We start from the raw sequence: 67,747 nt of genomic DNA, 5'->3' as shown, positions 1-67,747 counted from the left end.
AATGAGAAGATTGATTCCTCTCTACAGCCTGTAAAGTCAATATGAAGTTACAGCCAGGACACCGTTAGCTTAGCTTAGCATAAAGACTATAGAAACAGAGGGAAACACTTGTCCTGGCTCTGTTCAGAGGTGACAAAATCCATCCACAATCACAAGTAAAGCTCCTTAACTAACACAATATTGTATATGTTTAATATGTACAAAAAGGCTTACTAACAGCAAATAAGCGGATTTCCCAGAATATCTCATTAAAAGTAACATTTCGATCATTTAGATATGACAAAGCTTGGTGAGGGATTAAACAAGGAAACATAGGAGAGAAACACATCTGTTATTGGTCATTTTCTCAGACAACTCTGAAGAAAACATGCAACACAAAAAACAAACAGAATTGTAAACGCACAAGATATTTCTAGCCAAAACAATTACAACCATGAGCACTGGCTAGGATTCACTCTCAATGTAATACTTGGCTTTTCTTTCTCTGTTCACATCTTTATACATTCACAATAGGGGTGTCAATGAACCGGAATCGACGGTTTTGTGATATTTAAAAAATATTTATATAATATTTCAATAATACAGATATGATATGAACACATTCATTGACATTCATTAGAGAGATATCACAATTATAAAATGATTGAGAAAAAAATAAAACACTAAATCTGATATTGTGACAGCTATACTGAAAGTCTTTTTGATAACTCCCCCTTAATGGGTGTGTATTTGTGTGTTTAGATTGATATTGAGAACATCACTTTAATTGACCAAAGTATTACAAGTAAGACTGAATCCTAACCATCAAAACAACACACGTCTTGCAGTGTAAGTCATCATAATATCTACAATTTTGCAACAGACTTGCAGAAACCGGATTGGGTCAACTCTCACACATGCACTACGCTAGTAACCACACCTAAACCAAGATTACGTTTACCAGTTTCCCCACTTTCTCCTGTAGGGAGACCTTTGCCCCGGACCCTGCCAGGTGCTTCCTCAGGCTGATGTTTGGGGTTTGCTACTTCAGGTGCGAACTCAGGCTGACTCTCTGGGTTTGCTTCTTCAGGTGTGGACTCAGGCACACCCACAGTTACTTCAGGAGTGATACTTTTAGCTGCTACTGTTGCAGTGACAGTGGGGGGTTGTGTGCTCATAGGGGCAGCATCCCCTTCACTGTCACTGTCTACCTCCACAAGAACCTCTGTCTCTGCCTCTTTTTGCTCAGGCACAGCAGTTGCAGTCACAAAACCTAGAGGTCACATGTTTCATCAACATTTCATCTAGGTAATAAAGTATGGAAAGAATCACTGATTATGTCCCCATGCATAAAAAAAAAAACTGTAGAAGAAAAAACACTGAACATTTTCCATTGTATTTGTATACAGATAATCAAAAAATCAATTAAAAGCAACAATTTTAAAAAAAAACATCATTTTCCAGAAAACCCCCCGCCATATTTTGATTGCAGACAGTCCAAAATTAACTGAACAGAAATAGATACTGACATTTATTTTATATAAAGTTAAAACAATGCTGAACAACAACAGAGTGCTGGTTCTCTGTGTGTGTGTGCATAAGAAAGGTGCATACATCTTTAAAACAATCATGTTTTGGTTGCCAACGCTCTGATTTCTTCACTTCCACTTAAAAGCAAATAACCACATTTATTATATACATAGTATGCTCATTAAGAGTCATACTTGTATCTTTGGGTTTTTACTAGAACACGGTTACATGCTTCATGTAACCGTGGTATTCGGATCAGGAGGTCACAGGTTCAAACCCCACTGCAGTCAGCATGTCGTTGTGTCCCTGGGCAAGACACTTCACCCCAAATTGCTCCTGTGGGGATTGCCCACAGTATTGAGTATGTAAGTCGCTTTGGATAAAAGCGTCTAACAAGTGACATGTAATGTAATGTAATGTAATGTTAAAGAAAAACCTTGCAACCAAACTAGGTGCAATTCTAGGTGTATTCTAATGACTCAAAATCCACATTTCTTGTTGAAATTCATGTTTTATGACCTGGACAGCCCAAAACACACGGTATGGGTTGACTCATTTCACAGTTTGCGGGTTGGTAACAACTCCAGATATACGAGCACAAACACTAAGAAAGTGTGTTTTAAATAATATGTCTCCTTCAAACTTGAAGGAAATGTGTATAGATATTTTCATTAAAGCTCATAAGTGCAGAATTATACCATATGACTGCATTAGCTCGAATAAGTTGGAAAAATATAATCATATTGACGTGCTTTTTTGGATATTAAATTACTGTGAAGACCAGGTCAAATAATTGGTGGTGTTACACGCAATTAATTGGGATCATTTGTTCAATATAAAAATAAATACAGTATGTGGCTCTATCTAGAAGTAATGTCAATCTAATCTTATATTAAGATAATAATATTTTATCATTTGATTTTTTTTAAATATATAAAACATGTTCAGATTTACAGGTTTATGGTACTTGCCTTCAGGGACACCAGGTGCCGGGTGGGACTCAGGAACCTCTGGTACAGGTCCAGATGTGAAGGTCTTTGGCCCCTTGCCTTGTGGATATATGGGTCCTGGCTCAGGTGTGGGTTCAAATACAGGCATTGGGCCTTTTCCCTGAGGAAACGCTGGTTCTGGTTCTGCATATGGTACTGCTTCTGGTTCTGCTTCTGGTGCTGCTGTAGCCTGAGGGATCTGGGGTTTCTGTTTGTAGCTCTTTCCTGGTGTCAAATGTGGCGTCTGCTTTTGATATTTCTCTTGCGTCACCATGACAACGATACCACTCGTCGGCTCGGGGACAAAAGGTACTACGTCCTCTGTTAGTTCCTGTGGAGTTGCAAAAATCTCTTCAGGTGTTTCACTCGGCTGCTCAGGTGCGGGAACTCCACCTTTTAGGCCCTTTTCATTGGACACACCTGGACCCTTTGGACCCTTCCCGTAGCCTGAGAACCAAACAGAGAGTGGGAATTATATAGAAAATATTTTAAAAAATGTACAATGACATTTAGAAGCTAAGGTCTATACAGCAAACTGTATAATATAAAGCACATTTAAATATTACAATAACAGAGTTAAAATAAATACGTGTACAGGATCATTTACCAGTAAATGCAGTTTCAGGTACACCAGCTGGAACACCATAGCCTGTAAAGAACAATGTGTTGATAAACAAATTCCTGAATCCTGCAAAAAACTAAATATTCTAAACACATGATTTGCAATTCTCAACAGTGCCATGGCATACAACTATATTTTTTCAAGTATTTTTCATGTAGATTAAGATCGAGAGGACAATTTGGCCTTAGTGTTTTATATTTCCGTGCTGCCCTTTCAGCAAATCAGCAAAGGCCTGCCGATACATCGTTTTCATGAAGAGGTTTGGAGCATTCTTTTTTTGGAATGGAAATTGCACAATGAAAAGAAAATCAACTGCACGTTATCACAGCACGTTATTTTTTTGTCCAAAAGAAATTCAATTATTGTCCTTCTAACATATTAATTATATCCGTTGTATGTAGGCATTTTAAGTCTTCCATATGTAATAGCAGTGAACTACTCCTTAATGTATATACTGTGTGTATTTGAACAAGTTTTCACCATTGGGTTTAGCTCCATAGCCTTTGGTAGCTCCGGCACCTGCTCCATAACCTAGGGACAAAACACAACATTACATGAGTATTCCATCCCACTGAAACAGAACAAAAAAAATTCTACATAAGAAACTTTTGTAACACTAAATGAAATCTGGTACCATTGGGTTGTGCTCCATAGCCTTTGTTAGCACCAGCTCCAGCTCCGTAACCTTGGGTCCAACATAACATAAAGTTAATATAAGATCCCACTGAGAAACAATAACATTATTCAACACGAGAGACAGGAAAGTTACCATTGGGTTTAGCACCATATCCTTTGTTAGCTCCAAGTTCGGGTCCAGCTCCGACTCCTGGTCCGGCTCCAGCTCCGTAACCTTTAGTTAACATAGCAATACGTAAATATAAGATCCCACTGAGAAAGAATAACTTTATTCTACACGAGAGACAGGAGGGGTTACCATTGGGTTTAGCACCATATCCTTTGTTAGCTCCAGCTTCGGGTCCAGCTCCGACTCCTGGTCCGGCTCCAGCTCCGTAACCTTTAGTTAACATAGCAATACGTAAATATAAGATCCCACTGAGAAAGAATAACTTTATTCTACACGAGAGACAGGAGGAGTTACCATTGGGTTTAGCACCATATCCTTTGTTAGCTCCAGCTTCGGGTCCAGCTCCGACTCCTGGTCCGGCTCCAGCTCCGTAACCTTTAGTTAACATAGCAATACGTAAATATAAGATCCCACTGAGAAAGAATAACTTTATTCTACACGAGAGACAGGAGGAGTTACCATTGGGTTTAGCACCATATCCTTTGTTAGCTCCAGCTTCGGGTCCAGCTCCGACTCCTGGTCCGGCTCCAGCTCCGTAACCTTTAGTTAACATAGCATTACGTAAATATAAGATCCCACTAAGAAAGAATAACGTTATTCTACACGAGAGACAGGAGAGTTACCATTGGGTTTAGCACCATATCCTTTGTTAGCTCCAACTCCAGCCCCGGGTCCGACTCCCGCTCCGGCACCAGTTCCATAACCTTGGGTCAAACATTAAATAAATCACTTAGATAAAATACGATGATTCTACATGAGGAACAGTTAAACCACTTAATAAATATGATCAGTTACCATTGGGTTGAGCTCCATAGCCTTTGTTAGCACCAGCTCCAGCTCCGTAACCTGAGATCAAACATAAGAGAACATTAATATTCCATCCCACTGGAACAGAAAAAAGATTATTCTTCATGAGAAACATTTATAACAGTAAATGAAATCTTGTACCATTGGGTTTAGCTCCATAGCCTTTGTTAGCTCCGGGTTCGGGTCCAACTCCGGCCCCAGGTCCGACTCCGGCCCCAGGTCCGACTCCTGCTCCGGCACCAGTTCCATAACCTTGGGTTAAACATAACATTACATAAATATAACATCTCACTTAAATAAAAGAATGTTATTCTAAATAAGGAACATTTAAAACACTTTAACAATAAAAACAATCAATTACCATTGGGTTGAGTTCCATAGCCTTTGTTAGCACCTGCTCCAGCTCCGGCTCCAGCTCCGTAACCTTGGGTCAAACATAGCATTGTGTAAATAAAAGATTCCACTGAGAAACAATAATGTTTTTCTACACGAGAGACAGGAGAGTTACCATTGGGTTTAGCTCCATAGCCTTTGTTAGTTCCAGCTCCAACCCCGGGTCTGACTCCTGGTCTGACTCCTGGTCTGACTCCTGGTCTGACTCCTGCTCCGGCTCCAGCTCCATAACCTTAGGTCAAACATGACATTACGTAAATATAAGATCCCTCTATGAAAGAATAACATTATTCTACATGTGAAACATTTACAATATCTTTACAATAAATACAATCATATACCATTGGGTTTAGCACCATATCCTTTGTTAGCTCCAACTCCGGCTCCGGCTGCAGGTCCGGTTCCATAACCTTGGGTCAAGCATAACATTAGATAACTTTACGATCCCACTGACATTTCTATTTTTATTCTACATGTGAAACATTTACAATATCTTTACAATAAATACAATCATATACCATTGGGTTTAGCACCATATCCTTTGTTAGCTCCAGCTCCGGCTGCAGGTCCAGCTCCGGCTCCATAACCTTGGGTCAAGCATAACATTAGATAACTTTACGATCCCACTGGCATTTCTATTTTTATTGTACATGTGATACATTTACTCCTCCTTAACAATAAATACAATCATATACCATTGGGTTTAGCTCCATAGCCTTTGTTAGCTCCAGCTCCAACACCGGGTCCGACTCCCGCTCTGGCACCAGTTCCGTAACCTTGGGTCAAACATAACATTACCTAAACATAAGATCCCTCTATGAAAGAATAACATTTTTCTACATGTGAAACATTTACAATATCTTTACAATAAATACAATCATATACCATTGGGTTTAGCACCATATCCTTTGTTAGCTCCAGCTCCGGCTGCAGGTCCAGGTCCGGCTCCATAACCTTTGTTAGCCCGAGCTCCAGCCCCGGGTCCGACTCCGGGTCCGACTCCTGCTCCGGCTCCAGCTCCATAACCTTAGGTCAAACATGACATTACCTAAATATAAGATCCCACTATGAAAGAATAACATTATTCTACATGTGAAACATTTACAAGATCTTTACAATAAATACAATCATATACCATTGGGTTTAGCACCATATCCTTTGTTAGCTCCAACTCCGGCTGCAGGTCCAGGTCCGGCTCCATAACCTTGGGTCAAGCATAACATTAGATAACTTTACGATCCCACTGACATTTTTATTTTGTACATGTGATACATTTACTCCTCCTTAACAATACATATGATGAGTTACCATTGGGTTTAGCTCCATATCCTTTGTTAGCTCCAGCTCCAGCACCAGGTCCAACTCCTGCACCGGCACCAGTTCCATAACCTTGGGTCAAACATGACATTAAATAACTTTAAGATCCAAGTGAAAAACATATTTTATTGTACATGTGAAAAATGTACTCCTCCTAAACAATAAATACGATGAGCTACCATTGGGTTTAGCTCCATATCCTTTGTTAGCTCCAGCTCCAGCACCAGGTCCGACTCCTGCTCCAGCTTTAGTTCCGTAACCTTGAGTCAAACAAAACATTAAATAACTTTAAGATCTCACTGAAAAAGAATAATGTTATTGTACATGTGAAACATTTACACCTCCTTAACAATATATACAATGAGTTACCATTGGGTTTAGCTCCATATCCTTTGTTAGCTCCAGCTCCAGCTGCGGGTCCAGGTCCGGCTCCATAACCTTGGGTCAAACATAACATTTCATGAGTATTCAATCCCACTGAAAATGCAAAAAGCTATTCCACATTAGAAACAGTCATAACACCAAATACAATCAGTTACCATTGGGTTTAGCTCCATAGCCTTTGTTGGCACCAGCTCCAGCTCCGGCACCAGCTCCATAACCTTGGGTCATACAAAACATTACATAAATATGCCATCCCACTGAAAAATACAACATTATTGTATATGAGGAACATTTACAACACTATAAATACGATCATTTACCATTGGGTCTAGCTCCATATCCATTGGGAACAGCTCCATTTCCATAACCTATGATTAAACAAATAATTACAAAAACCATCTATAATCATATCTAACTTGTTCTTTTAACGTGAACGTTTACGATACCTTGCTGGGGTCTCATTGCAGCTCCATATCCTGAAACACATTCAAGAAAGCATTCAATTTCATATTCTTGAATAGATTTATAAAAAGTATTTGATATCATAAATACATTTAGAAAAGAAGTGACAGTCTTACCGTTGGGTTTGGCGCCATACCCATTTGGAATATTACCATTACCTTAAAGAAAAAAGAAAAACAGAGTTATGTGGAAATTCACAGATTCTCAGATTTCAAGTCTTTATTTTCTAAAACAAATGTATGGTAATGTTTTCCTATTTAACAGCTGCACAACTATTCCTTCAAAAATGTTGTCATAACGTGGTGCAAGGGATCGATATTGGTTAAAATATTCTTTATATGTCATTGAACTTGCCAGCTCTGCCACAGGGGTTTCCATAACATTAATAGTTAAAAAAAACTAATTTAAATTGAATAGTTAAGATAATAATAATAATAATAATAATTGGAGGCCTGTCTGTTCTTTTATAGGTGTTATATACTATATTATTGGATATTATTTATAGGTTTACCATTGGGTTTTGCACCTTGTCCATTGGGCACACCACCTGCAGCTCCATAGCCTGAGATTGACAATTAACAAAAAGGCTTCAGAGGAGTAACATGTAATCCAAAACATTAAAATAACCAAATTCACTAATATATCATTTTCATTCAACACGTGTGACATTCATACCTTGCTTTGGCCCCTTCATTCCTCGGTTTCCATACCGAGGTCCCAAACCGGTGCCCCCATAACCGCCATTGTAGCCTATAAAAACAGGAAACATATATATTAAAACAGCATTTAAGTTGTATTCTTCAAGCTGTAAATCATGTCAAAATGCCCTGACTTATGATGAATGACTCACCTCCCATGGGTTGAGCTCCATAACCATTGCCGCCATATCCTGGAAGAACAAATAAAGACATTGTTACAGGTGTATTAGGTAGTAACTTCAGTTCTGTGAGGAGGCCTTCACTCACCTTGGTTCCTGGCAAGCTGAGGCACTCCCATCCCTCTGGACGCTCCTTGACCTTAAACCACACATGTATCATTAAAGTAAATATTACAATAACTTGGAAAACAAGGCAGCAGAAGATGAGTTACCTGCGCCATAAGTGGGTCGTCCATATGCTTTCATAGCTTTAATTCCAGCTCCCCCCTGCCCTGTTAAATAGAGACATGCTTAAGTTACGTAAACAGACAAACTTGTTTTATGCTGCCAAAACTCCTTTCTTAACCAATCCCTACCATTTGGTATTCCTCCATTGCCGTTTGATGGTACAGCTCCGGCTCCTTGACCTAAAGGACGATTATATTCAAAGATTAGATACTTTTTACATTTATTTACCTAAATATGTGCTTTAAAGTTCACTTCTGGCAGACATTACCATTGGTTTTAGCCCCGTTTCCATTAGGTACACCAGCTCCACCAGCATAGCCTGGCAAAAAAGAGAGATTTAATACATCTATGATACACAGACACAGAGTTTAAGACCAACCAACAATAATTTCACCAGATAGAATCATCAACATCCAATCAATAGATAGTTATTAAAATACTGTGGGAGCTTCCTTACCATTGCCTTTTGTTCCATATCCTTTATTTGCAGCAGCAGCGCCATTGCCTACAAGTGGTTAAAACACAAAAACTCAAAGAAAAGACAATTCTAATACACATATTTATTCGATGGCCAATTAGTTTGCCATGACTGGTTTTTACACAAGGTCAGTGTCGTTCCGTTTCAGAAAGGTTGTTGTGCTATGAATCATTAGAAACATTACTTAGGGGACTCATTACATGTGATGCACATTTGCAATTATCTTTGTAGTGAATGTATTAAACAGAAAAATTATATATAATCCATGATTAAATATAAGTTTCAGCCCTTAATGGAAGTGTATCTGATTTAAAATCTACATCACATTTTATTCTAAACAAATAAATGAAAGATAAATAGTTTTCCATGAATTTATATTGTCATTTGTAACTTAATAAATAAAATTATTAATGGTCACTCACCATTGGGTTTAGCTCCATTCCCTCCAGCAGCAGCACCATAACCTAAAGCCAATTAAAGACACCAACACTAAGAGACTCATTTCGAAATGTTGCACAATAGTAGAATGACCTCAAACAGATAATCTACAGTTCAATACATAATGTGTCAAGTACTCTAAATTCAGCAACGGTCTGTCGACAGGAAATACTGAAACAGGACTTACCGGTGTAAGGACCTCTGTTTCCATTTGGTGCTCCATAACCTGCAGATTAAAGACAGTTTAGTTTAGTTACATCTCAGCGTGTATGATTTCTCCCCAAAAACATTTCAGCCACTATTCTTGTGATACCAGCAATTCAAGCTGACAAGATGTCACAGTATTATATACTATTTCCATGTCTTCTTTTAATATACTGTATTTTTTCATTAATATGTATGCATATCATGTAAATGTTTCAATTATCATAACACTAGACGTGTGTTTGCAAGTATAGATAAAGGTTATATCTACAATACCATTTCCTTTAGTTGGTTGTCCGCCGTTTCCACGAGCTTGTGCACCATAACCTGCCACAGAAAGAGTTTTAAAATGTAACAGTGCTGTTGTTTAGCATATTTGTGTGTGTAAGTGTGTGTTAGTGTTTGTTTCATACCATTGCCTTTAATTGGTTGTCCATTGTTGGGGCCAGCTTGTGCGCCATAGCCTGTCGAAGAACAAAATAAAACATTTAACAGGGATTTTGTTCAGTGAATTTACTCTAGTGTGTGTGTGTGTGTGTGTGTGTGTGTGTGTGTGTGTGTGTGTGTGTGTGTGTGTGTGTGTGTGTGTGTGTGTGTGTGTGTGTGTGTGTGTGTGTGTGTGTGCGTGCGTGTGTGTGTATTGGTTGGTTGGTTGGTTTCATACCATTGCCTTTAACTTGTTGTCCATTGGTAGGGCCAGCTTGAACACCATATCCTTCAAAAAGATCACAGTGAGACTATAATAGCAAATATTCAATAAGTTACACTGGGAAAGATTGTAAAGTATAGGAAAACTAATTGAGAGATGTGTGTTACAACTACCATTAGATTGTCCTCCATTTCCATTGGGTAGGACTGCTGGATTTCCTACTGAATTCAAATCAATATATTAAGAGATCGGAGAAGAGTCAATGGAAGACACAGAGCAAAAAACAACTTTGACATCCACTTTTTTAGACTAAGAGTTAAACAGTAGATTGGGGGTAAAATAGAGATGACAATCTTGCATTTCCAGCTAAATGTCTTTTTTTAAATTTATTTTTAATCGTAGTACATACCTTGTGGGTTGCCACCTTGTCCATTTGTCGCACCAGCTTTTGCTCCATAACCTGACAAACAAAAAAGGGGAAAAAATAAGCAAAATATCCTTAAACAAGTTCTAACAGAGGTAGGCCTATAAGTTACAGTATTTTATTTCAATAAAGTAAAAATACCTATTTAACAGAACTTACCTTTATTTCCTCCTCCATTTGTGCTACCAGCCGCAGCACCATAGCCTGAAATATACGAGATGTTTGATGATAAAAAGTTAGAACAAGGTATATATATATTTGCACTTTATGTTGTGAAACACATTTACCATTAGATTTAGCTCTATTTGTACTTGCAACTGCATTTGGAAAATGTTTCTAATCACATCAATCTGTCGTGCAGATGTATGTGCGTATGCATCACTAACCTATGCCTTTTGTGGGGTATCCACCGTATCCATTTTGTGCACCCATTGGCTGACCCACACCTAAAAAAAAAAACATTGTTTATAAATAAAATAATCCTCAGGACGGAAGATTTCACGGCTGGAGATATTGGCTGTTATTTACCTTTCGATGGCATCAGCATTCGTCCCAGAGCTCCACCATTCTGAGGTACATTTCCTGGAACAAACATGACATGTGAACAAACGTTTCAGCTTGAGTGGAAATCCCACTCAATAAATCATTTGTATGCATTTTATAAAGAGACAAGTGTACAGAGTGTAATGACTTTACCATTAGTTTGTGGCCCATGTCCATTTGGTACTCCAGATTGAGCACCATAACCTTAAACACAAGACATTCAATGTTAAACTAGTATCAGGTTAATATTGTATAAAAACGGGAGAAGACACAAACATTTAGCTTTGGAAAAACATCCACTCCTTTGTTCATAAATTGAAGGAAGAAAGAATAACCTCCTGGAGGACTTGGCTTTTTAAAAAAAAGTGAAACATAAGGTTCAGCCCCCCTCCAGACCCAAACACTTTTCGTAAAGTCCCTTAATGAATTTTTCCATCAGATTGTAATAAAGGAATCCAGTCTGAGGTTGAGTTAATATTCCGATGCAGATTTTTGGGACGGACCAGCCTCGGCTCTACAGAAGTCAATGGAGCGACTGTGTATAAGCAGTAAAACCGTTATTTCCCTTCTCACAGATGGATGTTATATTTAGACTGCTGCTGCCACCGAAGCCCAGCTGCCTTTGATTTCACAAACTGAGGCCGATGGTAAAGAGAAAAGAATATATGGCTGCTTCGCATCGTCACAAGAACATTTGGGAGAGGGCCGAGGAAAGGAAAGAGCTACATAGCGAGCATTGCTAAGATTTCAGTTTAACATGATCGTTTGAAATGTGACAGGCAAACCTCAGCGCCCGAAAGACATTCGTCTCATCTTTTCATCTCCTCGGGATGAAGCAGGTTGTACGGTTTCACTGTACGAGACTGAAGCATGCAGCGGGGCCGCATTTTAACACTTTTACGCTTCGGGTCTTTCTAGAATGCAAACATTTTTTACAATATGCAAACTGTACATAGATACTTTCTTTGTAGTTTGTTTTCCAAAAACATTATCAATCAACCATTTGCTAGTTTTTCACCTGGTCCATTCTGGCAGTTAAATGCTCCATTATTGCAAAATTAAGTTCTGATAAAGATTGAATATTATTTACCAACAGAAGAAAAAACATATTTGAAAACTGCAAACAGCAATGGTGCAAAATACAGTTGGAACAGTCTATATCCGACAGTACAAAAATAACAGGATTTATCAATATGACAGTTTCATGAAATGAACTGCAATGGCAGATTTTAGTTGCAAGAGTAAATGAGCAAGGACACAAATCATGTCACACAGGTAATGTGGTCCTTCAGAGGGCTTCCTGTTCGACTTCTGGCTTAAGCACAGAGGAAGACTTTTGTTGCAATAGTAGATATCATCATCATCCACCAAATTCCAGCTTATAAATCACAAGTCAAGTGTTTCACTCCTGTCTTCAACAGACCAGACACAAAACCAACCGGAGTGACTCTGCACAACACAGGACACACATCACCTCCCTATAATAAACTACTGATTTATTTCTTATGGATTATGATTCCTTAAAGGTTTAAACTGGCCCATTTGACTTTGAAATATCAAGGTAACTTTCCAAATGTCTTCTCCCCATTTTGTTTTCAGTCGGTTGCTCGTTTAGTTTTGTGCCTTAATTTGTGTTTAATTTTTTTTATTTTACATTACCGTTTACTCCATTTCATTCCCCCTATTGTGTTGCATTTTGTTTTAACCAATATTATTGAATATTTTTTAATTATAGAACAATAGTGCAACACTTGTTATTTCACAAATAAACCTAGCAAACTCTACACAGGTAATGCATCTTAAATTAATTGTAATAATCCATCAGAAGTAAAGCAGTTTACATTTAGTTCATTGAAAATACACGCCATTCAAATTAATGTAAAATGTTAAGGCAATATATTGGCGATACCACTATTTGACATATGCCTCACTATGGGAGAGGCCTTCCCTCTGCCCTTCACTCACCCAGTGTGTTCGCCGTCTGCAGCAGCCAGAGGATCAGGGCGCTCTGAAGAAGTAGTCGTCCCATCATAGTGGACCTGGAGGGGAAAATGTTTTGGACCCAGCAGGAGAATGAGAGTGAAGCAGATGATCTGAAGTGGGCAACGTACCGTGATTGTGAGGGTCTCATATACACTCTGTCTGAGGCGCCCCTCCTTCTGCTTATAGATGCTCCTGTTCCCCAGATCCTCCCCCACTTGTTGGGAGACACACACACTAACTAAATAATTGGGCACTTAAAGTACATTAACACTAAAGGGAGACATAGAGGAGCAAAGAGCGGGAGCTCAGCAGATTGGACATTGACTGATGAAGTCTTGACAGAGCATCACACAACATGGATTAAAGGCAGAAACATCACTGTCAAAATCTAAATTGTTTATACAGACTATCAAAAATATTTTCAAACTGTATATATCCTCACAGCAAAGGCCAACGCTTCCGAATGTAATGCAAAGCATAAATAAATGGGTTTCACTAGAAACCGTGCACTGTTTAATATTTGAATGAACTGCAGTCTAGTAAAATATAGCATGTAAAGAATGACACAAGTCACTCACACCATACAATAAAATAAAACAAACGTGTACTTCTGACATGCTGTGCTAAACTCTAGACATAAATCATTTTTAATGTCTGCACCAGTGACAGAACCCAACAAAGTTAAACTCCTACACGCAATCGTCTGAAAAGGAAACAGTTTAGTCAAATATTTGATTTGTAAAAGTGTTTTTGCAGGAATGTTGTGTCTTAAACAAATACAAAGGAGTTTATAATGTACAGAAAGCTCAACATGCATCCTGTCCACAGTTTTATTCGTGAATGGACTTTATGACATCACTCCAAGTTACAGCGAGGTCTCTTAATAGAGGAATGATGGAAAGTGCGAGCGAGCTTCATCCTCAGCTCCCGCCTCTATCAGTCCGTCATGTCTCCATGGTCGCAGCCAACACACACAGTTAGTGAGAGCGGCCCCTTGTATATTTAAAGAAAGAAAAGGGAGTAAAAAGAGAAAGATATCTCACCGTTCACATAGATTCCTCACTCAAAGTCCAAATCCTCTTCTTATGGGGTCAATGAGAGGTTAACGTCTCACCTCACAGCCCACCCAGACCTCTCACATACTTGGCTTCTCAACAAAGTCACTCACCATCTCCGCTGCTACTGACAACCATCCGTCTAACTTTCACCGCCAGGTAACAAATGTGTCTTTCAATTCCTCCTCTAATCCCTCAGTGTCATCAATTTTGGAAATATTTAAGTTGCCGTGGTGTTTTACATCAGGTGTTTAACATCAGGCATACAATGGAATGAAAGTAGGATGTCATGAAGCCCATATAATGATACTTAATGTAATAACATGGTGGTTGTTAGAGTTGACATTAAACATGTAAACTTGAGATATCTAAAAAAGTACATAATCCGTTTTAAATCACAGCATGCACACCCTCATCTAATGGTTACTTTTTTTATACACTCATGATCCCCAGAGGAGGAATCCGGATGACTCCATCTTCCTTTACCACCAGATCCATATAAGAACATCTTTGTTTTTACCATTTCAGCACATGCATGAACGGGAATATGTTAGGAGGGAATTGTTCCAAAGAAAATAGTTCCTACATGAAAATATTGACAAGGTCTGTGGATTATCTTTAGTAACCATGTCATGGTTTCTTAGAAAGAGACATTGCTTTTGAGTTTCAAATGTATTTTTGGTGCCACAAGCCTTGTGCCATGACATACATCTCCAACTCACAACAAAACAATCTAGTTTGAGTAATCTAAGATTAAGCGGGAATATATACGATTTGTGGGTAAACTGTTCCTTTTAACATCAGCATTCCAGCCTCTTCATTGTGCACAAGTTGGCATGCTGATGTTAGCATTTAGCTCAAAGCACCAGCGTGCCTCACAGAGCCGTTAACATTTCTGTAGACTGTTGAAAGATGCCCTGTTGGGAGCAGCTTTTACAGGCATGTAGCTCCTGTGTAGGAGCTGTGCGGAGTGGAAAATGCATGTTTGTACTAAACCTTTCAGAGGTGAAACGGTCATAAAGCTTAAAAGCCCTGGGTAATTTAAATATTTACCTACACATTTCTACAGAACACACAATGGCATTGATATCAAATGAAGAATTCCTACCCTGTGGCAAATTTGTGTTTTCAAAAACACAAATAATATTGTACCTAATACTTTCAATACCCATCCTGAACACAGAAACTATTAACAAACACATGATGAACTGACACATGCCAGATTGTATTGGTTAATGTAATAATTCATAGAGTTTGAGCTGGTGGTCAGGATGTTAGTGTGTCGCTCTGTGTACCGGGAAAAACACATGGGCTCTAGACCACAGAGCAACCACTGTTCGACAAGGATTCTCTGACTGCACACAGCCGTGTCGCTGTATTTTCCCTGCCCAGATGTGTGCAGCTGTTAGAGGCAGGAGTGCCAACAGCGCTCTGACTCAGTGTTTGGTGGACAGCCAGTGGACTCTGCCAGCTGTTGGATTGTTTAATGCTGGTTGGAAATACAACTTCAATTCAAAACATTGCTCCAAAACTGCTGTAAATAAATAAGCTGTGAGCACAGAGAGGTCTGAGCAGGAGGTGGGTCAAAGAAAATAACTTCAATGTACTGGTGAAGGGATGAAGTGCAAGAACACCAAAGTATGGTTCATTTACTACTTTATAAAGCGCACAATATGTTTTCACGGTCTTAATATATCAGTTTTCTGTAATAATCTTTATAATCCTATTACGTCAATACACTGCAGCACTGCTGTAACAAGCAATAAACACAATTCATTAAATGTTCTCGTTTAAGGTTAATCTGTTGTAACATTGCTCAAGGTACACCTCTACATTGGACCATCTCAAAGAAATATAATATAGCAATTGTTATTTGCATCAAAGTGATCCTCCTTGACCCCCCCCCCCCCAACTAAAAAGCACATGATTAAATACAGCGTTGCCTAGTTACAGTATTATGTGTATAGTCAAATATTAACTGTAATCTATACTGCTATTTATTTTTACCATACATGGCGAGAACGTTTAACCACGCTAGTCCCATATATCAATATTCAATGTCTGGCAACACTTTATGGAGCCTTTTTATAGATGGTCAGTGACAAACCAAAACACATTAAGGGAGAAAGACCTAACAGTGGTTCAGCAGAAACAGGCCTTGTGTAGTGCACATATCATTACAAAGTGTTCCTGCTGGCACAGCGCTAAAATAATGCACCAAGAATCAGCGTTATAACCACGTTCAAATAACTGTATCAATGTTTGGCTCCTGTCTGCTTTCACCACTGGTATTCTCCTCCTCACCGCAGTCACCTCCTGTAATTATTTACTTTTGGTGAAACTGTCCTTGCGTATTTGTGAATCTTTTTTCTAAGTAACTCTATTTTGACAAGTTTAGCTCTGTATAGAAACCCCCTGTAACGGGTCTAAAGTGACGTCATGTCCCACTGCCGGTTTCTCCCTGTAGGAATGTCACACACTGGCGTTTCAGGACAGAACTACGGCTTATTGGTTTAGTTAAACCTCAACTCCCTTCGGCAAAAAAAAGAATATATAATCAGGATCACAGACTCCGATTTGAAAGTAAATTCATAGCATAATTAAGCCATGGCCTTCATGGACGCTGCCTACTTAAATCTTAATTTATTCTCATGTTTCGTTCACAGAATCTTTAATGTTTGGGCTATCGGACGCAATAACATTTCCCCCTTTTCTTCTTACCTTATCAAATGCTAGTATGTAGGATTAAACTTGTAACCATGTTAAAACTGTTCAAGGGCTTCTGAAACATGTTAGTTCAACATTAGAGTGTGTGGGAGAGAAACTCCCTCTGGAGGGACCTTTGGGATGTCAGGCTTTGCAGACCATTTACATGCACACAAACCTATATATAAATCAGGAAAGGGAAAAGCCCAAAAGCATTATAGGGCCCCTTCAAGTTATTTCCCTGAAGTATGAGTGAGTGAGTACAGACCCGCAGCACCACTTAAACCAGACTCGAGTAAAATCCAGTATAGGACGTGGACTCCAAATATCCTTCACGGTTAGTGCGCTCTGAATGTTCTGCAGACTTGATAAAACTGTGGCTCTTTTTTAAAGATATTTTTTTTATTTGTGTTGCAAGTGCTCTACAAGGGTGCAATATAAATGATCACGGTTTCCAAAATAATATAATAAATAAAAATGACATCAAATACATCTTATTTTGTATCACTATACATTTGGACACAATGCATGCCTTTTTACAAAAAAATCTAAATTGCATTGCTTAAGTTGACGGACTATGCCATGACAACTACCTTCATAGTTATTATTATTATAATAATGAACAGAAAGGTTCAGCTGTACAATCTTAAATACTATACAATCCTCAACCTGGTCACCAATATCTAATCCAACACATTTATCTCAGTACGTTTTCCGTCCTGAATGTAACGGGGATCGGATAGAATACAAATAAAGAAGTCAGCTCCATCTGCTAGTTAATGTTACCAACTCAGTATATGGCATATCTCACGAAATGATGGCAATTTGTTATTAAAACAAAAGAAAAAAATCAGGTTTGCGACTTCAGAATAACTTGCAATGCTGTAACCTACTGGAGACCAAAGAGAGGAAAGTCAAACGATCAGACAAAGGAAATAAAAAGGGGAAACAGACGGTGTGCAAAAATGTGAAGGGATAAGGAAGAGGAGGAAAAAATATAAGCATCAAAGCATTTTGTACATTCTTCTTTCGTGAATAAACACTGAGGAGTCTTTCAGCATTTTGCTTCTCCTATAACTCTAGTGTTCATCACAAGCTGGGCATTAGCTGAACGTCTCTTCAGCTTACGTCCACCTTAAGATGCAAGAGCCAGGTATCCAGTAGCAGACCTAGATAAAGATATTTTACAATGATATTTTGGTCTGCATTTAAGAATAAATATTGCATTTGTATACCATGTGAAGATATACTCCTTTTGTATCAAAACATGTAAAGAAGGGACTTACTCCATGTTGCTTTTCAGCTGGTGCACAGTGCGCTTGTCCAGGTAACGGCAGAAGAGAGTCAGCAGGTTGGAGGGCATGAGCAGCGGCTCCACCAGAGAAGACTCAGACAGCTGTCCCGCCACCTGGAAGATGGTGTCCGTCCTGAAAGACAAAAAGGGACACTAATGTCTTTAGGGCTCATGATTTTGTCGAGTTGATTTAATCAAATTATCTGTAAAACGGAGTTCTTGCACTTGGGACAGTTTCATCCCACAGGCCATAAGAAGGTTACACACCTGAACTTTTGAAAGAACAAACATAACATTAATCTGTTTGCCACTCACATAGATATCAATATTGCAATTACTGTATATAGACTATTCTGCACAGTTTCAGCGTCATATTCTGTTTCTATTATATTTTATTTTATTTACTTGTACTATTTTATTGTGTTGCACTGTTGGAGGAGCCTGTGACCTACGATGTTCATTGTCATAACTACACTGTAGCTATGCACACATGACAATAAAAGCCTTGAAACTTGAATAATCACGCAAAAACATCCATTGGAATATTGTATTAACTAAAAGATATCATCCAGAATAGGAACAAGACTTCAAATACTTTTGTAACTAAGACAAAACATCCAATTAGCAGACTAATCAACTAAGAGGGGTCAATCATAAAGGTCAATATTGTATGAGGATGTTAAAATGATTCATCACAGAATAAAGGCTTTAAAAGCCCCACCATGTCTCAAAGTCGCCGATGCTGGGCTCTAGAGGAATGCCTGAGGACAGCAGCTTCTCTCCTTGGGACAGGAGAGCGTACAGCAAGGACAGTCCAAACTGAAAGGACAAAAGGTCACAAAACATTGATGCAAAAGTGGCATTAAATAAAAGCCAAAGAGCAACAGAAAGCTCAGACCTTGTTCTGACATGCCAGCGTCAGAGACTCGTATGTCGTCAGCTCTTTGAGGACGCCGATCAGCTGGCTGAACGCCAGGCCTCCAATCACTTTGCGAAGAGGAGGGTAGAGCACTGGAAGGGCCTGAAATGTATATTGTTTTAAGGTTTTGAGAATGGAAGATTATTCCTGACCTTTTGAACTAAGCTCGAAACATAATTATCAAAAGTTGGCGTTTTTTAACACACAACGTCAAGTGAATCTAACCCCTACCTCTTCTGAATCTCTGCCCATCAGTGCAGGAAGGTTAGAGGTCACTATGCTCAAGATTTTCAGAGCAGCATTATTTTTCAGGAACGGGAGCAGACGGGCGAGGAGCCTTTTGCCTTTTGAGACCAGCAGGAAAGGAAGAAACTCCACTCCTGAATCTCTGCATCGAAACATCATTGACCAAATGTAACATCCATCACAATTATACAACTCAAAAAGTAATAGCTTCATTAAAAAAAGCTAACAAAACGAAGTAAATGCATGTCACTTTAACCAAAATGCATCACTTCTCAGTGATCTACCCCTGGAGGCAGGGTGTGTACAACTCACAGGGTGCTGTGATGTTGCAGCTGGGAGTAGATGTGCTCCACTTTGCCCTGGGACTTCTCCATGATCGTCCTTTCTTCTGCTTCAGACAAGAGAGGGGTTTTCATCCTCTCCGCCTCCTCCACCTCCAACAGAACCATGAACAACTGCAGGGCAGAACAGGTGTGAGCGGCTGTTTGAGAAGGTGAATAAAATACATCTACCTGGATCAAAACAAGTAATAAGCAGGTACCTTTTCTATTTTACTGAGGACCTCTAACCGCTGCTGCTTGATGTCTTTCTGTTCCTGTAATGAGGAAATATGTCTCAGTATTAGGAACAGCAAATAAATACATTTAAAATAGGACAAATGTTTCTCATAAACACAGTCACCTCGAGCGGGCCCTGAGTGTGGACTGCATTGACTGCATTGACTGCGCTGATGGCCCGGCGAGGAGAGTAACATGTGGACACAGCAACCTGACCCAAAGAGCCTTCAATGTGCACCACTGCAAGAGAAACACACTTTAACAGGTGGAGAAAAAACATGTTCCGCACTAAGAGCTCCTAGAGTAGACATTTCTCAACATGCAGGCTGGCAAAACAAATGCAATAACATGAGTTCATAACATGAAAAGGTGAAGATAGATGATAAACCTGGTGCGTAAACATCAGTTTTCGTGATGTAAGGTGTGGTGAGTTTAGGCGGCTCCCTCTTGCTCCTGATGCCCAGCTCTTCCTCTGCCATCTTAGCTTCTATTCGCCGGTAGTACTCCTAAAACAAAGTTCAAAGTTTCTAGTTATGAAATGATTTAAGTATTTGGTAATGCACTCTAGAATTGGCTTTTCTGATACAAAAAAAAAAAAAAAAAACTTTAAAAAAAGGGGCAAGATCTCGAAAGAAAGAAGAAGACGCAGGAGCTAATATTTCCCACCTGGTAGTAGTAGTCCTCATGGTACGGATTCTCACTCTGCAGCTGGATCATCTGCAGCCGGGTGATCCACTCCTTCTCTTTGGCCGTCATGAGATTACAGTAAGGATCCCAGTCCTCTGTTTTTCTACAGAGGTCATATTGTTTTTATAAATAGGCCTTTCCCTTTTGTGTGACATACTGAATATGAAATGGTTTGGAATCTTTGAATACTCACCTTTGGAAAATACGTTGTTTTTGACTGAGAAGCCGTCTATGTTGTGGGTGGAGCATGGTGACGGGACCGGGGTATCTGTGGGTCAAACAATCAAATTAAAAAGCACAGCGGATTAGTTTAACACTCCACAGTTTTAGGGTGAATCTGATAGTGGCTCTGGTTCAAGTAATTAAGCTTATTCATTTTTTAAAGACAACATTAATTGTTTATAAAGTTTGAAGACATAGGAAATGCACATCAAGTTTTATATGAGATTTGTCCACTATTCTCTGTTAAGTTTCGTGGCTGGTTGTATAGCCTTCATCAATATGTCATGTCCTTTGATGCCAAAGTACATCCGGTTCAAATGTATTAATGCCTTCCCTGATTTATCCTTTACATGAAGGATTTGTTTATGAGATTTACAGCTGCTTCCCTTAGATCAACTCTTATAACTGTATCATGTAAATACACAGCAATGCCAGGGATTTGATAGGATCCAGAATGTCAGGCCAATGAAGAGATTTATATACGTATGAGGAATTAAAAAAGATTGCCAAGTCATAAATATATGTGGTACTTTTAACTTCACTGACAAATATTTCCAGCCACAAATCAAACATCCCTGTGTGATACACGGGATCACGACACACCTCAAATGCTGTACCGGATTAGACGAGGGGCTGTAAAAGGTGGACGGCCTCGGAGAGTTGGCACCGAAGCGAAGTTGTATCATCTTTGGGGTGGCGGGGCAGCGCATGAAGCCTCCGGTCTGCTTCAGAACAAAAATAAAAACATCCGTCAGATAAATGCAAACAACTCTTTGTAAATACGTTTGCTAGACTGCCCCTTTTTATTGATTTAGTTTTTTTGACAGTGTGAATTTTTTGGCTTTGCAACCAACTGAATACCCCTCTATTCAAGTCTCCCTTTACACAAGTGTGGTGACACGGTGGTATCTTTCAGGATCCACAATGTTGTTTTGAGGTCAAATAAAACAATTTAAAAACATGAAAAGGCCTTCTTTAGAGCCAGTGATTGGTTTGTCCTTTATACAAACATAGGGGTTCATTGAAGCAGCATAGGAGACCCCGAAGAAGAGGACCTGTACCCTAAGGATAAAGGGCTGAGAATAGATCCTCCCAAGTACTACACACTGGCCCTTTAACGCATCAAAAATAGGGCCAATGTATTATTGAACAAACCTGATTGTAATGTTGCCGTGGGGTTAACGGCTGACGTGAGAAGATAGGTGATCCTCCTACCATGGACGTATGCATCTGCAAGAAAACATTATTAATTGAAGGAACACTTGACCTGTTTGGGTATACTAAACAGTTTAGAAAGTGCATTTCATTTATTGTAGATATTCAGAGAAGAAGATTGATACAGTACAATGGGTTATTATTATATCTTCAGCAAACAATGTGTTCGCTTAGCATTAAGACTGTCGACAAGTAACAGAGTGGTATTGGTCCTCTCATCAAAAATATAGCAATAAAAAGGAAAACCCTGAAATGTGGAACTACTCTGCTAAATGTAATCCTCCACCTGAGAGGGGCCTCTTAGGTCAAACGGGCTCCTGGAGTAAGATCCTCCGAGCTCCCCTGTCCGGCCCCTGTAGAAAGAGGCGGGACACGGCACATCCCGGAAGTTGGAGGTCAGGTGCTGCCCTCTCCCTCTGTGACCATCAATCACACACACGATAGCACTGTCCTAAGAAACAGAATGAAATAAGAAAAGCGTTTGTTTAGGTAACTCACTGCCACAGAGAATGTGTTCTTTAGTGATCCTAACCTGAAGTATTGATCCTGAGATTCTTCTAGTCTTTGTGGAAGATGGTAACATAAACTAAAACAAAAAACATCAAGCAATGAAACATTAGCGGTACGAACAAAGCAAATCTAAACCGAACAATACGCCCTTTCCTTAAATTGTTGCTGGTGTTTTCCTTTTGGTTTGTCTGAGTGTAGTTCCCTTGCATGTCTTGTGCCGAGTTTTATTTATGTTTGTTTTAGTTTCCCCACTATAAACAAATATAAATAAAGCAAAAAAGGCTTTATTTATGAAAAAAAGCGACACTTACATCATCGTCAAAGGTTTTATGATACATGGTATTCCCGAGGTCCACTATGGCACTGTCAAGAGTCTTAAAAAGCAGAACAAAAGAAATGTAGTTAAGCTTTCAAATCTCAAATCTCATAATAAATTAATGTATCTGAATCACCTTGATGCTGGGTCTCCCCTCCACTGTCCTCATCACAGCGGGGTCTTCAAACATCTGCCCCCTGCCCAGCCCTCCTCTCAGCGCCCTGCATCTGCCACGCTGCGCTGGAGGAGCCCGGGAGAAATACTGTGGTCTCTGTCTGGGAGGGGAGGGGGGGCTGCTGCGGGGCGAGGGTTTGGGGTCTGGTGGAGGTGGAGGTGGTGGGGGCAGCGGCACTCCAAACTGAAGCACATCGACGCTGGGGTCCTCTGTGGCATCCAGATCTGATACAGACACATGTAGAAAGACTCAGAGTGAAGATTTCATCCCTACACATGGGAGTTTGCAACCCTTGGGTCTTTTTGGACCCGGTGAGGTGGTTTTCTTGAAGTATCGTTGTAATTACATTTTTTATCATTTCATATTCCAGCTATTCCTCAAAAAACATGTTTTGGATATCATGCCATTCACATTTTAAAATGTACATTTTAAGAAATTGTAGTTTTTGTATTACTACCCCAAGCTTCCATAAGTGGGTCAAAAATGACACGCATACATTTTCTATGGGATCCTATGGGAACCTTTGATTCTTATCACCTGTTGCTGTCAGGAATACATTCACTGTAGACCACACAGACTACATCACAAGTGACACCTCTCAGGAAGATTATTTTACACAGCAAGATCTGATACCTGTCAGTCAGTCAGTATAATAATACATTATATTTGTATAGGGCTTTTCAAGGACTCAACATCGCTTTACAATATAAGGGAAAGTTAGGGTGGGGGGTATAGGACTATCAAACTTGATCAACCGGCATGGATTGATGGGGGGGCGCTATGAGTAGACAAGAGGAGAAGAGATGAGTTTTGAAAAGGGACTGGAATATTGTGAGGGTCTCAGAATAGCGGAGATATTTGCATCAATTTTTTTTCAAAATGTAAAAGAAATTTCTAAAATTATAAATTGTGAAAAATGAAATATAAAATGTTTCTAGTGTGAACCAAAATATAATACTAAATATTATACAAGTGATTTTTCTTAACCAAAATGAAAAAGATGGCATAAAAAACACATATTACTCTAATACGGGTCCTTTTAGACCCACTTATGGAAGAGTGTAGGGTCCAGTCACTCGTGCATCTAAAGGTTAAGCCTCAGAAATATAAGAGAAAGTAAACCGGGCATGAAGCTGGAGCCAGCAGCCTGTTGAGCTAACAGGGCTGTTGCTCTATCTAAAGAAGGGATTACTTTTGTACCTAGCTTGGAACTAATGGACAAAGAGAAACACATCTACACACCCATTCCAAACGTCTCCTCATTGTGGACGTTTATCGCCTCATCTTCCTCAGCCATGGCCTGCAGGAGCCCACAGTCCATGTTGGTCCCATCCTCTTCATCACTCCACTCTCCTCCATTCTCAGGCCACTGAGGCTGGGACTCCTTCTCAGCCTCCTGTGGGATTAAAACACACATGACTACAAAGCAGCAAAATGAAGAGAAGCGTTCAAAAACAAGCCGGAAATGCAACTTCAGGCTATAAAATTAGCTTTCATTTACAAATGTTTGCACATTTTGCCAGCAATGGTGGTAAAAACGACTAATATGCTAATGAGCATGCTGACCACCTGACTAGCTTGTTAGCATGCAATGTACGCCCCAAATTGACACAACAACAATTTAACTAATTGAAAGCAGTCTAATGATACGGACTTACTTGTTGCTGTTCTGAATCACTCATTGTGTCTTTTTTTTCGTTTTTTTTACGCCGACGGTTCACGGTGACTTTCTTTCTGCTGCAAGTTACCTGCTGGCTCTTGTCATACAGCGCGCAAGGCTCATTAACTGTAAATGAACTCACCTGTGCAAGCTTCAGAGGCGCGCACACGTCAACACTTAACTATCATCTCAAACCTACTGTATGCTTACTGTTTATGGATATCAAATGTGGTTATACATTTGATAAAGAGTTTATATTAATTGTACTGTTTATTTTGAATATATGGACACATTCAGGATGCAGGCAATGATTTAAAAAAACAGTAATACTCAAAGCGATGGGTGAACAGGGACATCTAGTGGTCCACGTGTATTACTGCAGCATTTTTGGTTTACTTTGGTTCATTTAGATGTGTTATAAAAAGAACAGTAGATTGATAGATAGAAGAAAATGTCTTATAAAGATACCTCCCCTATTGAATATGAAGTCATACTTTAAAAAAAAGCATAATTAATCAAAGATTCAAGAATATGCAGTAATATAAATTGATAAAAACGCACAATTTAAATGGAAATGTGTCAACTTATTACATTACAACTCTTCTCGACATTAAATACTGTCATGTGTATCAGTGTGAATGTTTGTCTCTAGTGTTGTGCATATATAAACATGCAATTATCTTAATTTAATCTATTTTCTTTTTTCACATATTTTATATCTGATTACGCTAAAGTTTTTTCTGTTCTTAATAGACTTAGTAATACTCCTAATGTGCCCTGTTTGACTTACCAGAAAATACGTTATATCATGTTGTTTGTAAAATAGATACAATGTACAATACATTAATTTTTAGATGTACTTTCCACAAAATACACTGTTCTTTGATTTTTTTTTGTGGCCTTGGAATTACCCTTCTTCGGTTATAAAGATTCATTCACCCATGAAGCAGATTATAACAAGTTGTGTTCTCCTTTATTTCATTCTTTGGAATAGTTTTTGGCAAATTGCATAGAGCAAAAGTGAAATAATAATGCAAAAATATCTGACATTGAACATATAAGAGTTTACAAAAAAACATACAGCATAAAGCAGTCAGCGTACAATATATAAATGCAATAGCAGTGGCACTTTATATACTTTTTGCAATATAAAGCAAATATATTAAAGGGGATTTTCTTTTCGCTCAACAGTACAAGTCCTTCACTGAAACAATACATTTGCTCTTAATATACTGTTTCATTTCTACCTTTGGCAAAAGATTTCAATTTTTCAATATTCAATTTGAATCAACACGGTATGTAATAATTTACATACATGACTAAATCATTTGGCTTCATTTTAAATCTGTCTAACTAATGCTAGACTTACATTTCACCCTGCCAGTCAAAATGCAGTCCTTTTTTTAAATTGTGAAATGAACAGAAATGTATTGGGTTGGATGCTTCTCATTTTTATTCCCTGCCCTCTATCAAAGTTATATTCTAAAAACCAATAAAGAGACCAGCTCCACCCTCATTCCCGCGGTAAAAAACAAACTAATTGAGAACTCTTGTCTCAGAGGAGGAGGGGGAGGCAGAGCGTCCTCAACCAAAGAGTTTGATGAAGCAGGGGTGGCAGTAGGGCTTGTTCTCCTGCTCCTTGAAGCAGCCTTTGCTCAGGGGTTTCAGGCAGAAGTGACACACAAGGTGGTGGGGGTGAAATTTGGCTCCCATGGCGGTGACGCAGCGGCCCAGGATCGGCTGCTGGCAGGCCTGACACATGCTGCCGCGGGACTGGTGGTAGTGGGCCTCGCACAGCGGCTGACCCTCGTGTTCGAAGAAGCTGCCGTTGACGAAGGGGCAGTAGCACTCCTGAAGAAGAGTCAGAGAAACGCAGAGTCAGTCACAGTGAAGAGCGCTGACTCATCGAACTGTAATTACACATCTGGCAGGGGAAATGACAACTTTCTCATGACATAATTCAAACTTATTTTTTGTTTTTTTCAGTTTTTTCGGTTTTAGGAACGCCCTGCCCACACCACACGGTTACACATCAGAAGATTTCAAAATGTAAAAAGATTGACTCATATTGTTTCTGTGAACATCATCAATCCGTACGTAAATCTGTTACAAAAACAGAAGTAAACACACTAACAAAAAATCTGTGAATACATGAAATTGATTTACATGTAAATGAAACACATTTATGATTATCTTTCTAGAATATATGACTTTTAGAAAGGAATTTGTGAAAACTGTTTTTATTTGTGAATCAAAAGTTTTGAAAATACATTTAACACATTTATAAGATTTCAAAGATACAGACCAAATATAAACTTCACAGCGTACCTTTAAATTCAACCTGTCTCTTTGTCAGATGAAGTCTTTAACAGCTACACCCGTAACACCAGGTAACAATCTACCCCCCCCCCCCCCCCCCACAGAGAAACACTCACCCTACAAACGAAGCACTGCGGGTGCCAGAGAGAGTTGAGGGCTGAGATGTAGTTTTCCAGGATGGGCTGGCTGCAGCCTTGACAGCGGGACGCAAACAGAGTCAAGAAGCACTGCTGGCAATACTGCTGGCCCTCACGGTCATGGAAACCTGCAGGAGATGTGGTCTTAGTTTTACACAGCTCAAGTTGATAAATGTTAAATGAACCGGATGAAGCTCGGAAGAAAACATCAGAACGTTTCCAAGGTGACTCTGGCCTGTGGTACTTTATACTTTAATCCGTCTTTAATGGTTTATGGTTTTATTGATGTGAGTTTCTAAAGGCTGATGGTATCTCAAAGCTTGTTCTGCTTTGAATTTGGACATGTTCTGCCAAAGATTCAGTGTTTTTCCGGAATTGTTGGCAGACTGTAACTGCATTTACAACAGAACATGAACTCTCCTTTGAAAACCATAGTAATTTAGTGTTTTTTTGAGAGGTTAACAGCTGTTTAAAAGAAGGTAACAGAGCTCCCAGGGTCATAAAGTAAATCAATGCAAACTTATTTCTAGCTTTTAACATATTTAACAGATTTAACAGATTGCAACCGTAAAACAAACAATGTGCAGAGCTTTTAAGGGTTGTATGTAAGTATGAATTGTATAAAATTCACTGTCAACAGTTGTGTGTTAAACCCAGACAGGAAACAGTGTGTGCCGCCCATTACCTTCCTCTCCAAACGCCCGGCTGCACTTCACACAGCAGAAACACTCCGGGTGCCAGTTCTTATCCAGAGCGGTGACCATTTTCTGACAAAAGGATTGAAAAGTTACTTAAGGTGGGTTGAGGTAGTAATTTGCCGGTGTCAAAAAAGTCTTTGAGTGAAGTGACATGCACAACTAAGTCACTCACATTTAGAATGGGCTTGTTGCATTGCGCACAGTGAGGGGAGAAGAGCGTGAAGTAGTCCGACTCGCAGTACGGCCGCCCGTCCTTTTCAAAGAAGTTGCGACTGCCTAACTCTGTCTCACACTCAGTGCACACAAAGTGCTCCGGGTGCCACACCTTCCCAAGAGCCGTGACCACCTGCACGAGTAAACAGACACAAGTAATTAACCTTTTGTGGTTTATAATTATGAAAAATGTATATAAATGAGTTCTCGGGAGCTCAATACAGTTTTATAAATCTATGACTATATTCTAAGAGCTCACCTGTCCGACTACTGGCTTCTGACAAGCCGAACAGTTTCCTTTGGAGGATGTTTGAACCCCCTGTCGGGTCAGGTCTGACTGAAGCAGGCCCAGCATGCTGTCCAACGAGCCGCCGGACGAGGCCTGCGGCGGGGGGGTGGGCTGCGGCGGGGCTGTCACCACTGGAGTGACGGGTGCAGCTGGCTGGAAACACAGACAAAGGAAAATGATGCATGGCACATCTGTCTTTGAGATTTAGCAAGAGTTTATATCAATCTGAAGTTAGTTTGAAACTAATAGAAATAAAGCAGTGACTGTTTATGTAGTGAGTTTGGGACAAGAGGAAGAAGGACATGGAAACAAAGTGTTGCATACTGACATTGCAATTGATGTACATTTCAAACATTTCCCTGGCATTTGGTCATAAACTATTTAATTTGTGTGTAGAGCAGGTGTTGAAATATCTCCGTATGGATCAGTGGCCTGACATGCCATGCCTAGAACCACAAAGTTAGCACGGCTAATCCAGGTACATACCAACATCTGGGAACACAGCAGCAAAGTATACCCAATGGAGAAATGCTCCTTTTTAAAACACTGGGTTTTCAATGTTCCCCCAGCCTTGTGCTCTCACTTGTTTATAACACACAGCTGGAACCAAACACACTTAAAACTACAGAACCACTTCATATGCTCTCGTGCTAGCACACTGACTCACTGAATATCAGATGATGTACCATACCAAAAGAGGACCTTTGACTCTGACTTCAGAGATATCTCTTATGCTGAAAAGATCTCTACCAAGACTAATTTGCATCCTCGGGCTCTATCCGGTGATTTATGTGCTGCGACCTTTACTGCGTAAAGTGAAGTCATCACAAAGTCAAGTGAACGTCTTCATGACCCCAACATGAATCAGTGTGTGTGTGTGTGTGTGTGTGTGTGTGTGTGTGTGTGTGTGTGTGTGTGTTGTGAGGTCTCTCACTGTGCTCTGCACTCTGAAGTCGGACAGAGAGGCCATGAGCTTGTCCAGCTCCAGTGTGGCTGATGTAGCTGAAGGCTTCGCGGAGCTAGAAAGAGCAAAAGACAATTCTTGTTTTGGTAAACTAACAAACACACTATTTCATCTTGTCTTATTTAACATACTGGCTTGAATTCAACAGAGTGGGACCTAGTAAACATGGTTGTTGACGGATGTTTGAGTGCACAAGACAGACCTGCTTTTAAACATCACCAAGACACTTTCAGTTGTTATGGATTATATTTGGTTAAAATGAAGAAACAAACTTTTTCATCAAGATGTTAAAAATGATAGGGTAGCACACTTTGAATGGATTCAAGCTTTCTCAGAAATCTTTTATTTGTCCCACAGAAGAAACAGTGAAAATAAAAGACTCAATAACACAAGTGGACTAACATATTGAATAAAGAGGCAAGCAGACATTATTCAAAATGAAATAAGCAGCATTATTATTATTATTATTATTAAGTGAGTGAACATGAAAAGGTGGTGAAGTAGCAGCCAGTGATAATAAAAACAAAATTGTAATAAAATGTATATTGCACATAAGCAGTGTTTGTTTATCTTTCGCTCATTTGTGCAGCTGTCCTGATATGGAAACTCTTTAGTAAGTAGTCTGCATTCACTAGATTAGGTTACATTTGACATCAAATTGATTACATCTGGTACCTGGAAGAGGTGGACATAATTTTATCCTTCATCTTGTCTCTTTCGTCTTTCTTAGAAGACGGGAACTGGGCCAGGATCTCATCTGAAGACAAATACAAAGCCATATTAATGAAAGATTCCCTTAGAGATAAACACAGGGAAGTAAATATCACACACACACACACGCACACACACACACACACACACACACACACACACACACACACACACACACACACACACACACACACCACACACACACACACACACACACACACACACACACACACACACACACACACACACTGACCTGTGATGTTGAACTGCGTGGCGTTGAGCTCCTGTAACAGATGGTCCAGTTCACTCAGACCTCCTCCCAGCAGCGAGGAGGAGGAGAAGGCCGGCGGAGGGTCTGCTGTGCGCGGAGAGCGCGGTTTGCACACTGTGCTGCAAGGAAGGAAAAACAGAATAACATTAACACAGATCAAGAAACATCCTGTCACTAATGCGGTTTGTGTTATCATGGTCAGTTTGTCATGACTCATGAGAGACTCTTGAACATTGTCCAGTCAGACATTAGTCATGTAGCAGCAGACCCTCATCTGTCCATAACAGATGTTTAGCATCCAAACACATTCTTTCTTGAAAATAGACAAAATGTAGAAAAAAAGTGATTTATAATTATTGCCGCTTTGGGCAGATATTTTCCCATGCCAACACAAAGAGAGCTTTGAATGACTGAATGTTTCTCTGATAGTAAAAAAGCTTCTGTTTATTCACAGAAATGTGCAGAATGATAATCAGACTGTTTCGCCATTTCGCTACACTTATTCATTTCCATTCTGAATTGTAGATGAAAATGTTTGGTAAAAAAAGTATTAAAAATGTTTACTTTTGCAAGATCTCGCAAATCTTTATGTAAGACTGTACTGTTAAGATAACACTTATGAGAATATAAATAGCGGCACAGCATTTGTTGATTTTACATTCCTCCTTCGTGTCCCTTTCCAAGGTAAAGCATTACTCTGCTTATTCAGTTAGAGATTTTAAACTGTAAGAAGAAGACTTGATGTAAGAAGACTTACTTAAAGCATGCCAATAGGTTATGGAAGTCAGAGAAGGAGTTACCTGTATAATTTGTCTGGGTTGGAGTTTTGGGAAGACTTCATGGCAGCAGAAACAGTCTGAGAGGAAAAACCAATAAACATCAATCAGGTTTTCAGTGATGAAGAAGCAGCTTGAACTCACAGAGGAGATTTGTAACCAGACGTCAAAGTCTTAGGACAACATTACCATAATTCATATCAGAGTCTGAAATTAGAAAACGGATGACTTCCTGCTTGTGTACCTGCTGTGGTGTGTAGGCGGGGGGAGGTGGTCGATTCTCTTCAGACTCCGGGGGCTCAGCCTCTGAATCTTGTGGGGGGTCCGAGGTGAGCAGGACCGGACACCGAGCGAGAGGAGAGCCGGTGTTCTCCAGGTCAGCGAGGAGGGCATCTGGAGGGGAAGAGAGGGGAAAGAAACTCATAAATAACATGAAAAAGCATGAATGGAATGGAATAGTGGAAGGATTTATGATTTGGTTTAGCTTCAGGTTGTCTTTTTAATGAAAATTGAAGGCACAATGAGTTTTATAAGTGTGCTTTTGTTTTGTCTGCTTGGTGATTCACTGTAGTTGGTTTTTCCCCCCCGATTTTTGTAGCTTTTCTTGAATACGAGCTTACAATTTTGCCCGTTTCCTATATTTTTTCGAAGGGTTAATGCCAAGAAACATCCCAAACACAGCCAAATGAGAATATACAGTAAGACAGAGGGTCTCTGCAGATACAGACACCGTCACACATTTAGTGGTGATCGTGTGGGATTTACAATGTTTTGTATCCTTATCATTGTACCTTCAAAGACAATTAACTTCCCCATAATACATTTCTATATCTTTTTTAATACCCCTGGTCGTGATATCAGTTTGTTTATGAAGCACCAAAGAGAGTTAGAAAGAGGTATGATTTCAAAAACATGCAGTGCAGACAGAGACACACTGGATGATAGACAGATGATAAGGATCAGTAAATGGCGTACAGGCAGACACAATGACAGACAGGCAAATACGTGCAGAGACAGTTACGTACCAAACACAACAATACGAGGACTGAGAGGGTAGTTAAGTGGCTCAGGCACTCCTAAGGAGAGACAGACAGCCTGTGTGACCAATAATACAGCAGCAGCAGCATAACAGGACATGGAGGACAACAAGCGTCCACACACCAATAATCAGTCAGAGGACAGGACAGTTAGACTTGGCACGATCCAGATATAATCCATCAAAACAGTGAAGTTATTAGAACACAAACTTATCAAACACATGCCAGTTCGGATAGGAAGCAGAGGAGGAAGAGTGTTTGGCAGCTGATATCTAAATCCACTCCAAGTGGAAGCTGTCCAGAAGCTAAACTTGCTCAAGGGTTAGCCGCTGCATGACATCATTCAGCGCTGACAAGTCCATGTATGTGCAAATTAAGGCCAAAGCTGGAGTTTGTAGAAAGAGAGCTGAACATGACTAATTACAAAGTGTAAATTGTACAGAGGAGGCTGCTGTTTTGGACGAATATGAGAGGTTTTGTTTGAGATGTTTACCCACTATTACCAGCTGCAGTGTCATACATTGGATTGTTCAACCATTAATCTATCACTTAAAAAAAAAATGTTGGCCCCTTTCACCTGCTTTTCAACAAATATTCACGCATTACACCATTTTGGTAATTCTAAGACTCACTTTGGATAAGAAAAAAAGCTTATCAAAACCAGTCGTTTATTGGTTATTAGTATATAGAGTTGTTCATTGACAGGAAAAAAGTTGTCAACTACATGGAAAATCAATGAATCGCCACATTTTTCATTAGGAATGGCAGGTCATGTTTTTAGCCTCTCAAATATTTGGATCGTTTCCTGCTCTTTGATATCGGATTCAAATGAATATATATTGGTTTTGGACGGAGTGAACGAGACATTCATCACCTTGGACTTTGAGAAGCTGGGGTGGATGTTAGTCCACTATTTTGTGACATTTTATAGATCAAACCATCGATAATAAAATAATATTAATTTGCTGCAGCCCTAGTAATATACAATGAAAATACATCCTAGAAATGGCAGAAGTAGCCTGTGTTTAGGAACCACTGATCTACTGGTAGATCCTTTCAAGAACAAAAACAGGACTAAACTTCAACAGAAAGGAAAATAAGCCATGTTTGGGAGGTTTTTATAATGTGTTGTCTTTTGATAAGAAACTTAAAACAATAACTGTTTGCTGTAGAACACATAAGACCCTTTACTCTGGTTGACTTTGGGTGTTTGATCTAATGGACTAGACGTTTTTTAAACATCTGAGGTAATCAGTTGTGAGACATGAGGAACATTACCAGGTGACCCTGCATTAGTTCATCCCTGCGGCCAATTCTGCCACAGATGATTCACACTTCTGGTACGGCCATGTGGTGAGAAACTTGTGCATATACTACTCACCCTCCTCCTTCCTGCTGTGTGCCTCTCTCTCTCTCTCTCTCTCACTCACACACTCACTCACACACACACACACACACACACACATACACACACACACACACACACACACACACACACACACACACACACACACACACTTACAGAGTGAACTGCTCATATAAGGAGCTGAACTTCTCTGAATGGGAATTATGACCATATTTAGAGCTGCCTGTCGACTTGTTTGTCTTGGCTAATAGCCTCTCTAACAAGTGGTCTATCTCACCGAAAAGCCTCGCCAGATCCAATACATAAACCTTCAACATTATTAGACAACAGGATAAACTGAGCGTCCCGAACATGGCCACCGCCTGACTAACGCTCACCCAGTCACCCATTAGCTCGGCCTCTCTGTGTGCAATCCAAACCAGATGTGCCCAGATGTGCTTGGCTGCATCTAGCCATTCCTTCCAGGGTTGCTTGTAAAGCATAAGTCCCCTAATACAGAAGTGGACTTCAAGAAAGAAAAAGTTCCTATGAGAGCAAAATGGGCAGCGGAAGAGAAAGGCCTTTCTATTTTCATTGAACTCTGTGGCTTTTTTTGAAAATAGCAGAGTGGCCCGGGGCTATTTCAGGGCCTTTCCGACACACACACACAGTCAGCTTCTCATAATGTTGTTCCAAGAAAAGAGTGCATATTTTATAACATCAATAGAAAAAGACAGATCATGCTTCCTGACGCTGAACACACAACCCCCTTTGATATCTTCAAAATACTCTGTTGAACATTATGTGGCTTCTTTCCATCCATGGCTTGTTAATATGAATGGATGGGAAAGCCCACAGTGAATCCCCTTTAATCTCATTTATAAAGAGTATATTGAATTAGCAGGGCATGCACAAAGCACTCAATGGCGGTCAGGCAGTCAAAGAGTAATGTAGTACCAGCTCTTGTGGTACCTGTGTGAGTATTTGTGCATGTTTGGCCTGTTTGCTTGGAAAGGTAAACACAATAACGCAAAAACAAAACATTGTTTTAAATCTCAGAGGATAGAGAATCACCTCCAGGACAATAGGTATTATCAGATTAAGGGGAAAAAACATATTTTTGACATATAAACTGTACAATTGTTGTATTAAAGGATGTTCAAATTGCTTTTATCTGTATTAAAATGTTAAGGGAGCCAATAAATCCCCTTTACACTGCAGACCCATACATGTCCCTGTGGACCGAAAAGGAAATTCTCCTCCACTATGATTACCAGAATGCACAGAGACCTTATTTCCTCTGTTTGGACACACCACCCCTTCCCAAAGATCCCCTCCAGATATCCAACATGTAGAGGAGGAAGAACAGCAGTAATACTTACCCAAATCGTCCATGATATGATTTCAGCCGAGCGTTTTCCTCTTTGTGTGACACAATACGGACGCAGACAGCATTAATAAGTAGTGATGGACGCGTATCAAAGCCGCAACATGGACTACAGTCTCGGGGCTATTGTCTGCGTCGGTCCTGAATAACTTCTTGAACACCGTTATCCGCCAAGAGAAGAGGAAGAGGAGGAGGAGGAGGAGGAGGAGGGCGTCCCGTTTCTTTTTCCTACACCACTCTTCCTGTGTAATGCCTACCAGGACCTCAGACTGGAAGAAGGCGTAGTTAAATAAATGTGGTTACAAACCCGCATTCCCCGGACAGGCGACGTCATCCTGGACATTCCTGGTCCATATTTGGGAGAGAAATTAAGATTTAGAGGCGCCGAGAGTTGGACGTGCTGCTGGGACGATGTACGTGAGAACCGGGGACAGAATCCCTAATTTACCGCTGTGTCTTTCACAGTAAACACAACCTCAAGGATAAACACTGAAGGGGCGGAACCCCTTTTTAAGAAGGAGCTTGCAAAAACATAATTTCGGTTAGGACTGAAGCTATTTGATTATTTCTATATATAACCTATTTTATATCAGTAAAAGAGACCATAGAGAACAAACAAATCCTAATCCAAGCAATTATTTTATCATTTAGAAGAAAAAAAAGTTTTAAAAAATAAATATTTTCTAATTGAAGTTTTGTATAATATAATTCTGTTTATTATAAAACATTACAGCAGTATCTGCTAAAAAAGTAATTTGAAAAACGAATTAAAAATAGTTTAAGCACACTACATGACTATCCAATAAACTATTTTCTAAGAGGTTTCTTCAGGATTGTTTCATATTGCATTATAACACAATATTAACATTCAAAAACAGTAAAATGCAGATAGCAGCGTCATTATGTTTTGAATAGAGACCCATAAACCCTGCAGTACTTTTTTACTGGATTACTCGCCAGGTCTTTCTCTATGCGAGTCAGTTTCAGGCAATTTGTCAAAACATAACTTAATTTCTTTAATGGACCCATGTGAGCACAATATACAATTATAACTACATTAGAACTTTGAGGCACCCGATCACATACAATTGCAGGACTGAGTTGATGTTGACTACTTTGATATAAGTAGAAAAGAAAATTGACTAACAAAATATTTGCAGGGAATGTGATTACAGGTGCTACTGAACCAGATACTTTTGTTTAATATATTCATTTATTATCTCTGTTACGTGCCACAGTGGGTGCTTGTGTGTGTGTGTGTGTGTGTTTCTCTCTCTCTCCCTGATTGTCTCCAGGTGCAGCCTCTCCTCCAGGTGCTCCCAATCCCCAATCAGGGCCTCCTTAAAGGACCCGAGGAAGGCTACAGTGCCCTCTCCTTCTCCTCTGGCTGCATGTGTGCAGCATGTCTCTGTGTTTGTGAATTGTTAGGATATGTACTCCAGTTTACCTTTGTGTGTATTGTTTAATTTAGTTACTTTCTTTTAGAGGAAAGTTGTTCTTAGTTACTTTAAGTTTGTTTTGCAAATTGGCTGGTGAGCCTCTTTTCTTTTTTATTTATTAATTAAAGCATCACTTTGTGGCTTCAGCAGTCAGTTTCCTTTCCTTCTTCTCTCGCCCGGTTGTTTTTGTGTTTTGTTACTTCCCTTTGTACCTAGTTTAGGAGGGAACGTAACAATCTCCTATACTTTTAAGAGCGCTGAAAACAATCTGAACATTTGCTTCTTTGTTTTAAATGTATACTGAATCAAAACTGCACTTCATGTGCTCAAATACCAGAAACCTATTTACTGCGGACGTTCATAGTATGGAAAGCACAGGTGTAAATCATGAAGGTAACGATGGCTGAATTTCATTAAGCAGCTTCAGAGCCATCGTTAATGTTATTAGTTACACCTGTGCATTACCCTCTACTCACTAAAAAAGCTGTGCTTAAGCTACAGCCCGGCTCAACAGAGACCCCTTTAATGCGGTTCATTACATGTGGACACAAACCTGTTTTTTTATAATAAGTCAGCCATCAGTGTAAAAAACAACAGGAACACTTTTAATTATGCAAGCTCACAGTTACAGGCTATGTTTGTGTGATTAGGGGAAAGTGCCACATTGATGGTTGGTGACATGTGGTGATGGATGCATTTTCAAAACTAAATGTTTAACCCCAGAAAACTCCTGTTTACTGTATGCCAGAGACAGAATGTCCTTTGACTGAAAAAATCCCTCTGTTGTCCAAGAGGTACCTGCCTTTGGTTTCAGTGCATGAAACATACAAAGAACTGACAAACATACTGAAAATAAATGACAGCAAAAAACTAAACATTATTTTAAAGACTTCTTTCCTGGTATGACATGAAATCAGAAATGTACAACAAAACTGGGAGACTCAGACCAAGGAAACGTATCAGTTGAAGGTTTATCCGTTTCTTTGAAAATAAAGCCTTTGTTTTGAATTCATGCAGTTTGCCGATTCAGACACCGGACTCTTTATCTATGCATGTTACTTCTAGATCAGTGACACACAACTACGCTTTCAACCTTTCCCAAAATATTAATGATAATAATAACGTACGCGCGCACACAATCATACTTTCCAAACCAACTTCACCACTCAAGACGTCTAAGCCAGTTGGGGCTTAATAGCAAAGTCAAGGAGCAGAACCGCATGTGATGTGGAAATCATAAAGTTTAAAAGAAAAAGATTTGTGAAGCAAATTGGGGGGGTAAGCTGGGATGATACCATGAAGGTAACATGTATAGGTTTGGTTACCTATGACGTCCCCATCCATCAACTGAAATTATATTACATATCCTCCACCCCGCTACTTCTCCACTGCTGTTAATCCACACACACCCACTTCCATCCTCCCCTCCATTGCTCGCTCCCTGACATCACTGCACCGCCTGTTCGTTAGCCGTGCTACCGGAGTCCTGGGGCTTCATCACATCGGGGAGTTCTGGGGGGCTGGAGAAGGCCTCGACGTGCAGCTGCTCGAACATCTCATCTGAGAGGCGGAGAAGACGAGGAAACATTAGCCCCATCGTGACAGAAGAGTAGCATGTGGCACTCACTCATGTCGCTGCGGTAAACATTTACTGCGGCACGGTTTTTGCCAGAATATTTCAAAGAACCAGCCTGGTTACATGCACTCGCAAAAGGATTGAAATCATAATCTAAACAGTTGTGTCACTAATTTAGACAGAGTATATCGTAAATATATGTTTAATTACAAAATGCCTCCTGGGTGGCTCTAAACTGTTTTTGATCTTCACAGTTGGCTAGAAATGAGATATCCTGGATACTTAAACCAACTACAAATGAATTAAACATACCATTTATGCGGAAGGCCAGACCAACTGTAGCTGGGGCTTGAGGTCTGGCAGTCTGGTTGGTGAATCCACAGTCACCAAGAGTTTTACTGTCCTCTAGCGACTGATCATCCTGTGGAGAAAAAGTTGAATAAGTCACAGGATCAGCAGTGGCTTAAAATGAATGCATTTGCTTTCATAAATATAAATAGAGTGTGTGAGACATGTCCAAAGAATTACAAGTCACACTTGGAAAAGACAAGTTACATGCAACCACCGGTACCCACACAGAATTGAGATGCTGTCAATAATGAAAGGAAACTTGATTAGGTGTCATTGTTATACCAAGCCCTAAACTCACTTTGTACAGCCTCTGGTCCTCTGGTGGTCTCTTAAGAATTCCTTCAACAATACGCTTCAGCTCATACACAGTGGTGGACTCCTTGGCATCGGTGAAGATTGTGGTCTTTTGACGCCGGATCATTAAGAACACGTCCTGAGGGAAGGTGGGCAGAGAATTTTACGTTAGAAACTAGGCTAAAGGCAACTTGACTTGAAGTGAGTTGTTCTATACCTCAATACGCTCTATTTAACATGGGATCAAACAGGACAGCTGTTTATGTGAATCAAACGCTTTGCTTGACAAAACATCTCAGTAGGCCGAGTCAATGTCCATCTGGCCACTGTTTAAAACACCTTATTACCATGTATGTACCGTTAGAGTAAACTTGTGTTGAGGCTAAACCAATTAAGGAACAACAATGCTTATTTAGTTGGAAGTTTAATTGTCACACTATTTCATATTTAGTATGTCCAGCAGAGGTGGGAGAAGTACTCAGATCTTGTATTTAGTTAAAAGTAGAAGTACCAGAGTGTAGTAATACTCTGTTACAAGTCCTGCATTCAAAATGTTACTTAAGTAAAAGTCCAAACGTATTGGCATCAAAATATACCTAACGAACCAAAAGTACTCGATATGCAAATTGGCCCATTTCAGAATAATATATGATACGTTTTGATTAAAGTTATTGATTCATTAATGTGTTTAACAAAGCTGGTAAATGTGCAGCTAGTTTATAAACGTTGTATGATGCAGGGTAGCTTGTGAATTTTAATCCAGGTGTTTCTAGTCTTATTTAGGGGTTGTTTACATTACACATTATTAATCCAAGTCTGCAAAGTAACTAAATATAATAAATAAATAAATGTAGTGGACTAAAAGTACCCCATTTGCCTCTGAATTGTAGTGGGGTAGAAGTACAAAGTAGCAACACAAATGGAAATAGTCAAATAAAGTACAATCTGTGAAAATTGTACTTAACAATACCTGAGTAAATGTACTAAGGTATTTACACTACTGGTGTATGTAGGTTTTTTCTGGATACAGATAAATTGACACGACAACATTGATGTATAAACTACCAAGAATTACCAACCAGTGCAAGTTATTAAACGCTGAGCTAACGCCGAAATAGTCACAAGAAACAGCCTTGAGATGTTGAGGAGTCAATATTAAGCCTGACAGTTAAATAAATCGACACTAAAGGTCTGACAATGACGGCTGATGTTCAGCTAACTGGGTTAGTTGGCTTATATTACATATCTTCCAAGGTTAGCCAAGCTAAATTACACCTAAAGCTAACGTTAGATGAGAAGGCAAAGCTAACATAGCTTAGCATTAGCAGGCTACAAACGGATATACACATTTCTATACCCGTCGGTTTCTACTGTTAATACATGGCTAATATTTTTAAACAAAGGGCTAAATGCCCACTCATTGTTTGTATCTAGACACCAAATCTCACAAAAGGTCGATAATATTAGGAAAAGTTACCATTTCAAGTGGTCAGCTAGCTAGCCAGTTGCGCCAGCCCTGTGTTGTGCAGCAGAACCCAGACTGCACCGCTCGCCGATATTGCGTAATTCAGATGAGCGTTCCGCATTCACGTAAGACAGGTACGCAACACTACGTAAACATTTCAGAATTTGGCGCGACGTATTGACATATTTGAACAGTGTGCGAGCGAGCGAGCAGTTTGATTTGGACACAGCTACTTTCTGAGGCTCTGTTTTGAAGACGGTCTGTTTTTATAACTGGAATATGGTATGTGTGATAAAGTGACTTAAATCCTATTGTAAGGCTAAACTGTCACCTATAGTGTGTTATTTGCTTATACGTTAGCTAGCTAGCTGGTTTATGTTGTTATGTTGTTGACTGGGTCCGCCCTTAATGTTAGCCAACATGTTGTCGAAGTGACATTTGTCAGTAATGGCAGAGTAATTTATGTTAACGTTAGCTAAGGCTTTTTATGTAAGGTAGTTGAAATACATATTAATTAAACTGTGTGATATCAAATGTGCAGTGTTTGTGTGTGTCTATGGGTATATCTAACGTTACGTTACATTCAGTTGTGGAAAGTAACTGAGTACATTTACCAAAGTATTGTAATTTTTCTGACATATTTGTACTTTACTTGAGTATTTCGATTTCATGCTACTTTATACTTCTAATGTTGTACATTTCAGAGGCAAATATTGTACTTTTTTCTGAACACTCAAATTATTTCTTTACATAATACAAACACACGATATGCTGGTATGGTATAATGCAATACTGTGCTTTATCTACACAGTATTTAAAGTTTCTATATTTGGTCCACAATGACCAACCATAATACTTAAAGGCGCTTATATGTATAAAAACAGGATAAAATAATAAACCTTATAATATCTATTCTGCATAACGAGTTTTTACTTTTGATACTTGAAGCTCATTTCGCCTATAATATTGCTGTACCTTTGAAATAACTTTTGCACTTTTACTTAAGTAAAGGATCTGAGTACCGAGTAAGTGAGAGACTACATACTCTATCAGGCTGTATTGATACTGGTATCATTACATTTTTACATTACATTTCATTTAGCTGACGCTTTTATCCAAAGCGACTTACAATTACCAATCACAGGGACATTCTCCCTGGAGTAACTAAGGACTAAGTGCCTTACTCAAAGGCACACTAGTGGTGGTGTTCCTGGCGGGATTTGAACTCACAACCTTCCGATCTTCAGCCCACCTCACTATCCATTGGACCACCACTATCCACTATCAGACACTTCTCCAAAACCTGTAAAGCAGGATGTTCAGGATGTCGGATCTCTCTCATGGAAACAAATGAGTGTACCCCAACCAGTTGGACACAAAAAAAAACCCTACTAATTTCTGGTTATTCCGCTTGAGATTTCTTAGCATTCAGATACATTTTAATATGGTAGGTTTTGCTTTGCCTCTGTGGCAAGTTAGTATGACGGATAACTTCTCCCTAACTTTAGCATGAGCAGTGCAAAAGTGCCATTAGTACACTCATGAACTGTCACAAAAGTCTGTCATTGTTTAATAGTTTTCTTTTCAATGTTGCAGCTCACTATTTCCCAAGAAAGGAGCTGAAGAAGTCCCAACACAATGTCCGTGGCTGTGGAAACCTCAGTGTCCAGGATGTCTCTCCCTGTCCCCACCCACTTCTCCCATGCAGAGCAAACCTTCTCCCTCAAAAAACGCCATCTCCCTTTTTCCTCCTCGTCCAATTCCAACTCATCCTACTGTTCCCCTTCCCATCTCTCACACTCTCTGCCCCCGCTGCCGCCGTCCAAGGGATGTCCCCCCCTGAGCAGGATGTTCCCCCAGCAGCCCACCCCCTGGACCCCTCTGTCAGGTTCCCTTAGCAAGACTCCCCCTCCGAATGCTGTTTATGATCCCAGCAAACAGCAGTCCTATTTCGATCAATGCTACACTAATTTGGGCCTGCTGGGACGAGGATCTTTCGGAGAGGTCTACAAGGTGAGTAACATTTGTGTGTATATGTTTATAACATTGGGAAATGCTTATACTGAATGATGTTTCATAACTCTTTGAAAAAAGGAAAGACTGCATTTTAGGGAATCATTTTGTGAGGAAGTTGCCTTTAGATACTCAAGTTTAAGACAGTAGACAATAGAGGCAATATAAGGGGACATCTAAGGTGAGGAATGAACGGTCTAATATGAAGATCACAATCTTGTCTGTTTCAACATCTGTGCTGTGTTTTTTTTCTCACAGCAAATTAGGGCTGCTCGATTATAGCAAAAATCATAATCTCGATTATTTGGGTCAATAATTGTAATTGCGATTATTCATTGACTTTGAAAACATCCATTTATTGGAGAAAAAAAAATGGCACAGTATGTTTTTAACAGTTGATTACCCTGAACTTTAAGTATAATTCAACTGAAAAACCAAAAAAGAATATTATAAATAAAATAAATAGTAATAATAAAACAATAATCGTTTTATTTCGATTACGTTGTTTTCGTAATCGTTGCAAGCCGTAATCGCGATTTAAAATACGATTAATTGAACAGCCCTACAGCAAATACACATTTTAATATCCCTGTAACCCTTACATTCTCACCATGATTATCATTTGGAGATTCCCAGAAGAGAAGTCAAGTCCTCAGCATTTCCTCTATTTTTCTAGGTGAAAAGCAACTTGGACGGTCGCCAGTATGCAGTCAAGCGCTCTGCTCACCGCTTCAGGGGCAACAGTGAGAGGAGCCGGAGCACGAGGGAAGCCAAGAACCACGAGCGCCTCTGTCCTCACCCTCACATCCTGGATTTTGTGGCAGCGTGGGAAGAATGTGGCCGACTGTACATCCAGACAGAGCTCTGCAGCACCAGCCTGCTGCTCCATGCTGAGAACCAGCCTCCTGGACCAGGTCTGAAAGTGAAAATACAACCTATTCAAATGTCCTAATATCTATGTATTTCCTTTTTCAGAAAATTCTCAAATCCACAGATAAATTGACGGTTGTCCTAACATTTCTAATATCCAGATGAGCCTGCAGCATGGGCCTACCTGTGCGACCTCCTCTCAGCTCTGCAGCACTTGCACTCTCTTGATTTTGTGCATCTGGACCTCAAGCCCGCCAATGTCCTCATCACTGACTCGGGCCGCCTTAAGCTGGCGGACTTCGGGCTGCTGTTTGAGCTCAAAAAGAAGAGCACAGGGTCTTTAGAGGGGAAAGGGAAAGATGACATCCAGGAGGGGGATCCCAGATACATGGCCCCTGAGCTGCTGCGGGGGGAGTATGGGCCAGCTGCAGATGTTTTCAGGTACAAAAGACATACATGAGTAAAATAATATACTTAAATCTGTAAAAAGATGATTTAACTTAATATTGTTGAATCCTTCTCATGTAGTTTGGGTGTTTCTATTCTGGAGCTGGCCTGTAATATGGAAGTTCCCAATGGAGGAGAGGGCTGGCAACAGCTCAGGCAAGGCTGCCTCCCCTCAGAGTTCACCAGTGGTAAGATCCACTCTGTGTAAGGTCTTTATAAACAATTGCATTATCTTTATTTCAATTCTTACTATGTCCATCTGTATCTGCAGGCCTGTCAGCTGAGCTTCAGGCAGTGCTGCGGATGATGTTGGCCCCGGAGCCCTCTGAGAGGCTGACAGTCTCTGAGCTCCTGTCTCTCCCCTCTGTGAGAAAGCACAGGTGGAGGAGGCGCATCTATCTCGTGGTGGCAGAGACCACGCTGACACTGCTCTCCTTCTGTCAGGTAATGTGTCCATGCTAAACACAGCGGCTATAAAGCTATATGGATTATTAATCCGTTTTGGGGACTCATTTTAGTCCCAAAGGCATCTACAGTTTGTTTTTATTTATTACATATAAAACACATATTGCAAACATGAAATAACAGTTTTCTTAAATGGTGTTTTTCTGGTCTTTTTCTCATAGTTGGCGGTGTGCTTTGGGTGCAGACTGCTGTCCTCACTTCACTTGTCCTTTCTGCCTCACTGGTCAAAGCCGGTTCCCAGCACTCCTCCTAAGGGGAGTTGGGACAAAGATCTGACTCTGCCGCTCAGTGCCATGCATGCTGACTCCGGGAGTCCAGAGGACGATGCAGTGTTCCTGTTGGATCAAACCGACGTGGAGCTCTCCCCCACCTTCTCACACAGGTAGAGAATCAAAGTCTGGTTTTTGTGTATATCTTAGAAATGCACCGATCAATCTTCCATTTTTCAATCTCATACATCCGTGTTGCACACATATGTTTCATATGATGCGTTTATGAAGCACATAGCAACACAGACAGCGATGTTAAATCACAGAAACACATATATCTTTATGTTGTCAGTGTCAAGTTTTAACAGCTGAATTGTAATTTTTGAAGAAATGTATATACTGTCTATCATACTTCATAATACTTTATAAAGAAAACTGGGAAATGCAAAAATCTGACACAACAGGTCAGACATTTGAAAAGCCTAGAAGACTGCAATCAGTACATCTCAAAAAAACTGTGGTTACTATCCCTCAGTCTGTCTTGACCTGAGTTTGTAATTCCTGTCCTAGCTTGATTTGTATTATTTCCCCCCACTCCACAGGGTAACATCTAGACTGTCTTTGGACAGCACATCCACTCCTCTGCCAAAATCCCTGAGACACAGCCATCGAAGTCCTGCCCACACCCCCACTCACTCGAACCTGGGGGATTGGTCCTCCTGTAACCTGGCGCAGGCCCCCTTCAGCATCCACTCCAATGGTTCCTGCCACACACTGACACCCAGCATTAGCCCTTTACACATAGAGCTTTTTGCAGATAGCATGAATGAAAAGTCGACACAGAGCCCACACTCTGTAGCCAACAAGTCCTTGCAGCGACGCAGCTGGATCCGCACAGAGGAGGCTTTACCCCGACCCAACTTTGAACCAAAGAACCTGCTCAGTCTGTTTGAGGACACAACTGTAGAGCCATGATCAAAACACTGCCAGTTTACTTTTAGGGGTAAAGGTGTTTTCACTTTAAAATGTTATGTCAAACGGAAGTTGTGTTTGAATGTACTGCCATTACACTTAAGTCTTACAACAGCTTCTTTTAACGTGTACTTGAAAAAAAGGGTTGAATGTATAATCAGACCTTCAAAGCACTTTTTATGTTTGTGTAAAGGATAATCTGTTGCTGGAATGACAAGTCAGGAAGTATTGTGAATATAAGTTATCATTAGCTTGATGTACTCTGAGTCATTTACCTCATGAGTCAGAACATAATTAAAAAAAAGAGCGAAACGTAATTTAAATTCTGTGTGCCGTGTGTGTTTGTTTTTAGATAGCTCAACACGTGTTTCCCTCAGTAACAGACAGTGATGGGATATAAATAAGAAAAAAGCAGATAGATGAATGTACCGCAGATGCACTCTGGATGTTTGCGTACTCACCAGTAGATGGCAGTATCGCACTTCCCGCTGGATGCGAGTTCCCTTAAAAACCGAGGAAGGGAATGCACTGCATGACCTTTGTACGTTCTTATTATACATCCATGCTTTGTACACGATACACTCATCTATGGACATATTTACTTTTACCAAACGTTTTTTTTTAGATTTACTACACTCTCCGACCCTTTTATATTGTGGAAAAGCTACATCGACACTGCCAAATGGACTTCCGGTCAGCCCTTTCCTGAAAGAGGAATTTCCGCCGAAGTCTGAATGTAAACAATGAGCGCTCTCCTCTGGATTACTACTAGATAACCTGGGAATCACGAAATACTGCAACAATATTAAACCCGATTACATTAGGTTAAAGGTATGCTGCTTTTTCTTTTATTAATACATGGTTAACATTATACGTTATAGGATCACGTGACGCATTCACTGATCTGTTTCTTCTTTTCGGTCCTAAGGACCAGCCAATAAAGATGTCCGACATTGACTGTCTGAATGCCCGAGTGGAGAAGCTGCTGTGTGAAGCGGTGCAGGAGGTTCTGGAGGTGGTGAAGGAGACGGTGTCAGAGTACCAGGAGAAAACTGCCAGAACACAGAGAGAGAACGAGAGCCTGAAGAGGAAGCTGCAGGAGCTCCAGGAGAAGTTACACCTGGAAAGCAATGGTATATTCAATATCAGGGTCAAGGAATATTGAACTTGTTTGATACAATTGTTGACTGATTTTGTCTTTTTTGTGCTTTGTCAACTTTGATTTATGCAGGAACAGTGGCACAACTTTCCCATAGGCCTCTGATCGAGCAGAGACAGAAAGAAAAGTTGGTAGAGGACTTTGAACTCATCACATTTGATAAGGACATTGCTGTAATCTCTCCTTCGTATTCCTTTGAAGACCTTGACAGTGAAGCATCGTTAGCTGCTCCATGTCTCTCCCCTGGAGCCAAGACACACGCTCATTTAGGTGGTGACGACCTGAACAATTTAAGAGCTCTTCTAACAGAAACTAATAATAGACTGGCAATTTCAAACCATGTAGATCTTAGTGAAAACCAACACAAAATGAAAAGAGAGCCTACATCGGATGAAGACGCAATACACACCACAAATTGCTTTTATGATGATGCAGGTACAAGCACTGCATCCTCACACAGACTACATTCAGAACATCCTCAAGGCCATTCAGTCTCCAGTTTGGAGCAAAATGGCACATCAGAGCCACCATCCCAAAGAGACGACAATACAAACAGTGTTAGTGCAAAACAACAACACACCAATCACACAATAGCAGTCCCTTCAGGCTCAAGAGTGTTCCAGAGAAATGACAGAAAACATTACTCCTGCTTGCTCTGTGGTCGCACGTTCAGACACGCGGGTGACTACAAGAAACACAACAGGGTGCACACGGGGGAGAAGCCGTACTGCTGCTCGGTGTGCGGGAAACGCTTCAGTCAGTCCGGCTACCTGACCGTGCATCAGCGCTTCCACACAGGAGAGAAGCCGTTCGCCTGCACTCACTGTGACAAAAGCTTTAGTCACTCTAGTAACCTGAAGAAACACCAGCAAACTCATCTGTGAGGCTGCTATTACCAGACTTTCTTCAAACATAGGTTTTTATAATTTAGAGCTGGACAATAAGAAAGTGTTTCTGTAGAAAGAGTGTTAAATAGAAGTATGTTTGTGCCTCCTTTACAAAGACATGTATCTTATTGTTGTACAATAGGGCCTATGTCAACTTTGAAGTATCAAACACACTTTCTTATTTCCTACAATTCCTGCCATGCTGCTGTTTGTCTCATTTCCAAATCAAATGAAAGTATGGTTCTTCTTGGTGAAGTGTTGTGTATTGCCAATACAATTACTTTATAATGATCCAAAAAATCTGAATCCCTCAAGTAAAACCAAACATTGTTAACCTAAAAACTAGATTTAGCATGCTCGCAAGCTACTGATGTTTATTGTTTACAGTCATACTACTGTAATGTAATGTACAGTTTAGTTTGCTCTACTTCAACATGTTGTTCTCAGGTTTTGTTGTGACTGATAGGAGTGCTTTTTTTAAACGTGTATACTTGTTTTATTGGCTGAATGATCGATGTAACAGGACATAATAAAGATTTGTATCTGAGTTGATTGAATAATTCAATATAAGGTGAATTGCTCGAGGCCAGATTTCAAGTTAACAAGATTTATTAGTGGTGTGCAAATTAATAAATGTATATAACTCGGCATTTTATTTTGAAAATCACCTCACATCGGATGTAATTCATCGCTTCCGGAAGTAGCGAGTTATCGCATTGTTATGTTTCTTTCAGATTGGTGCCTTCTAGTATTGTTGACAATGTTCGTTTAATTTTTATTACAAGTTAACTTGTCTGGAAATAACCTACACGTTTTGCTAACACAGTAACCACATGACGTGTTTTTTGGAAGGGAAAACGATAGAGGAATCGTACGGAGCTAATGTAGCTAACGTTAGCTACCTGACAACGACTAGCCTCAGGTACAGCTTCCTAAACATAAGCTTAACTAGGGAACGGAAAGTGGCTTAAATGTTTATTAACACGTGTTGCAATATCTCTGCATTAATTTACATTTAAGATAAACTTCAAACTCTTATTAACTACTGTTGAACTAAACAGTACTGACTGAGTGTAACTTGGCAAACATTTCACTGTGATTAATATAATGTTTCAGCACCAGCCTACAAATAAACTGCACAAATGTACCACTAAACTATCTATAATTCAACAACTTAACCATTTATGTAAATAGTTTGAAACCTTACAAAAATAGGCCAAAATAGTACAAACGAAAATAAAAGTGTGTTATCAAGAGTAACATGTATTAGCTATACGCAGCATTTTCACAACATAGCATATTGGTATATTTAGAAATATGTTGTGTTTCTCTGGTTTAATACACCAATACAGTTGACAAGTATATCATTTGGAGCTGTAGGAAGGAGAGTTGTTACACAGCAGGGCTTGTGAAACAGTTCTTATACATTATTTAGCTAAATGAGTTGTGAACACATGGCTCCTTTTGCAAGGGATTATGCATTAGCAGTCCTTTCTTACCATGAGTCTTTTCTAGTTTCAGGATGTCTAAGCTTGAACGTCTAAACGCTCGTGTGGCCAAGCTCCTGACTGAAGCGGTGCAGGAGGTTCTGGAGGTGGTGAAGGAGACGGTGTCAGAGTTCCAAGAGAAAACTGCCAGAACACAGAGAGAGAACGAGAGCCTGAAGAGGAAGCTGCAGGAGCTCCAGGAGACCATAACAAAAGAGAGAATAGGTTGGATTTCCTTGAATTGTTATAGACGCATTCATATTTCACTGGTTTCATTGTAAAGTAATTGATGAGTTATTTATATAAATAATAACAGTGTTTTCTTGTGTGCTGATTTCCTAGATGTCTTACCTACAAGTTGTCCGTTGCCTGAAGAAAAAGAAGACGCTCAAAATCAAAAGCAGGATTTGGGGCTTTCTTTGAGGCAGGACTCAGACCCACCTCTCGTAGAGCAAAAACAGATAATCGTCCACACAAATGAACAAAATGTGAAGCAGGAATCGCAACAACAGGAGAGCTACGACAACACTGAATTACAAACTGAATCCAACTCAATGCAAACAACAGAACATTGCCTAGTACAACCAGAGGAGGTGGCACACATTATTGAGGAAGCAGTGACTGTTCAGACATTGCACAATGAAAACGGAGACCTCAATGCAGTCATATCCTATAACGTGTGCACCCCTCACTCCAGCACTTCACTCGAGGCAAACCTGGCAGTTATCAAAAGAGAGTTAGAACTAACAGAGTGCACAACAACAGAACCACCATCTCTTCCAGAACAACATAGTGGTGTGGATTTAAGCTGCAACTCTTCTCGCCAGAACTCTGCTGAAACGCACCGGCCACAAGCTAGTGCTGAAACTAAAGGACACGTCTTTGTCCACTCAAATCATGCCATACAAAGGAGGCATGGCTTCGCAAAACCCAACAGGGGTGCGTTCGATGGGAGAAAAAGCCGCATGGAGCACTTCAGGGGAGAAGAATCCCACCTGTGTGTTGTGTGTGGAAAGACATTCAGCAGAGTGGGGAACTTGAGAATCCACCAGCGGTGTCATACGGGAGAGAAGCCGTATGGGTGCATTCAGTGTGGGAGACGTTTCAGTCAGGCGGGAGACCTGAAAAAACACAAGAGGGTCCACACGGGGGAGAAACCGTACTACTGCAGCCAGTGTGGGAAGAGCTTCAGCCGGGGGGAGAATCTGAAAAGACATCAGAAGATCCACATTGGAGAGATACTACAGTTACAGCAAGTGTGGAGGGAGCAACAGCAATGATTTGTATATAAGACTTCAATGAGCACGCTTACCATGTAGAACTCATTAAGAAGCCACTTTTAAATCTTTTTGCTATCATGATGATACAGCTTTACAGATAGAGATGCACTGATATAATTATTAATAATGCAATCGAGACAGCTTGGACCTAAAGCAACTACTAAATGTAAGCAACACTAAATATAGAAAATGTTGTATATTATGACACTTTTGGCATTATGATCATACTTTGTACACAGGGCAATTATACCAATATGACAATTATTGTACACGTGGCAATGCTGAGAAGAACAAAACCCCAAAGGGCAGGTTCAATCTTATAAGATGACAATGTGTTGTTAAGTGTCACACCTCTTTTACTTGTGCACAGAAGGAGTTGTCTCATGTCAGATTAATGCTAAAGACAATTGTTGATACTTTTTATTCAAATCTGTTGTCATTTAATTTGCCTGGTTTTATAGAATGATGGACACTTGTTGTGCTGGATTATATTTATTGCAAATGCATCTGGGTATGTAATGAAAAATCCAGCAAAAGGGAGAATGCACAGCAAAAATAATAAATGTATTTATTATCACCAAGAAGGCTCAGTGATTGACTGTTCTCCACACGACTTGTTCAGTCGAAAGCGTGTTGAAGTGGTATAGGTACAGGTGTATTCATACAAATAACACAAACATCAGCTTGCACCCCCCTCTTGATGTATGTCATAAACCTTGAGTAATAGTATAAGGCTAGAATGTGTGAGAAATGATAAGATGCATCTACTTTTTTCACAGAGCAAGCAAGTAATACACACCATTGACTGACAGCCAAAAACTGCATTTCAACATCACATGGTGGCATCTGAGAAACCACAGGTCCTTAAATAAATTATATTTGAAAGTATAGTAGGCGTATGTATAGTACTTTAAATGTGTGCAACAACAGTCAAATAAAAAAAGACCAAACATAGAGGCACAATGCCCAAGTTGTGTTGCTTTCTTTTATCATGTATAGATATTTATATTGTATTTATTTACCATTTATCCTCAATGTCTGTACACTTGCTTTTAGAAAATGTATTCAAATGTTTAACAAATGTCCATTTTTCTTTCATTTTTAAAAATATGCCAAATGAGCCACAACATAATAATACAGGACCTGCTTTGGTACATTTCTGTACTAATTAAAAAGTGTAAATAAACCAATCCAGTTGATACAGGTACTATACTTATAGGCGCCACAGAGGTCTGCCTCCACACTTTCTGACCGGTGATGCAGACTTACTTTTATAAATGGTAGTTATGTAACTAATACACTTGATTCTCTAATGAAAATCACCATGGCAACAATATCTATGGGCATGGTAATTTGCCTATTGATGAACCAAGTGCTTAGATTTGAAAGTTATAGCCTCCAAATCATATAGGCTACTAATGTTGTTGATTTTTACGTGAAATAAGTTAGCGTAATGTTGAACTAGCCTCTGCTGTTGACGTGGAGCTGCCTCACCTCACCTACCAGGAAGTGATTGGTTTGACACACAGCAAGGAGGAAACTAAAGCAGCCAGAGTTGCACACTTTGGAGAAAGGTGAGTAAACAAAACCCATGTGGAAGTGAAAATCAATGTGGTACCGCACTTTCTCTCAAGTTAAAGTTAACCAAAATGACGAAATGATACCGGAATTCATGAGTCAGTTGTTAGTGTTATCGTGCAGAGACGTAGCACGGGTTGTAAAAGACGCTACCGCCTTAAAAACAGTTTGCGAGTTATTAATGGCGGTCCCTTTGGTATGTGTCCAAATTAATACACTATATATTTAACGTTTTGTTTTTCAAAAGTATAACATTATTGCATTACACGGAGAATGAGTTAATTTTTCCCTACGGTCGGAAGCTTACTGTTTGACATGAAGCTGGTTAATATTAGTTCTCTATTTACAGAAACATATAAATGAGGAAGTAGGCTTATTGTAGTTTTGTCCTTGTTGCAGGTTCAGGTCAAAGCAGCCTGTGATGTTGAAATGAAGTTTGATGAAAAAGTGATCAGCTATTTTGAATCTTGCACCTCACCAGTGGACAAAGAAGGATATCTCTCCAAGAAGGTATGACACTTTAGTAAAACAAATACCCACATTTTTGTGTGCCTTTTTTTTTTAAATCATTAACTAAAGTTCAATAAGGTTTTAAAAAAAAAAACACCCATCAATAAACACTTTGAAACATTAGCTTCGTAACTTTATTTGTAGGCACCTTTCTGGTAAAGTGCTTTACACAGGGGACAACATATATTGCTAAACTTTAAAAATGTAAAAAAAAAGAACAATGAAATCACATAAAGCGCTTGAATTTATTTTTGAATGCTTTTAATCAATACAGCTTTCAAAACAATGCCATATTTCAAATTTCTAGGCACATGTAAACAAGATAAATCTACTTTTGGGGGAGATTTCATAAAACAATCTGGAACTTTTAACTTCCCTGTTGGCTTCTTATTTCCTCACACTGTTATGCAAGAAATTGAGTAAGTAAGCTATTTGTAAACGAGTCAGTAAGCTGCAGATGTCACAATTGTCTCACAGGGCGAAATAAAGACTTCCTATCACAAGCGCTGGTGTGTACTGAAGGGGAACCTCCTCTTCTACAAGGACCGGCCGGCGGACCGGGACCTGACAGGCGTGATTGTTCTGGAGGGCTGCACTGTCCAGCTGTGCGAGTCCGAGGAACAGTTTGCCTTCTCGCTGGTGTGGAGCGATCCGGGCCTGCGGACGTACAAGTTTGCTGCCGAGGACCAGGCGAGTCAGGAGAGCTGGATCAAAGCCCTGCTGTCGGCCAACCACAACTACCTGACCCTGCTGGTGATGGACCTGGAGAAGAAGTACAGAGGTGAGAGGCAGAGTGTGTGTCTTTGTGTCTTGAGGAGTGAGTGAAAGAGAGCTGCCTTTGTTCTGGAGAGCAGCTTCTCTGTTTACAGCCTCCACATAACAATGCATGTACGTTGTGGTCAATAATATGCAAACATTATAAACTCATAAGGTCCGTCCGTCAGCAGGGAAGGGTCAGGTTACTTTGAAATGTACAGTTACTTATTATAGATTACATGTTGATCTTTTAACATGAGTAATTTATTCCACTGCTGAAAAAAAGTAAACAAACTTGAGTACTTTCGGATTACTTCAATGAAAAGAGTGCACCTTATATTAAAAGAATTAAAGCAGTTACAGAAATTTGAGTTCCACTATTATCCTTTTTTATTAATTTAGTTAGTTTTAGTTATTATTTACAGTTTGGTACAGAACAGTAAGGCCAGTCTTTTGATTTTGCAGCCTTGCCAGTAATAAAGTTTCCTCTAAAATACAAGATACCACAATAAACAAACACAACTCCTCTACAAAAATAGCACAGTGTAGTGTAAGCAGCTAATGTGTCGCTTGTGTATTTATCTGTTTGTCTTTGCTCTTTTCTCAGATGCATTAGTCGAGTTCCCCAATGAACCAACCAACCCTTTCACCATGCCAAATTTCAATACAGCAGAAGCCTTTCAGGGCGCACAGTCTTCAGCGGTACCTTCGTTTCCAGCTGCAGGTGTAGCAGCGGGAGCCGGTCTGAGCTCCAATCAGATGCTCCAAGCTCCGACCCTTTCCTCCAGATCAGCCAATAAAAGATCTCCAAAACTGTGGCCTAAGAGGAGTGCGAATGTGGTGCCTGTGAACACTCCTGCTGCAGCGGTAGGGGAGTGGTTAGGGGTCTGTTTAAGCACCAAGGACGAATTTATCCAATTACATGAGGATTTTGGAAAAGAGGTGAAGGAACTGATTGCTGATTGGTCAAAAAGGGGACGAGGTGAAGAAGCAGCTGGGGTTGAAAACTTAATTGATTTCGGATAAGTGTGAAGTGCATACAGTGTAAACCTTAACATTTGATTTTAATGTGTGTTTGCATTGCAAAGGTTTTATGTAAATAGGTTTTAGAGCTGCAACAATTTTTGTTTAGATATATTTGTTGTTTAAGGGCTTATTTTTTTACTTATATCATAGTCAATAAATGATTTCTACTGTTCTGTGGTGTTGTTGCTTTAACACATACTGAAAATGTGGCCTCTATCTAATTGATCTATATATGTAATCTAAAGTCCTTATTGTGTACATACATCTTCCTTTATAAGTCGTTGAACTAAGAACAATACCAGACAAGTTTAATGTTATATGATAGTAGAAAATGTAAAACAACAATTTAAATAAGTTAATACCAGCGCCTTAATTTAGAACGGCAACAAAGACCTGCATCATTCGTGTCCTGTTACCAGAAATGAATCTATACCTGCCAGCCAATCAGAATCAAACATTTTCTATGGCCTTTAAACTATATTTAGGATCAGGACAGACAAAACAAGACATTCACACATCACGTCAATCATCAGGGTATAACATGTTTTGATATTACTCAGAACTGAGTCTCTTTACCGATGCCATAATGATCAAAAGCTTTTCAGAAATATAAACCTGCGACACACAACAAATCACAAATAAGCATCATTATGACTCTTAGACATAAGTTGTGGGAGAAATAAAGGATTTCTGATTCTGACAGCATAACGACCCAACTGATGACAGCTTTTTGCTTGACAGGCACAAGTGTTTAATACCAAATTGAGGTTTGACACCAAGCTCTGTTATGAAGCAATCACATGTCATTGATCACCTTAAAATCCCCTATGTCTTGTCTATATACCAGGGACTTAAAGTTCCAATCCACTTTTACTTCAAAGCAGCCCAGTGACCGTGTGGGTATAAAAAGGGCCGACAGTTGTAGGGATGCAAAGCTGGCCAAGAAGGGCGAAGTCTGTCAAATGTTCGAAGAGTCCAAATGGCTGAGAAAAAGAATGGCGGGGGGAGTCAGCGCTATTTCAGTCTCTACAGCTGCCTTGTTTTATGGTCTTTCACAGAGCTTGGTCTCTTTCTCCCTCTGTCACCTTCAAGCCCATACTTGAAGGGGCTGCATGCAACCTTTTTTCCATGAAGGATTCAACTTCTGCTTCTCTTTCTTCTGATTTTAAATAGTTAATTGTTCAGATATCAACACCGGATCAAAAGGAAGAGACACATTGGTCCCTTATACCAACGTATAGAGTATCACCTCATGCTGGTGCTAGTTCCCAATACATACCGTAGCTGTACAATGACATGATTGATGGCAGGCCACGGAGCTCATATATGGAGTTCAGTGGGTGGGCCAACGTCCTCCTGTTCTGAAGCAACTATACTGGGAACCAACCCAAATTAGTGCAGCCAGGGTGGGAAAGCTTCTTATTTACTTCAATCTTCATTTGGCGTTTCTCATCACGGATATGATTTATTGTCAGAAACAGAAATGAACAGGTATTAAATACTAGAACATGCTTCTCTGGCATGTGCGATGAAACCGGATAAGTGTTTTCTGCCAAAATGTGAACTTTATTTTGTTTTTTCTGGCTGTTGGGCTTTTTGTACCAGTGCATGAACCTGCATGCCATCTCTAGAAGGTATTCCAAAACAAATAGTAGCCTACATGAAAGTTATGCAGACAGTATTTCCTGCCACATGAGTCGGTATTGCAGGACTGTTTATATTTCTCATTGATGCAAGGTCAGAGTCTGTAGAGAGCTGGTAGTCGTGTGTCACTGCTGGAGCCGGACCAAAGCTCATCAGCCAACTGTTTTAAGTTTCGTGACTGTTGATAAACCTGGCTGGCCACTACTGATTTGGTAGTAAGATCAAACCTCACAGTAAACCTATCCTTTAGCAGGTGATGACTTCAGGATATGCCACCCACGAGTACATGTTGCCACCTAGAGCAGCTTGAGGCTGTTAATTACTCTTAATCCTATCTGTTTGAGTGTGTGTGTGTGTGTGTGTGTGTGTGTGTGTGTGTGTGTGTATGTGTGTGTGTGTGTGTGTGTGTGTGTGTGTGTGTGTGTGTGTGTGTGTGTGTGTGTGTGTGTGTGTGTGTGTGTGTGTACTGTGTGTACTGTGTGTATGTATATCGAGGGATTAAAGCAACAGACACTGGGTTTTGATCTGGTTATAAAAGAAACAAAAATAGCCACAACAAAGACTCTCAGGAAAAAGAAGAGGAGACATCCTGGGGTAGATGGGTTGAGTGTCAGCATTTCCTGTAAGTCAGTTTAGCCATATTAGTCCACAGATGACACCAAAGTCACTCCTGTGTGTTGGCATTGAATTCACCTCATTCCAAGACTCCTGGGACCTATTTTGAAACATTGGTAAACCGACCCGTCCCGCCACCTCTTTGCTCCTCCCTCTTTCTCTTACTTTCCCTCAGCTCTGTTTTCCTGCCAAACCTGATGGTGTGGCTAAAGTTAGCCCCCCTTGGGCTAGTATATAAGGCTCCTAGGGTGGGATGCTTACATGTCAGTCACACAGGCTTTCCGTAGGCTTCTCTTCTTGACCACCAACAACCCCTAAAAACTTGAGAGATGGTGAGTGTGGCCATGTTCCTTGGAAGAGCAGTCTCTAGGACATCTAGGATGATGAGATGAAAGCATCACTGATACATTTGCGATCTGGATTACCAACAGCCCATGAAGCAGTCTCTTGAGCTGAGCATCCCAAACTTTGGATTTGGACCCAGTCTTAACTTTTATCTCAAGTCTTTATTTAACATCTCAAACCTTAACCATGAAGAAATACTAAAATAAATGTTTTTTAGGAGCATTGGCTTATTATAATAGTCAATAAAGGCATTATTTTGTCCTTGAACCCTAATTGGGTGATAGATTCAATATTGATAGATTTCCTTTATAGGAAACTAACTTTCTTCACACTTTGTGATGCAAATATGTTGTAAAAATCTACCAGATACAGTGATTTTGACTTTTATTTTTAGCATTCTTTCGTTGCTCTTAGCCCCAAGTGGGATGTAAAAGTTACTGAAACAAACAATTTAAGACTCTCTATGTTTTTTTTAATCAGGGCATCATTGGCAGCCTTTTAATTGTTTTGCTAAGATCACTGTTGGGTTGATGTTCTGTCTAAAGTGTATTTACCTTTTATCTCCCAGGCACCCAAGAAGGCTAAGAGGAGGCAGCAGCAGCAGGGAGAGGGTGGATCCTCCAATGTGTTCTCCATGTTTGAGCAGAGCCAGATTCAGGAGTACAAGGAGGTAAGATTTTCTTCATCACATCTCACATACTTTAAAGATTTCTAGTAAAAATTGAGGTTCTCTCTCAGCCATGTGGGAAAAGGGACATGTTGTACTCTGCAATGACATCATGTATATCAGCTGACCTGGGTGGTAAAGTGAGGAAGCTATAGGCTGGATCAGCTGGTTGTAGGAAAGCAAGAATTACCAGGAAGGACAGTAAATCTCAGGGTTTTTTTTTGACAGTGACAGCAGCTATCTCTCCATTGGAGTAGCTCAGAAATCCTGCTCGGAGACTGAGAAACACACACTTAGTGACCCCACTGGAATGCTGCCCAACAGCTGGTGGACAGTCATGTTGATCAGAGCAGGAAGGAGGGGCTCATGGTAGAAAGAACAAGACAGAATTTGAGGTCGTAACATTTAGCAGGCTAAATAAAAGAAAAATAAATAAAAAAGGAACAATATGTTTTTTTTTAAACCTTAAGAAAGTTTACCTAAATATTCAAAAATGTGGCACCATTAAGACATTTGTGTTGCTGTTATTATAGCACAACAATATTATCTGGGATGTTCGTCTGTAGAAGGTATGACGACAAGTTTTGGTCATGTCAGTCTAGCTACTGTTACCAAGAATACAATGGAGACAGTAGCTGAAACAACATTGGGTACAGGGTCATCACATTTGGTCACAAGGGAAAAATAGAGAAGGGGGGGGGGGACGACAGCTGTAATCAATACCTTCTCCTTAAATGTCGCAATGAGCTCGTCTGCCATTCCGAGACCATTTTAACACCTTAGAAAGACAAGTGGCCGACCAGCTGCCAAGTCCCAAAAGGTTTGCAATGCCATCTTTGGTTTCACTGGGTGCTACGCCCAGCTATGCGGGGGACAAGAGGTGGAGAACGACTCCACATTTACACGTTTGTTTTGGCAGGCTATCTCACGCAAATAATTATCATAAGCAAGTCTTATGACGGCTACTTGTGAGAAATGTGAGGAGCGTTTTGGCAAGCCGCAATGAATCACTTACATTTTTATTTACGCCCAGTGACTGACCTCTACTCTCCCGGCAGGCTTTCACAATCATTGACCAGAACAGGGATGGCATCATCAGCAAGGACGATCTCAGGGACGTGCTCGCCACCATGGGCCAGCTGAATGTGAAGAATGAGGAGCTCGAGGCCATGGTGAAGGAGGCCAGCGGCCCCATCAACTTCACCGTCTTCCTGACCATGTTCGGCGAGAAGCTGAAGGGTACGTTGACACAAAGGCCCAACACTTTGCTTTCTACATTTATTCCCCCACATGCTTCATATCTTTCTCTATTTAGGGATTGTTTTTATGTTTTATAACTTATCGGCTTCTTTTGCTATTAGGTGCTGACCCCGAGGACGTTATCGTATCTGCCTTCAAGGTCCTGGACCCCGAGGCCACTGGCTCCATCAAGAAGGAATTGTAAGGGCTTTTACTTTTAAATCAGTGTCTATCGCAGCAGCTCTTATTGGTATAATCAAGAAATCTTATATTCAATTTTCTCAATTTTCCCTTTCCAGCCTTGAGGAGCTTCTGACCACCCAGTGCGACAGGTTCACCGGAGAGGAGGTGAGCTGATCCGTCTTTGTCTTTGCCCATACTCACGTTCTGTCTGTTGTTGTCTAGGGTTTTAAGAAATGTCTTTTAATCTTTCCTGCAGATGACCAACCTGTGGGCCGCTTTCCCCCCTGATGTGGCTGGCAATGTAGACTACAAGAGCATCTGCTACGTCATCACCCACGGAGAGGAAAAGGAAGAGTAAATTCCACCTATTCCAACATCTCTACCTCCGTTCAAACCCGTATCTGACCTACCAACATACTCACTCCCCTCCGACGACGTGGCTTCCTTGCACACTTCCTCTCCCCTGGCCATCTCTTTCCGCTTGCCAGCTCACTACGAAAAGACTTGTTTCCTTTAACAACATACTAAGTGAGAGGAATGATGGCAGTGGAGTTGTTTGTGTGTGAGTAAACAGGAGGACATGGGATTATTTTCAATAAAAATAATCTTGTGACACTGAAACCTTTCTCTCTATCTCTGTCCCTGCCTTTCTTCCTACTTCTTTTCCCCCATCACTCGCTCTGTCCTTCTGCGTTGGGGCAAGCAGTGCATGCATCACACCTACATGCAGAGTGTATGCATATGCAGTCCAGTGTGTAAAGCGGTCAATCGAAAGTGTCTCTTGAGTGCTATGGTGCATGTCAACTACTTGAAATAAGGAAAGGGAAAGTCTGCAAGTCTCAACCTGAAACAGAGTGTTTCGTGGATTCGTCCTTGTGTTTGCAATAGAGAGGGGCGCACAGTAAAAGAGTAGGAGTACTTTACTATAATAGATTGCCTACCCTCCTCTTTTTAATCGGGTCTCTCCCTCTCTTAAACACGGGTATGAAAGGAAAAGTTGCAGTGAAAAATTGTAAAGCATGTCTTGTAAATAGAGACAGAGATGGTGAAAGGCTGGTGAGTGGAAGGCAGGAAAAGAAATGAACAAACATAAAATGTCTTTGTATTTGACTCTTCTTCCTCCCTCTCACTGCAGTTTCTCTCCTGTTGTCGCAATTGTGTCTGTAACAAATAAAGAAGTAAAAATAAAAACAATATCTTTTGTACGACGCTGTGTCTGTTGGTTTAAGTGGGGCGAGAGGTGATAGCACTTCTGGTTGACCGTAGAGCACTGTTTGTAACATGCACACGGTGGTAAACATTATAAAGGTTTGGATGGGGAACTTTTAAAAGCATTTCCCAATTATGGATTGGTCAAAACTTAGTGAGATAGCTCAAACATATCATAATGAATTGCAATAAAGCAAAGAGGTGAAAAAACAAAAGCAATAAAGTAAAGAATAAGGGAAAAAAGGATACAAATAAATAATGGATATTATTTCAATAAAAAATGTATAAGAAAAAAGAGTAAAATATATATGAATAAAATAATATTAAAAAATGATATAAAGGATTATAAACTGAAATAATGTAATTAATAAATAAAAGACATAACAGAATGGTATTCTGTTGTATCTTTAAAATGGCAATTAATTCCTTATTTGATTTATTTCCCTTCATATTTAATTATTTTCTTCATTATTTCTTTATTTATTAATCTTTTATATTTCCACATTTATGTTCTTATTTGTTTTCACAGATGTTTTTTTAGCATTTCTATGACTCCATAGTCGACGCCTCCCTCATGTTTGCAGGCGGCAATAAATGCAAATTAAGTATGGCTATAGGCAGTTTCTGAAGCGGTATTTATTTTTAAAGCCGTCCCGTAAATTGAGGGTTGCTATTCAATTCTGCAGATTCAACAACTCCTTTTAAGGTGAACTTTAGCAAGGCACCTTATTTAGGTTTGAACCTTTAGCTGTCATAGAGCCCCTAATAAACATCAGAGCATGTTGGCATGCCAACGTTAGCACTTAGACCAGGGGTCTGCAACCTTTTTGACCAAAAGAGCCATTTTGCTCCTTTTTCCAAAAAAAACGTTTGCCTGGAGCCGCAAAACATATTTCATAGTTTTTTATTGTTATATCAGACAAAAACTACAGTTTTTTTGCATTTATTAGGCTATTTATTACATGATATACAACTGTTAACCTCTAATAAGCAGAGGTGTGGACTCGAGTCACATGACTTGGACTCGAGTCAGACTCGAGTCACAAATTTGATGACTTGAGACTCAACTTGACAAAATCACAAAACACTTGCGACTCGACTTGGACTTGAACACCAATGACTCGGGACTTGACTTGGACTCGAGCCTTCTGACTTGAGGTGACTTGATCATTTAATTCAGAGGTCTCCAACACGCCGATCGCGAGCTGCCGCTAGAAGAGCAGACTCCCGTCGGGGAGAGCAGACTCTTCAGCCGCTCCTACTCTTGCTGAGATTCCTTGCAGGCAGGGGCGGGTCTTTGTTTAGCTGGGCCACCATGCGGCCAATCATATGCGAGGACACACTAGGATCATACCATTATGTGAAAGAAGGGTGGGGGGCACAGCATGTGTAGTGGTACAGGCCAGCTGCACAGAGCGACGGGGAGCCGGATTTAAATGCAAGCGCGTCGAAAAAGTCAAGAAATGAGCGAAAACCCAAAAAAGAAGCAGCATCTGGCTGCTTTTCAATGATATTGGAGAAAGCAAAGTTGAGTGCAGGATTTGTCAAATGAAAATAACCTTCAGAGCAGGGTTTGTTTTTGGTAACCACTCAGGATTTATTTCCAGAGGTGGGAGAAGTTCAGACAATTAAAAAAGTTACAATCAGGGTTCCTGTGGGGTCTTAACAAGTCTTAAATTTGATACATTCGAATTTAAGGCCTTAAAAAAGGTCTTAAATATGATTTAGAAGGTCTTAAAAATGATGGGATTTGAAAGGTACTTCTGTGTTGCGATCGCGTCTAAAATGTGTTTTGGGAAAATGTCCGGGCTGCAAAGTAACCAGTGCGGTAATAGCCTTTCAGTTCCCCCCAACAATTTGTATTGAATTAAATCAACATGGAACCAGTAATCACTAACTTTGTTTCCCCCGGCCCCTTATTGGAGAACACCCAGCTAGTAACCTAGCAACCAAGCTTCAGCTCATGTAGCCTATCTTCGAATCTACTTACAAATTAATATGGGGAAGTGTCAGTTCAACCGTATTTGGTTGGAAAACATCTAATTTAGTGCTTGGTTGAAACCAGTGGAGGGAACGTGTTTGAAGCCCGCTGCACCTTTTGCAAAAATAAATTAGCGTTTGTTTTGCTAGTGGAGCGTTAGCTAGTGCAGCGTTAGCTAGTGGAGCGTTAGCGAGTGCAGCAGCTCCCGCAACAACACCGGGGGACCTCCGGGCGAAGTTTGGGTCTACGTCAACCCTAAAAGCGGAGGTGCTGTAGACGCTAAATACCGCAGCTAAACACCAATCATACAACAGCAACGATGAAATAGTGTAGCCAAGGCAGCAGAGCTCTGAATATAGCTCTTGTCACTCTCTCTCTCTCACACACACACACTCTCTCACTCTCTCACACACACACACACACACACACACACACACACACACACACACACACACACACACACACACACACACACACACACACACACACACACACACACACACACACACACACGTTCTCACTCCCATCCCGTCACATATTGACGGACGGTCAGGGCCCCTCCCCGTCGCTATATTACGTACAGGGTACCCCTTGACCGTCAGGCTTCTACGGGCAGGGCGTCCCATAGACCTTCATTGCGGACAGCGGACCCCTTGACCGTCAGGCTTCTACGGGCAGGGCGTCCCATAGACCTTCATAGACCACGTGATCAACAACAATGGCCGACCTTCGTGTTATTCTAGGTGGAAATGCCTATTTTAAGATTCATTTGGCCATTAAAATGCGTTTTGATGTCATTTTATGCGAGTAATGAGTTTTTATTTCTGATTATTTGTGCAGTACATGTACATGATGTTTAGTTTGCTAGTTATGACGAAGATTACTTCATGAATGTGTACACATTCATGGTTGCTAAGGTGGTTGCTATGGACGCTGCAACAGCTCCCAGACCACGTGATCAACAACAATGGCCGACCTTCGTGTTATTCTCGGTGGAAAATGCCTATTTTAAGGTTCATTTGGCCATTAAAATGCGTTTTGATGTCATTTTATGCGAGTAATGAGTTTTTATTTCTGATTATTTGTGCAGTACATGTACATGATGTTTAGTTTGCTAGTTATGACGTAGATTACTTCATGAATGTGTACACATTCATGGTTGCTAACGTTTTTTTGGTGGAAATGTGTTTTTTCACAGCAAAGTCACCCTCTGTACTTGGACTTATTGGGAGAATCTAAAGGCAAGAACATCCCAAATATTCATTTAGGTCTTTATTTTAGACCTTTAGTGTTGCCGTCTGTGAGGAAAATAAATGGGGCTCAGAGCCTCGTATTTTTAAAATCTTTTTTTCCTTCTAATTTGTTATTCTTTTCAAAATAGCACACTGTTATTTACTCACCAATAACACACAATTATCCTTGCTTTTATTTATTGGTTTAATTCCATAATCTCGGGCTTTTTTGGCGTTCCAGGAACTGAATTTCAAAATAAAAATAACCGGAAACAGATGTAGGCATTTCGAGCGATTACCCAAGATCCTCAGCTACGCTGATTGGATGTTTTAGCCGCAATGCATGCTGGGATTTGGTGTTTATATGATATGAAATCCGGAAAACATTTTAAAAGAATAAAATAATACTTAATTCCGAGTGCTCTTGCTTTTCTCTTTGAAAGTCATCACATAACGGCATTGTAATACACGGTTCGGCTACATTAAATATTACAGATCTGCCGTAGTTCTTTATTTATAGAGCCCTGATGAGAAGACCTTTGGAAAAACTGAAGAAATGCCGCCGAAACTGAATACTTGACGTGGATCATAAATATTTAAACAATTAAACAACATCTTCAATTTCTCTTCACACAATACGTCTCCTTGCAGTATCAACACTAATTCGGCTGACTTTTACATTTGATATCATTCATAGATAGGTTATATTTACACCATAACGGTGCACAGCTGATATAAAAGGACTTGTCGTTTTTAAAGATATTACTGATTTGAATTGGATTGAATTTTGAATGTAAATACTGAGTCTGAAATAGTATAGCAATATGCTGTAAAATTATGTGAAAGCATGAATAAAATTACACATCTTCAGATGTTGTACATACAAGTGTCCAACACTAATAATACAAAGTTATTATGGCTGTGTGTACCTTGTGTGCACCGCCTAGTGGTTAAAGCACGTTATTGAATTATTGTTTTTATGTGTTATATTTGATTAATATAAATATTAAGAGTACATACTTTCATAGGGGGAAAGTAGAAGGTCTGTGATAGAAATATAGAATATAAAAAATCAAGAAGATACTATAAGTGATCTCTACAATAAAACAATTTAGTGCAGGATGTACAAAGATATTAATAGGAGGAGGTGCAAAACAGAAAAACGAATTAACCTTTATTTAAACATTAAATAACAGATTAAGGTCTTCTTTTAAATAAGAAAAAATCTTTGGGGGTATCTATCTACAGATAAATATTAAGCCTGACAAAGTACTTAACGTCTAATATATTGCTTTCCTGCAATGTTAACTATGTTGAAGCACTTATTTTAACTGATATTATACATATGGATTATACTCTTATGTAGATAGATAGAATAATAAATGTGCAGAATATGACAGTTTAATGGTGGAGGGACACACATATTGATAGATGTCTTGTAATGCACTGTAGAGGAACCTGTGACCCAAGTTTTTCATTCATTGCATAACTACACCGTAGTTGTGTATATGATATGTCAATAAACCTTTGAAAATCTTGAAAGGGATGTGCAAAATAGCCAGTATACAGTCTTTAATTAACTATTAGTAGAGAATAACGAGTAATTAATATACTTTATTACTCGTTTCCATTCATGTCAATTGCAGATACATGTTTAGTCTTCTCAAGCACCAACTATCAAATATCTCTCCTGATTGTTGGCACTTGACAATCACCTTAGGCTACCTGAATTTTACTCAGGTGTAACTAAAGTCTGATTTAAGGGTTGTTTATATTTCACATCATTAATCAGAATCTGCAAAGTAACTCAAATAAGTGTAGTAGAGTAAAAATACCAGGTTAACCTCTGAATTGTAGTGGAGTAGAATTACAAAGTATCAATGAGCTGTCATGTGGGTATATATTAATGCTATATATTAATGCTGCGCATTATGGACAGCGATTTTCACCCATTTATTAATTATATGTTTTACATTTGATAATAATAATAATAATTCCTTACATTTATTATAGCGCTTTATCAATGACTCAAAGCGCTTTACATATACACACATTACACATATATATGATACATGCAATGGTCAGATACTGTGGACAATACCCACAGGAGCAAGTTCAGGTGAAGTGTCTTGCCCAAGGACACACCGGCTTTACAGACGCAGCAGCGGCGGGTTTCACCCCTTGATCTGATGATCATTGCACAGCGCACTGCGCCACACCGTCCATCTTCACGCCTCGAGGTCATCGAGGCGCTTTTACAGGTACACATTAGTATTATACATGTACTGTGGACAATACCCACAGGAGCAAATCCGGGTGAAGTGTCTTGCCCAAGGACACAACGGCCTGACGCAGTGGCGGCAGGAGCGGGTTTCGAACTGGAGTTCCCCAGCACTCCCCCTTGATCTGATGATCGGATGCACAGACCACTGCGCCACCCGTCCCTAATTGTGTTTAATACTGGCAACTTCTAATTGTGGGAAAAACGAAAACGTTCAGTAGAGACGTCCCATAGAACATTTTGCGAAACACAATAGTGTAGTGTAGTTCTGGGGGGGCGTTCGGTTCCAGTTTTGGATAGTCTGGCGTGGTTTCGTTCCATTTCAAACAGCTGTTTGACGCTCGGCGTAACCTTGGCGCACTGCCACTCCAACATACAATCCCAGACCTTGAAGATTAATCACGGGGACAGTAGTCCTAAACGATAGCTGGGGATTATGGGTAGTGTAGTGTCTTCGGCCATCCTAAACTCAAAAATGTTGACAATCGCAATGATGCTCGTACATTTTTATTTTGAAATTCAGTTCCTGACGAACGCCAAAACGCATTTTAATGGCCAAATGAACCTTAAAATAGGCATTTTCCACCGAGAATAACATGAAGGTCGGCCATTGTTGTTGATCACGTGGTCTGGGAGCTGTTGCAGCGTCCATAGCAACCACCTTAGCAACCATGAATGTGTACACATTCATGAAGTAATCTTCGTCATAACTAGCAAACTAAACATCATGTACATGTACTGCACAAATAATCAGAAATAACAACTCATATTAATCGCATAAAATGACATCAAAACGCATTTTATTGGCCAAATGAACATTAAAATAGGCATTTTCCACCGAGAATAACACGAAGGTCGGCCATTGTTGTTGATCACGTGGTCTATGAAGGTCTATGGGACGCCCTGCCCGTAGAAGCCTGACGGTCAAGGGGTCCGCTGTCCGCAATGAAGGTCTATGGGACGCCCTGCCCGTAGAAGCCTGACGGGCAAGGGGGGTGGGAGTGAGAACGTGTTGCACACACGCACACACACACACACACACACACACACACACACACACACACACACACACACACACACACACACACACACACACACACACACACACACACACACACACACACACACACACACACACACACACACACACACACACACACACACACACACACACACACACACACACACACACACACACACACACACACACACACACACACACACACACACACACACACCACACACACACACACACACACACACACACACACACACACACACACACACACACACACACACACACACACACACACACACACACACACACACACACACACACACACACACACAAGGGCCTGCTCGATTATGGCAATAATCAAGATTATGTTGGTCAATAATTAATATCATGATTATTCATTGACTTTGAAAACATCCATTTATTGAACTTTAAAACAAATAATAATTTGAACAGTATCTTTTTAACTGTTGATTACCCTGAACGTATAATTCAACTGAAAAACCAATACAAAAATTAATTAAATAAATGATACATTACTACAAAATTAATTAGATCAAATATGTTGTAGTGCACTGTCACAACCTAGCAAAGCAAAATAATCTTTTTTTTCGATTATGTTGTTTTCGTAATTGTGGCAGGCCAAAATCGTAATTGCGATTAAAATATGATTAATTGCACAGCCCTAACACACACACACACACACACACACACACACACACACACACACACACACACACACACACACACACACACACACACACACACACACACACACCACACACACACACACACACACACACACACACACACACACACACACACACACACACACACACACACACACACACACACACACACACACACACACACACACACACACACACACACACACACACACACACACACACACACACACACACACACACACACACACACGTTTTGTCCAACACGCTAACACAGTTCTGTACTGTAACTGTTATGCCGTTATGTTCAGTCACTGTTCTTATGTTGAACATGAATACATTTACTTTGTAAGTAATTATGGGACGTATTTCTTCTTTCATATCAATTTTCCTTCATACTTTATTGCCGTAAAATAGGTCTTAAATTCTATTCAAAGTGGTCTTAAAAAGTCCGCCTCGCTGCACATTATCCCTTGCATAAAGATAGATTGTGGGTCCCTTATAACATGTGGAAATACACATTCTGGTCACCTCAACATCAGGGATCTTATACATTAAACTCCTTCTGAATCAAACCGTCACGGTAGCCTTACCTTACTGATCCCTCTTCAAATAGAAAAAAACACGTTACTTTACCAGCAGAGAGAAAATGGATTATTAAATTATTAATGTGACTAATAAAGAGCAGTTTGATTATTAAGTATTATTCTGTTGATCGATGTCATTACATTTGGTGAAAAGCACACAATGACTTTTTTTAGGACTTGGACTTGACTTGAACTTGCCCATCCTGACTTGAGACTCGACTTGGACTTGAGCGCAAAGACTTGAGACTTGACTCAGACTTGAGCGCAAAGCAGAGGCGTAGCCAGGAATTATTGTGTGGGTGGGCCTGGAGAAATGTAGGTGGGCCAGGGGGAGACATATTAAGCGTGGGGTCTGAGCTGAAACTTCATTAATGATTTTTTAATGCACTAATAGAACATAAGCATAAATTAGCAGTGAAAACAAAAAACATAGGCACGGCGGCCTCAGAATGTGTGTA

At 40.1% G+C, this 67,747-nt stretch overlaps 9 protein-coding genes and 1 long non-coding RNA gene across 62 annotated transcripts in view; 5 read left to right on the top strand and 5 right to left on the bottom strand.

The window, feature by feature from the left end:
- The window catches only part of cmn (calymmin), a 26,009-nt gene extending 12,722 nt beyond the window's left edge, over positions 1-13,287 (bottom strand). For 5 of the 50 annotated variants that reach the window (XM_034214523.1, XM_034214528.1, XM_034214526.1 and 2 more), the window contains exons 1-46: positions 13,095-13,287; positions 11,283-11,333; positions 11,115-11,168; positions 10,973-11,032; positions 10,746-10,790; positions 10,572-10,622; positions 10,336-10,383; positions 10,178-10,228; positions 9,927-9,977; positions 9,790-9,840; positions 9,497-9,535; positions 9,294-9,335; positions 8,851-8,898; positions 8,662-8,712; positions 8,522-8,572; positions 8,378-8,437; positions 8,254-8,304; positions 8,139-8,177; positions 7,964-8,038; positions 7,800-7,850; positions 7,405-7,446; positions 7,273-7,302; positions 7,147-7,194; positions 6,982-7,044; positions 6,812-6,880; positions 6,622-6,702; positions 6,434-6,514; positions 6,261-6,329; positions 6,011-6,151; positions 5,821-5,901; positions 5,644-5,712; positions 5,467-5,535; positions 5,241-5,357; positions 5,094-5,156; positions 4,874-4,984; positions 4,721-4,771; positions 4,549-4,629; positions 4,385-4,465; positions 4,220-4,300; positions 4,055-4,135; positions 3,890-3,970; positions 3,755-3,805; positions 3,601-3,651; positions 3,106-3,147; positions 2,481-2,945; positions 941-1,252 (exon numbers count right to left, since the gene is read on the bottom strand). In XM_034214523.1, coding sequence (XP_034070414.1) covers positions 941-1,252; positions 2,481-2,945; positions 3,106-3,147; positions 3,601-3,651; positions 3,755-3,805; positions 3,890-3,970; positions 4,055-4,135; positions 4,220-4,300; positions 4,385-4,465; positions 4,549-4,629; positions 4,721-4,771; positions 4,874-4,984; positions 5,094-5,156; positions 5,241-5,357; positions 5,467-5,535; positions 5,644-5,712; positions 5,821-5,901; positions 6,011-6,151; positions 6,261-6,329; positions 6,434-6,514; positions 6,622-6,702; positions 6,812-6,880; positions 6,982-7,044; positions 7,147-7,194; positions 7,273-7,302; positions 7,405-7,446; positions 7,800-7,850; positions 7,964-8,038; positions 8,139-8,177; positions 8,254-8,304; positions 8,378-8,437; positions 8,522-8,572; positions 8,662-8,712; positions 8,851-8,898; positions 9,294-9,335; positions 9,497-9,535; positions 9,790-9,840; positions 9,927-9,977; positions 10,178-10,228; positions 10,336-10,383; positions 10,572-10,622; positions 10,746-10,790; positions 10,973-11,032; positions 11,115-11,168; positions 11,283-11,333; positions 13,095-13,260 — 3,646 coding nt within the window. In that variant the 5' untranslated portion in view covers positions 13,261-13,287. The remainder of the gene's footprint in view (positions 1-940; positions 1,253-2,480; positions 2,946-3,105; positions 3,148-3,600; positions 3,652-3,754; positions 3,806-3,889; positions 3,971-4,054; positions 4,136-4,219; positions 4,301-4,384; positions 4,466-4,548; positions 4,630-4,720; positions 4,772-4,873; positions 4,985-5,093; positions 5,157-5,240; positions 5,358-5,466; positions 5,536-5,643; positions 5,713-5,820; positions 5,902-6,010; positions 6,152-6,260; positions 6,330-6,433; positions 6,515-6,621; positions 6,703-6,811; positions 6,881-6,981; positions 7,045-7,146; positions 7,195-7,272; positions 7,303-7,404; positions 7,447-7,799; positions 7,851-7,963; positions 8,039-8,138; positions 8,178-8,253; positions 8,305-8,377; positions 8,438-8,521; positions 8,573-8,661; positions 8,713-8,850; positions 8,899-9,293; positions 9,336-9,496; positions 9,536-9,789; positions 9,841-9,926; positions 9,978-10,177; positions 10,229-10,335; positions 10,384-10,571; positions 10,623-10,745; positions 10,791-10,972; positions 11,033-11,114; positions 11,169-11,282; positions 11,334-13,094) is intronic. The other 45 variants (XM_034214561.1, XM_034214562.1, XM_034214534.1 and 42 more) reach the window with 44 other exon arrangements.
- Positions 13,288-18,008: 4,721 nt separating this feature from the next.
- patl2 (PAT1 homolog 2) lies at positions 18,009-24,696 on the bottom strand. The gene is made up of 19 exons (XM_034214618.1): positions 24,673-24,696; positions 24,257-24,410; positions 22,976-23,238; positions 22,835-22,897; positions 22,546-22,599; positions 22,300-22,464; positions 21,954-22,028; positions 21,402-21,520; positions 20,770-20,844; positions 20,556-20,679; positions 20,278-20,395; positions 20,014-20,129; positions 19,874-19,927; positions 19,645-19,787; positions 19,318-19,474; positions 19,066-19,188; positions 18,889-18,986; positions 18,160-18,300; positions 18,009-18,042 (listed from the first exon to the last, which is right to left on the bottom strand). Exons 1-19 carry the CDS (start codon positions 24,694-24,696, stop codon positions 18,009-18,011), a joined length of 2,100 nt encoding a protein of 699 aa, XP_034070509.1.
- Positions 24,697-25,625: 929 nt separating this feature from the next.
- LOC117545003 (transforming growth factor beta-1-induced transcript 1 protein-like) lies at positions 25,626-35,035 on the bottom strand. Of its 2 annotated transcripts, XM_034214639.1 has the most exons (12): positions 34,817-35,035; positions 32,078-32,128; positions 31,297-31,445; positions 31,077-31,132; positions 30,259-30,395; positions 29,970-30,051; positions 29,265-29,349; positions 28,301-28,483; positions 28,001-28,174; positions 27,816-27,897; positions 27,110-27,258; positions 25,626-26,525 (listed from the first exon to the last, which is right to left on the bottom strand). In XM_034214639.1, exons 1-12 carry the CDS (start codon positions 34,827-34,829, stop codon positions 26,259-26,261), a joined length of 1,428 nt encoding a protein of 475 aa, XP_034070530.1. In that variant the 5' UTR covers positions 34,830-35,035; the 3' UTR covers positions 25,626-26,258. The 2 variants fall into 2 exon arrangements, with proteins under 2 accessions (XP_034070530.1, XP_034070531.1); XM_034214640.1 differs by lacking the exon at positions 32,078-32,128 and having other exon boundaries at positions 34,817-35,032.
- Positions 35,036-36,842: 1,807 nt separating this feature from the next.
- Positions 36,843-40,114, bottom strand: LOC117545034 (elongin-B-like). The gene is made up of 4 exons (XM_034214683.1): positions 39,959-40,114; positions 38,486-38,620; positions 38,149-38,257; positions 36,843-37,820 (listed from the first exon to the last, which is right to left on the bottom strand). Exons 1-4 carry the CDS (start codon positions 39,959-39,961, stop codon positions 37,708-37,710), a joined length of 360 nt encoding a protein of 119 aa, XP_034070574.1. The 5' UTR covers positions 39,962-40,114; the 3' UTR covers positions 36,843-37,707.
- Positions 40,086-45,245, top strand: pkmyt1 (protein kinase, membrane associated tyrosine/threonine 1). The gene is made up of 8 exons (XM_034214630.1): positions 40,086-40,228; positions 41,543-41,959; positions 42,636-42,873; positions 42,991-43,270; positions 43,358-43,464; positions 43,548-43,720; positions 43,903-44,123; positions 44,553-45,245. The coding sequence occupies exons 2-8, from the start codon at positions 41,585-41,587 to the stop codon at positions 44,923-44,925; spliced, it is 1,767 nt and encodes a 588-aa protein (XP_034070521.1). The 5' UTR covers positions 40,086-40,228; positions 41,543-41,584; the 3' UTR covers positions 44,926-45,245.
- A 237-nt stretch (positions 45,246-45,482) lies between these two features.
- Positions 45,483-47,515, top strand: LOC117545018 (zinc finger protein 79-like). Its single transcript, XM_034214656.1, has 3 exons — positions 45,483-45,753; positions 45,851-46,055; positions 46,154-47,515. Exons 2-3 carry the CDS (start codon positions 45,866-45,868, stop codon positions 46,963-46,965), a joined length of 1,002 nt encoding a protein of 333 aa, XP_034070547.1. The 5' UTR covers positions 45,483-45,753; positions 45,851-45,865; the 3' UTR covers positions 46,966-47,515.
- LOC117545038 lies at positions 45,948-48,943 on the bottom strand. Of its 2 annotated transcripts, none has more exons than XR_004568760.1 (3): positions 48,807-48,943; positions 48,468-48,640; positions 45,948-46,042 (listed from the first exon to the last, which is right to left on the bottom strand). It is a non-coding gene; the product is annotated as an uncharacterized LOC117545038 (long non-coding RNA). The 2 variants fall into 2 exon arrangements; XR_004568759.1 differs by having other exon boundaries at positions 48,468-48,649; positions 48,807-48,935.
- LOC117545010 (zinc finger protein 180-like) lies at positions 47,654-50,702 on the top strand. Its single transcript, XM_034214649.1, has 3 exons — positions 47,654-47,890; positions 48,484-48,680; positions 48,798-50,702. Exons 1-3 carry the CDS (start codon positions 47,802-47,804, stop codon positions 49,733-49,735), a joined length of 1,224 nt encoding a protein of 407 aa, XP_034070540.1. The 5' UTR covers positions 47,654-47,801; the 3' UTR covers positions 49,736-50,702.
- A 327-nt stretch (positions 50,703-51,029) lies between these two features.
- On the top strand, positions 51,030-53,777 carry LOC117545019 (sesquipedalian-1-like). 2 transcript variants are annotated; one of them, XM_034214658.1, is made up of 4 exons: positions 51,030-51,309; positions 51,713-51,823; positions 52,301-52,604; positions 53,187-53,777. In XM_034214658.1, the coding sequence occupies exons 2-4, from the start codon at positions 51,743-51,745 to the stop codon at positions 53,603-53,605; spliced, it is 804 nt and encodes a 267-aa protein (XP_034070549.1). In that variant the 5' UTR covers positions 51,030-51,309; positions 51,713-51,742; the 3' UTR covers positions 53,606-53,777. The 2 variants fall into 2 exon arrangements, with proteins under 2 accessions (XP_034070549.1, XP_034070548.1); XM_034214657.1 differs by lacking the exon at positions 51,030-51,309 and adding an exon at positions 51,333-51,509.
- Positions 53,778-56,063: 2,286 nt separating this feature from the next.
- mylpfb (myosin light chain, phosphorylatable, fast skeletal muscle b) lies at positions 56,064-59,503 on the top strand. Its single transcript, XM_034214681.1, has 6 exons — positions 56,064-56,196; positions 56,778-56,879; positions 57,935-58,115; positions 58,238-58,316; positions 58,415-58,463; positions 58,555-59,503. The coding sequence occupies exons 1-6, from the start codon at positions 56,194-56,196 to the stop codon at positions 58,654-58,656; spliced, it is 516 nt and encodes a 171-aa protein (XP_034070572.1). The 5' UTR covers positions 56,064-56,193; the 3' UTR covers positions 58,657-59,503.
- Positions 59,504-67,747: the final 8,244 nt, after the last annotated feature.

The sequence above is a fragment of the Gymnodraco acuticeps genome, unplaced genomic scaffold, assembly GCF_902827175.1.
Source record: "Gymnodraco acuticeps unplaced genomic scaffold, fGymAcu1.1, whole genome shotgun sequence".
NCBI lineage: Eukaryota > Metazoa > Chordata > Actinopteri > Perciformes > Bathydraconidae > Gymnodraco > Gymnodraco acuticeps.
Note: the sequence above shows the minus strand (reverse complement) of the source record. Positions and strands in the feature narration are given on the sequence as shown.

Coding starts and splice junctions, on each gene's coding strand:
- LOC117545034 (XM_034214683.1), bottom strand. Junction 38,258..38,485: donor AGGACCAGAGGCTGTACAAA/GTGAGTTTAGGG, acceptor TTTTCTCCACAG/GATGATCAGTCGCTAGAGGA. Junction 37,821..38,148: donor TCTGGCCTTCCGCATAAATG/GTATGTTTAATT, acceptor TCCGCCTCTCAG/ATGAGATGTTCGAGCAGCTG.
- patl2 (XM_034214618.1), bottom strand. CDS start 24,696: ATGAGTGATTCAGAACAGCAACAA. Junction 23,239..24,256: donor TGAGGAGACGTTTGGAATGG/GTGTGTAGATGT, acceptor TGTCTGTATCAG/ATCTGGATGCCACAGAGGAC. Junction 20,845..21,401: donor AATCCGGTACAGCATTTGAG/GTGTGTCGTGAT, acceptor TTTGACCCACAG/ATACCCCGGTCCCGTCACCA.
- pkmyt1 (XM_034214630.1), top strand. CDS start 41,585: ATGTCCGTGGCTGTGGAAACCTCAGTGTCCAGGATGTCTCTCCCTGTC. Junction 42,874..42,990: donor GAACCAGCCTCCTGGACCAG/GTCTGAAAGTGA, acceptor TCTAATATCCAG/ATGAGCCTGCAGCATGGGCC. Junction 44,124..44,552: donor TCCCCCACCTTCTCACACAG/GTAGAGAATCAA, acceptor CCCACTCCACAG/GGTAACATCTAGACTGTCTT.
- LOC117545018 (XM_034214656.1), top strand. CDS start 45,866: ATGTCCGACATTGACTGTCTGAATGCCCGAGTGGAGAAGCTGCTGTGT. Junction 46,056..46,153: donor GTTACACCTGGAAAGCAATG/GTATATTCAATA, acceptor TGATTTATGCAG/GAACAGTGGCACAACTTTCC.
- LOC117545003 (XM_034214639.1), bottom strand. Junction 27,898..28,000: donor GCAACAAGCCCATTCTAAAT/GTGAGTGACTTA, acceptor TCCTTTTGTCAG/AAAATGGTCACCGCTCTGGA. Junction 27,259..27,815: donor CCGGGCGTTTGGAGAGGAAG/GTAATGGGCGGC, acceptor CATCTCCTGCAG/GTTTCCATGACCGTGAGGGC.
- mylpfb (XM_034214681.1), top strand. Junction 56,880..57,934: donor AGATTCAGGAGTACAAGGAG/GTAAGATTTTCT, acceptor CTCTCCCGGCAG/GCTTTCACAATCATTGACCA. Junction 58,116..58,237: donor GTTCGGCGAGAAGCTGAAGG/GTACGTTGACAC, acceptor TTTTGCTATTAG/GTGCTGACCCCGAGGACGTT.
- LOC117545010 (XM_034214649.1), top strand. CDS start 47,802: ATGACGTGTTTTTTGGAAGGGAAAACGATAGAGGAATCGTACGGAGCT. Junction 47,891..48,483: donor CTGACAACGACTAGCCTCAG/GTACAGCTTCCT, acceptor AGTCTTTTCTAG/TTTCAGGATGTCTAAGCTTG. Junction 48,681..48,797: donor CATAACAAAAGAGAGAATAG/GTTGGATTTCCT, acceptor CTGATTTCCTAG/ATGTCTTACCTACAAGTTGT.
- LOC117545019 (XM_034214657.1), top strand. CDS start 51,345: ATGTGGTACCGCACTTTCTCTCAAGTTAAAGTTAACCAAAATGACGAA. Junction 51,824..52,300: donor AAGGATATCTCTCCAAGAAG/GTATGACACTTT, acceptor ATTGTCTCACAG/GGCGAAATAAAGACTTCCTA. Junction 52,605..53,186: donor CCTGGAGAAGAAGTACAGAG/GTGAGAGGCAGA, acceptor CTCTTTTCTCAG/ATGCATTAGTCGAGTTCCCC.